General features: G+C 37.9%; 1 protein-coding gene across 2 annotated transcripts; it reads right to left on the minus strand.

The window, feature by feature from the left end:
- Positions 1-16,503: 16,503 nt before the first annotated feature.
- On the minus strand, positions 16,504-45,285 carry wnt5a (wingless-type MMTV integration site family, member 5a). 2 transcript variants are annotated; one of them, XM_043708088.1, is made up of 5 exons: positions 44,323-45,285; positions 34,704-34,834; positions 33,097-33,344; positions 29,746-30,038; positions 16,504-18,740 (listed from the first exon to the last, which is right to left on the minus strand). In XM_043708088.1, the coding sequence occupies exons 1-5, from the start codon at positions 44,326-44,328 to the stop codon at positions 18,282-18,284; spliced, it is 1,137 nt and encodes a 378-aa protein (XP_043564023.1). In that variant the 5' UTR covers positions 44,329-45,285; the 3' UTR covers positions 16,504-18,281. The 2 variants fall into 2 exon arrangements, with proteins under 2 accessions (XP_043564023.1, XP_043564022.1); XM_043708087.1 differs by lacking the exon at positions 44,323-45,285 and adding an exon at positions 34,938-35,923.
- Positions 45,286-51,841: the final 6,556 nt, after the last annotated feature.

Consider the following 51,841-nt stretch of genomic DNA (forward strand, 5'->3'; position numbering starts at 1 on the left):
GGTGAATTTGTACTTGCAGAGTTACATTGCACTTTGCTCAAAAACTGCATACATTCATGTAGATCTCTGAGCTCAAAAACTGCATGAATTTATGTAAAACTCCGTTATCTCACTTTTTAGATTAGAATCAATCTAAACATCATGGCATAGACAGAGAACACAGGGGGCCAACACCTTCAACATATTGTCTAGCTATCACCATTGTTAACAGCTAACCCGAGAATGCAACTTTTAAAAAAAAAGGTTTTGTGATTTACACATAAAAGAAGTGAAACTATCACTGTATTCTAACAGATGAAAGGCTTAACAGGCAATCAATTTTTCAATGTATAATTTCAGTTACATCACACTGTACATTATTGCTATAAATTCTGTTTTAGGATTGAGCCCTCCACTATCACCTGATGAAGGAGTGACGCTCTGAAAGCTAGTGCTTCCAATTAAACCTGTTGGACTATAACCTGGTGTTGTGTGATTTGTACTCCATTCCCAGCCTTTGTCTGAAAGCAGGGCCAATGACATCTGCATCCTGAAGTTCCTCAATCAAGATTTTACACTTTTAGAACATCTGATCAAAGATGTCATTCAGGATTTTTCTTCATCTCTCATTCCTTTTAAAATACTGGACATTGTGTACCACCCTTTCTAGGCCCTTCCTCATTACAATCTGAATCTCCCAGGATTGGTGATTGGACATGATTAAATAAATGGCAACATGCATGATGGTGTGCAGGCAAAACAGATGCTGGAGTGGGAGAAATGCTGTAGGCTCTGTTTACATGCTTGTATGCTGGATGGAGTACAAATTACAGAAATTAATTATTAGGCCATTTGACAGTAAGCTGCAATTAAACTTCCAGACTTCAATAGAATCTTTATAGGCTAACGTAAGCCTCAGAAATCAACAATATTTCATCTATTGAATTCAATAAAAATCTGGAATAAAATCTGTTGTAATAACAACCCAAACTCTTTCTGCCACCAGCCATCTTACATTAGTAAGTGCTTTCAACACAGGCGAGAAGGTATTGTAGGTGGGTGGTAGATTTGTATATATTTGTCATTCCTTGCTCCTGTTGATTTTCTCTCCTCAGCAATATTGCTATGGCCAGGTGAGGAGCAATGATGAGCTCCTCTCCATTTAATACTTCTTGGTCAGTTGCACATTTCTTTTTATTGCGTGGATATCCCACTTCAAATAATCTTAGTTAACTAGTTCATAAATGCAGGAGAGCCAATTCCAAAGTTTTTTTGAGTGAAACAGCCTGGAATTTTATTACCTACTAAAGCCAAGAAAAATAACAAAATGCAAAGCCAAGCACAGACACATAAATAAAGGTAATTAAGTTTTTGAATGAAATGGGGGAGGATGCATAAACAGACAAGCAGGTAAATGCAGTTTTATAGAATTCTTACAGTGCAGAAGCAGGCTATTCAGCCTATTAAGTCCTCACTGACCCTCTGAAGAGCATCCTTCCCACCCTCCTTCACCTTTGCCCTATAGCCCCGCATTTCCCATGGCACCCAAAACACATCCCTGGATACTTTGGGAAATTTAACATAGCCAATCCACCTAACCTGCATAGCTTTGAACTGTGGGAGGAAACAGAGCATATGAAGGAAACTCACACAGACTCAAAGAATGTGCAAACTTCACACACTCTTCTGAGTGTGGAATCAAACCTAGGATCCTGATGCTGTGAGGCAGTAGTGCTAACCACTGTGCTGCTCCAGGTTAATGTTTTCAGGCTGGCATTTTCACCATCTTTGAGTTGCAAGGGTGAAACAAGTCACATCGAGTCGCTATTCCCCTGTTTCCTCAAGAATGGTGAAGTTTTCAGATAACCTTGACTTTTCAATAAACAATGGTTTTTCCTAGTTCCTTTTTCAGCAATAGTGGTTTCTGAGATTGAAAGAAAGAATTAAGAAACAAGGATCTTTCAGTATCCTTATTGTTATCGGTTCATGAGGCTTTCTTGTCCTTTGTTGCTCAAAAGGAAGCTACTGAAACATGATTCATTCCTAAATACTAAATCGAGTTCCATTGTCTTTTACAAACTGAATATTCCACATTACATAAACTTTCATCTCCCAATATGTGAGTTAATGATGAAGTGCGAGTAAAGCAACAGATGTGAATTTCTTGATGCCTCACTGAATTTAAGTGCCTCTTAATGGTAATTCTGATGCAACCAATTTCACACATTCTACGTGGATGTTTTGATTTGTCAGGGTGATCACAGCCACCACATTCGGTCATTAGTGTCCTTTTAAAAAAGCACTTTTAGTCAATTAAAGTCCCAATATTAAAGTCAAATGATGGAATTCTTAAGGAACTCAAGAGGGTACATGTTGAGAGGATGTTTTTCCTCATGGAAGACTCTAAGACTAGCAGGTATAATCTGAGAATTAAGGAACACCAATTTAAGAAGGAAAAAAGGAGGAATTTCTTCTCTCGTAGCATTGTGAATCTTTGGATCTCCTTACCACAGGGACCTGTGCAGTCAGAGTCCTTGTGTATACTTAAGGTTAAGATAGATAAGGGGAATCAAGGATTACAGGGAAAACACATGAAAATGGATATAAGAAAACTTGGATCAATCGTGATCTCATTGAATGATGGAGCAAGTTTGAAGATCCGAACGACCTACTCCTGTTCCTATTTCTTATGATCTTAGATTTTTAGTCCAATTCAGTTTCTAATCAATGATAAGCTCCTAGGATATTGTCAGTGGAGGATTCAGCAATGAAAATCCCAAAGGAAGATCGTTAGATACTCTTGTTGGAGATGCTCATTGTTGACACTTGTGTGTGAAAATGTTACTTGTCATTCATGAGCTCAGGTTGGATATTATCCAGGTCTTGTTTCAAATGCACATTTGGCTGCTCTCCCTCACTTCATTGATGTTTGAAATTAGACTGATGGAGTGGTAATTGATCAGGTTGGAAATTTTAAAAAGTTGCTCATGGGATATGAACATCACTGGCTCACTTAATGCCCAGAGGGTAGTTAAGAATCAACCCATTGCTGTGAGCCTGGAGTTATGTGTAGGCCAGACAAGCTGAAGATGGTAAATTTCCATCCATAAAGGACATTAGCGACCCAGATAGATTTTTACAACAATGATTACATGGTCATCATTAGGTTAGTTTTTTATTGAATTCAGATGTCATCATTCATCATTGTGGGATTCAAACCATGTCCCCAGAACAGCAGGCTGGATTTCTGAATGACTACTGTAGTGACAATACAATGTTACCACCTTCTTCTTTATCTCACCTCTTAAGGATAGGACATAACTAGTCCATCTTCCACATTCCCAGATAGATTCCAGTGTCATAACTATATTGTAACAGCTTGGCTAAAAGCAGAGCTACTTTGGAGCACAAGTCTTGAGAACTATTGCCAGAATGTTGTATCCAGTGCCTTCAGTGGCTTGAAACCCACGAGGAAGCCGAGGTGGGCCATTACCAATGTTTGCAAATGCTTCGGCCATGAATTTGCTCTATTGTGGTAGGCTCTTCCATCATTGACAATAAGGATATTTGTGGAACTCTTCCTTCTGTTAGTTGTTCAATTTCCCTGCAGCACACATTCAGCCTAATATTCCATCAGTCTCATTCTGTTCACTTGGGAATTCAGAAAAGGACACAGCAAATGTTCTCTAATTAGAAAACTCATGACTGTAACAAACAGGGAAATAATAATGATACCTTCAGTGCAGCCAGGCACAGAACTGGTGATCATGGTGAGCATTGGTATTTCACAGCGCTCTGAAGAATTTGTAAAATATAAGCATTTCTTTCTGCTTGAAAAATCCAACTGATCTTCTACTTGTTAAAGCCAATAAAATGAGATTGCCTTTATTCTATGATGAATTAACTTGTAACAATAAGGGGCAGCAACAGTAGCTCAGTGGTTAGCACTGCTATCTTACAGCAACGGGGACCTAGGTTTGATTCCAGCCTCAGGCAACCATCTATGTGGGATACTCTTTGGAGGGTCAGTGTGGAACGGTTGGGCTGCAGGGCCTATTTGCATACTGTAGGGATTCTAAATAATTGTAACATTGAGGGCAGGCATAGTTAATTGTCTCCCTTGCCTGACCTTTCAAGGTTTCCATGCAATGAAGCAATAGTCTTACATTCATTTTATGAACATGCATTTATGCAGTGCTTTTTAATTCAAGAATAACTGCAGCTTTTAATTTCATTGACCGCACTAGTAATATATTTATTACTTCTGTCTTTTAATTACACTATTTGCATGAAGTCTTCTGAATAAATGTTCCACATTTTTATTATTCCTCATTGCTTCCTTTGTACACATTCTTTCCAAACCGTGTTCATTCTATAGTTGATCATGATTAGCAAATTCAACTATCCACACCAAAAAAAAAGTAAACACAAAAATCAACATCCATGGGCAAAAATCGCATATTTGCAATATTTGTAACCATTTTAGTCTATTGTTAACCACTTCCACACTCGCAAATTTCAACATTCACAGGGGTTCTCAGGAACTGATTCCTTGCGGATGTAGAGGAATGACTGTATATCAGTTCCATTCCTGTGAAGATCACCCTGATGATAAATCCTTTCATTCTTCTGGAATTATTAGCTGTTGGTCAATGTTTCAGACCCTCCCTTCCACAACACTTGTTGCTTTATCAATTACCTATAGGTATGCCTCTAATGGGACTTGTATAGAGACAGAAGTCTTCTGCATGAATGCTCTCTCTTATTCATGTAGTTTCATTTCTTTAATCTTCAGATTATTCTTTTTTACGTAAGTGTTCCTTACTTTAATCTTAATTTTTGGTTTCTACTCTTTCCCTTATAAAATCTAATTCATCTGTTCAGCGAAGTTCTGAAACTGTAAATATTTGACAAGCAACACCACATTTAAGGCTCCCAATTAAGCTGGAGGAGATTCTTTCAATCCCTTTGATGAGAGAGTTACTTTACTGTCATTGACATGATCTTGTTTACTATGCCTTGCAGTTCTATTTTTGCTCATTTTCAGTATTGGAAATGGATTAGACAATTTTACAGTTGTTATTTTCAGTCTGCATTTAAAATACCTAAAGATATTTCAAGTATTTGCTTTGCTGTCACATTCTCTTCCTGACTTCTCACTGACAATCTCATGGAAAGTATTTTCCACATACATTTCCTTTTTGTATATGGTAAGTAGTGTAATTAGTTCACCTTTGATCTAGGCAACTTGTTCTTGTCAGAATGAATTAATCAGCACTTTATCCAAGTTCTGAATCAGAATGGTTTATATCTGAACTGGAAATGTGTTGCTGGAAAAGCGCAGCAGGTCAGGCAGCATCCAGGGAACAGGAGAATCGACGTTTCGGGCATAAGCCTTTCTTCAGGAAGCCTTTTCGGGCTTATGCCCGAAACGTCGATTCTCCTGTTCCCTGGATGCTGCCTGACCTGCTGCGCTTTTCCAGCAACACATTTCCAGCTCTGATCTCCAGCATCTGCAGACCTCACTTTCTCCTTTATATCTGAACTGGTTTGCAAACCATCAACTGAATATTCATAAATGAAATCTTAGATATTCTTTTCATTGTGAGGTTTAGAATATTCTTATGATTTGTGACAGTATTTTCAAATTTAAGATAAAAAAAATACAGGAGTCATGTGATCTCCTTTGAACTATGCCTGACAGCACGTCTCAGCAGTGTGATTGTTGAATTAAAGAGAGTTTAGACTGCTTTAGAAGGAGAAAGTGCAAGGTGTGTACACTTAGAGACAATAGCAACAGCTTGTGTGCTGGTGGTAAATAAACAGTAAGTCTTCAAGGTCTTTGAAAATTGTAGAAGATGGCAGGTTGTAAATAGTTGTGTTTTAAACTGCCCATATAATTCCAAGATGAAAGACGGTTGGGCTTTCAGTAATGGCTAATAAACTTCTCCACCTGGATACAATGCCCAGATGATGCACTTTGCAAAGGCGATGGCTACAGGTTTTCCTAAAATATCATTAAATATCTCAAGATAAGGTGTTCTGCGGAATCTCCACAGGGGAATGTGATTGGGTATTTGCACTCAGGTTACAACAGCCAAATTCACGAGGTATTAAAATTGATCTTTAAGATTTGCCTGGCTATAGCTACAGGGTAAAGTCTCCAGAAAATGTTTTATCACAAAATTGAGCTTTTGAGTTAAAAGTTTTCAATCTGGGAGAGGAAATTAAGTGAAATAGACCATTAGGTACTAAAAATACTTTAGCCTGATTCTGGGTGAATTGAATGTCTACTTTAAAAAATGTAATATATACCTGAAAGTGTGTTTTAAAAGTTCAGATCTGTGGTTTAAATTCTAAGCTGCCTACAAAAGTAGATTAGTCAAGAGTGCTTTTAGACAGTTTGTTATAGTAAATATCTTAAAACTTGAAATCTTGGCTTGTCATCTGTTCAGTCATTAATTTGAAGTTCAAATTTCTCTTTCTAAGTAATCAGTTTTTATGGGGATCATAACGGATTGTGACAAAAATTATATACTTTCATGAATAACTTCTGCCCAGTTCTAATGCCTTAATCAAGAAAATTACTGCTTTCTTTCTTGTCAAAATATAATTCCGTTATGCCTCCCAATGTCGTAACAAATATAAAGTTTTGATGCAATGTATAACTGTTGAATTGGAACTTTTAAAGCTGAACTTTTCATTGTTACTGCACACATACACAAAACCCATCTTAACCTTTAGCCTTTGACTGTTTTACATAATTATAACCTTGCAAAATTGGTTCTGTAAACTTAGCATTTAAAAAAAAGTCTTCCAAACTTTCAAATGTTGTCTTTGCAGCAGTACCATTAACAAGGAAGACTGGGCTAAGTGTACACTCAACAAATAAAACAGTGAACACAAAAGACTAGGCAAGCATTTTATGCAGCAATTCAAAAAGTACAGCAATCTTGTCAATCACACACTTTGAGCCATCATGTTTATGGCACAGGAGATAATTTGGCCCATCAAATCCATGCTGGCTTTCTAAAGCAATTACATTCAACCACTCCGTTTGACCACACTTTCACTGTGGCCTGGAAAAATATTTCTTTCATAGTGCTCATACAATTTTTGAAATCATTCCACTGCCTGCACTTTGATCAACCTTATTAGTATTTTCTGTGAGACACTAAGGTACTGTGTGAACATGTGTCTTTCTTTATAATCTGTAATAGGATACATTGATATTCAGTCATTTTGATCTAATCATCTAGGCAGTCAGGAAGGGTAAAATTCGATTTGCATGGTTTTAATCTTTTCAGAGGTTATGCTATTTGCCCACATTATATAAATTCAAAATAATCCATGAAATCAGAAAGAATCCGCCACCAATTTCAATGTACTCATTTCTTCCAACTTGCCAAAGCAAATGTTTGCCACAATCCACAATCTGGATTTGGACTGCTCTATTTTTAACTATGCCTAACAATGGGATATCTTGGCCAAAACATTCCATCTGGACTTACCACCCAAGATGCGCTTTGGGACCCTGCAGATGCACTTTGGGGCCCTGCAGATGTTTGACTCTGTGGGAGTTTCCCAGAGGTTTGTCTTTCCAAAGGGCAATTCTTCTGTTCCCTGGAACCGTTGCTGGATGTCTCAAATAAAGTTCAGCACATTTCCATTGAATATATCTGAATAGTTACCCAGGAAATGCTCAACTAGTTTAATTCCAGTGTAGCTAAACAACCAATGCCCCAAATCATTCACATTGACTTCTACTCAAATCCTCCCTCAATCAATGAATCCTCCAACCAAACCACCCCTCCTGACCATGCAACTACCTTCCCTGATTCTATCTTCCATCCTATGCACCACTGCACTCAATCTACCCACCCTATGACCCAATTCCATCACTAGCTCATCAGCTCACACTTGCCCCCATTCCGAGTCAATGTGTCATAGACCTCTGTAGAATTTCTTTTTGTCCTCAATTTCTTTACCTTAACAATTCACTGCTTTTTCCATATCAATAGGGCAATTCATTAGCCTTTTTTGAGACAGATCTCTTATTGCTCCTCAAATTGATTTGTTGACAGTAATTTCCCCTCTCTGGCTGTAGAGAATTCATCGATATGGAGTTGCAGCAACCCTCAATTTCAATCATCAAGACTGGTGACAGAGCAGAAAAATAGGAATGCTCCTAGGAAATTAGATTGAAGTATATTGTTGTTAAAAGAAAAGGCCATTGCTCTACAGCGAAGTGAAAATGAGGACTGCAGATGCTGGAGGTTAGAATCGAGAGCACAGCAGGTCAGGCAGCATTCAAGGAACAGGAGAATTGACATTTTGGGCAAAAGTCCTTCATCAGGAATGAAGCTGTGAGCTGAGGGGGTTGTGAGATAAATGGGAGGTGGGTGGGGCTGGTGTGTAGATAGCTGAGAGTACAATAGGTAAATAGAGGTGGGGGTAATGATGATAGTTCGGAAAGGAGGATAGAGCGGATAGGTGGGAAGGAAGATGGACAGGTAGGTCATTTTTTCAACAGTTTTTCACCAATTTCCTCATTTCCTCCACCTTATCCTAGTTCCAACCTTCCAACTCAGCACCACTGCCTTGACCTGTCCTACCTGTCCATCTTTCTTTCCACCTATCTGCTCCACCCTCCTCTCTGACCTAACACCATTACCCCACCTCCATCCACCTATCACACTTTCAGCTACCTTCCCCCCAGCCCAACCCTCCCTCCCATTTATCTCACCACCCCCTCAGCTCACAAACCTCATTCCTGATGAAGAGCTTTTGCCCAAAACGTTGATTCTCCTGCTCCTTGGATGCTGTCTGACCTGCTGTACTTTTCCAGCACCACACTCTCGACTCATGACTCTATAGCTAACCTAGCACACAAATACTTGATGGTGACACTGGATGCTGGAAATGAAAACTGTTCCATTTCCTCGCACAAAATTCATTTTTTCTAATTATACATCTTTACTATAAAATGTATACTATATTTTATACTTATAAATAATTAGTACACAGTCTATATATGGGAAATCATTGCAAAATCACATTGTTGGTCCATTTGTCTTTCAAATCTTCTCACCACCTGAATTTAATTCATTGTGCAGTTGTAATCTATTTGTTTGAGTTGTGGCATTGACTTTAACAGAACATGTGGAAAATTACTGACATATATAGTTACAGATTAATACAGCTTCTAAATAATGCCGTACTCAACTTGGGGATTCAGTAGTACATTATTCTACTAACACAAATTCAAAATTATCCAATTGTTTTGAACAATCATACTTCCACTTCTTATGAAGCGATGGTATTGCATCATAAATCAAAATTATACTGTAAAATATACTTAAAAATTTTAAAAATGTTTGCACATGTAAACCCTTCAAAACCTCATTAACTTTACAATGATTGAATAAAACCAAATGGATTTAAGTGGATTAAGTTTAACAATAGATTAGAATCATAGTGACATCTATTTTACCATATTATTATTAGCAATTGTATTAGTAATAAATATGAGACTAAAACCAATGATATGTCTAGTTTTTGTTATGTTTTATTAAACGTTTCTTCTTCTTAAAGCTCTTCTATTCAGTTAAGCATCTGCCATCAATAAGTTTAATTTTTATGATGTTTCTATTCATGATGATAAATATTAAAGAAATTCTCTAAATAGTGCAATTACTTCTTCACAGTTTACTTCAATTTTTATTACTGCACAACAATTGAAAGGCATCTTCCAGTACTTATCCTTTGGAGAACAGCATGATATATGGAACCTAAGTACTTCACCTGTGGTAAGTAACCACTCAAAAGCTGTTATATAATCAATAGTTAATGGAAGTTCTAGAGTGTTTCCATATTCAAATATTAACTGTTGTTGGTAAGCACTCACTGAAAGGAAACTACCATGTCAGAACTGATATGGATCCTTCTGCAATGCAATGGATTTAGAAATAATGAATTCTATTTGTATATTGAATCTCACCCGAAAGTCAGCACAACTTTGAGAATTTCAGAATAAATATTTTCTGTAAAATTGCTGCTCATAGCCAACCATTTTCAATGCATCCAATTGTTTGTCTGTTAAAGATGAAGTGGCCAAAATTTACTTCACAACTTTTTTTTTGTTAAAATCATTAGCCCATTCCATTGAGATCATCATCTTTAATGAAACTATTTGTTAACCTAAAAAAAGTTCAACTTTACACTCATTGACCTTACCATCTGCTTTATTGACTTCCTATCTGAACATCTAGAAATCATTCATAATATCCTTGGATTAAGTTACCATGCTAAACACATTTTTGAAGAACATCCAACCATTAATTGCTGTTGATTTTGTATGAACATGATGTGTTTTTCATTCTCTGCCCCCATCAAACTTGCTGCAGCAATACATTTTATTTAAAAAATGTATTCCACCAGCATAGTGGTGCATTATATTAGTTCTTCAAAGATATCATGTTAGAATCCATAATCATCTATGGATGAATTTAGCAATGACCAGAGGGAAGGACAAAAAACAGAGATAAATCTTCACAGATTATAGAATGGCATTGGAAGAGCTTCAAGTTCAATGGGAATATGACTTTGAGCCAAAATATTGATGGAAAGGTAGAAGACCAACAAAATAAATAACCTGGCAGCTGGATGGCATCAGAAGAAATTGAAAATCAATTTGAAAGATATAACAGTGTAAACTGTATTGAAAGTTTTAAAGTTGGAGATGAATAAGCATGTAACAAGTTACAACTGTGACATTAGAAGTGTAATATAGCCATCGTTCTTTAGAACAGAAAATTGATCATTTTGAAAATCATCAGGTCAAATTGCAACCTACAGTTCTCAACAAGAGTGTAATAAATGATGGATTAAAATAATTGATCCAGAAGGCCTGAGTTTGGTTACTTAATAAAACTACAAAACATGTCCAAATGAGACTTGAAACAGAATAATGATGGTCATTTCATAGAATTATAGAATCCCTACAGTGTGGAAACAGGCTGTTTGGCCCAACAAGTCCACAACAACCCTCCAAAGAGTATCCTATCCAGACCCATTCCCCTATCCTATTACTCTACATTTCATCTATCTAATACACCTGGCCTACAAAACCCTGAACACTATGGGCAATTTAGCATGGCCAATTCACCTAACCTGCACATCTTTGGACTTATTTATTTAGTTTCACCCATGATTTATTATTTTTGCAAGAAATCTGGAATGCTATCAACACACTGTGGAAAGTAAAAATTGGCAAGCATTTAGAACTCATTGCAGTAATCGCAAAACGCTGGAACTGTGCTTTTTTCCAGAACAAGATAAATACCCTTGATTATGTTACAAAGACAGATTGCCCTGGAACACAATGAGTAAAGTGGTTAGCTGTAAACATTTTACATGTGGATTTTTGCAGATATTGTTTGCTTTTTCAGTTTTTCAGGAGATTTTGATTTTTATGTACATTGTTCATTTTTGTACTAACGATAAATGTCAGGCTATAGACTTATGATACTAGGCTGCCAGTTTTTACTTTATAACAGGCTAACCAAAGCATGTCAGGATATGTCCATAAAAGCACCAGTGTTTGTAATCAGAGAAATTAGCCTCTTGCTTCCAGAAAACTGATAAAGATCCACTAATGCACATGTTTTGTTCATTGTGGTAATTTAGAGCATATTCACAAAGTGATTAATGTTAAAACAACAATCAAATTTGGAAGAATTAGAGATAGCATCTTCCTTTCCTTGCAGTTGTAACAGAACATTTTAAATGGTTCACTGGAACTATTTGTCCCGGTTTTATTGATTCTATCTCATTTATCTCTATTAAGGAAAAATATCTGACATTAATGGCTTCACTGGATGAGCCCGCTGATGCAGCAAAAATCAAGATGAGAAAACATTAATTTCCCTTAGATGTGGGCATAGAACTTTATGGTCATATTCACTGAACAGAAATACTTATTAATTGCATACTCCACAAGCAAGATACTACTGTTCCTGGTAGTTTTTAGTTCTTCTCAGTTTTTTTGGAAGTAGGAGGTTAGTTTTCCTGATTACAAGCATTGATGCTTTAATTCTACTGCAGGTAATTATAACACACATTGGAGGACTTGAACTAACTTTATATGTAAAATAAAACTAGCAGCAAACTAATATAAAACTGTAAACTTTTCACTTATCATTAACAGAAGGGACAATCTAATATCAACACAATACCAAACTGAGCAAATAGCCATTCCTATGCAATTTATGATATAAACTTGAAATGTTCCATCAAGGATTTGGAATTGCATCACATAGAGAAAAATCAAGAAACTATAGACATTATGACCATGACCTTTTCATTACACCCATGTGATAATGTTTTGGTTACTCCAACACAATATAAAATGACACTTAAATCCATAGAACCATTTCAACATTGAATCATTGAATTTCATAGCAAAGAAGGTCATTTGGCCCATTGTGCTAAGGTTGACTATCTAAAAGGGTTATTCACATATCTTTATTTTCCCACTCATTCCACTTTAAAAGAAAATCAGCCACTTCCTTTTTTTATGTGGTTTTCAATTCTGACTCTATCTTGTTTCTGATGGAGCATTCCATGTCTAAATAGCTGATCCTTAGCAAATGTTCACTAACTTTTCCTTTTATTCTTTTTGTGATGATTTAAATTTATGCCCTCTAGTTACTGACTCCCCAAAGCATGGAAATAGCATTTTTGTACTTACAATATTGGAATACTTCTTTATTTGCTAACACCAAATTTCCTCTTAATCATCTTAATTAAAACAGAGCCAAGGACAAGACCTGGGCATCTTTATCTAACCCCTCAGATGTGGAAATATATCATAAAACACTTCTTTACTCTCCGACCTTGACATATTTCTAACATAGGGCACACAAAATTAAACAATTCCTAACTACAGTATAATGAGTTATTTGTGTTACATCAGCATCACTGTTGCTGGGAACTTGATGCTCCTTTTTATAAAATCTATGTCTAAATTATTTCACATGTATCAACCACCCCACCCACTGAAAGATTATATGCCTGAACGTTTAAGCTAGTCTGCTATTTTTAAAGTTTTATGAGTTAGCAGACTTTGTCTCATTTGCCTAAAATGTATCATTTCTCTATATTACATGTTGTTCAGCATCTACCTATCCAAATTGAATAAAGGCCTGCTCATAATTAATCACATTTTAATGTCATTTGCAAACTTCCACAATGCAACTTCTACATTCAATTCCAAATGACATTATTAGATTAAGAAAACCATTAGCTTAGATAATACAACTAATATCTCTTGAATACGTGTTTTGTTAAAATCACTAATTGTTTTTCTCATTCATATAACCAGTCTGCTTTCCTGGCTGTCATCTCTTCTACAATATTACAAGTTCTTGTTTTATCAAATGTCTATGTAGTTTTGTTAAAAAAAAGGACACCTTTGTTATTCAATGCACAATATTTCAATCCAGTTACTTGAACAAAGGTTTTTATTGAACTTTAAAGATCTAAATTACTTTTTTACCAATGTGTGCTAGCTGTCTTTAGTAACTCATGTCTAAGTATTATCTTGATCCCACATTATGGCCTGTAGACACATATCCACTTCCAGTATCCACAGTTACAAGAGTTTTTTTCCCTTTTTCCCTTTTTAAATGAAGTGTTACATTGGCACCCATCCAGTCCTCAGCCACAACTCTTATTTCCAAAAAATATTTGAAGGATTGTTGTCAAAGTCTCTGCTGTTTCCTAGATGTTTTGGGATATATACCGTCTGAACTGAATGCCTATTCCATCATTTCTGGAGTGTTACTTTTTGAGACAAGTGCTGACTTTATTTCTTGAGATTTAGTGCTTATAGAATATAATCATTCTATCATAATAATCATTATCCAATTTCAATAAATGCACATTATCTTCCTACCCTCAAAGCTTTTCCATTTATTGTGAATTGGCACAGAAATATGAGTGCCACCACCCAAGGGTAGCGAGAACATCTACTGTGCAGAACATGAAGCATTGTGTAAGTTATTTATCTATAGTATATTTGAAGCATTTGAAAAAAAAAGCTGCAACAATTTTTGGTGTTAGATGTATTTGTATTTCTCATTACTATAATGAATGAATGAACTGTCCATTACCAAGCTTCAGACACAGATACATGATTGTCAAAAAATATGTAGAGTTATTTTAGAGTTTATCAGGACGTTTCCAATTGCACTACATCGAAAACAAAGTAAGCCTGGAGTGTAGTCATTGCTGACGAGAACCTCAAAAAAATTCCCCAGGCGTTGCCCAAAGCTCAATCATTCTGGTAACTGCCAGTGCAGAAACTTGGAGTTTATCCACCACGATCTGCTTTCTTGGAGGGCAAAATTTTGGAATATATCAACAGTTCATGAAAATGCTGCATGTGCTTATGCAGGAAGTTTAACAACTCCCATTTCCACCAATGTACATCCCAATGAAAATATGAATAGAGGCTTGTGTTTTTTTGAGGGTAAAATAACCTTTCTGGGAAAAAACTTGAGCTAGTTAACTCTAGAGAACGAAGCCTCGACTGATCATCCGTTTACACGATCAAGTTGATTTATTTCCCAGAAAACCTTTCCTCGTTGTCTGGATTTTGACCTGCAAACTCAGCAGTGAAACAACTTGTAGACTGTCAGTAAATACATGATACAATTTGTCATCATTACATGAAAGTGCTTGCAAAGTTTTGCTGTTTATGGACTGGACAATATCTTTCCAGAAAACAGGAATATTTGAATAATTATGTCCAGTAAAGCAAATCTCCAGGTGAAGGATTGCCTTTGAATTGAAGGCATATATCTATTTGGAACACAAAAGCTCTGTTTTGGCAATGAATTAATATTTTTAAATCTATAGACTCGCCATCTGAACAGATGCAGGACAAGGTGCTGATATATTTTAAAATTGTTTGCACAATTTCCCAAACGACAGCACATTGATCAATGATATGATGGGTGGAGGAAGAATAGAACCAGATGTTCTCTGTCGAAAACCCACAAATTATTTGCTTGCAGAGAAACGTTCCCAATGGCGAATTTACATTTGTAATGAGTCTTTCCTTGTCCATTGTCAAGCATGACTGGTTTTCTGACTGCAAGCGCTTACTATTACGCAGGAAATGTTTGGTAAACATCACAGGTTTGTCAAAAACTGAGAATGACTTCATCAACATCTTTCTGCAGTTTGGTATCAAAGAAAGTGAGAGATGCTCGTGTTTTTGGAAGAATATTAGAATTGTGGTAGCTGGAGAATGAAACATATTCGATTTAAAGAGAAATTAACATTGTGAAAAGCTGAGTGAACAGCTGCACTTATCGGATCCTACAGTACCTTCACACTCTCAGAGTGAACTCTGAGCTTTGAAATCACTACAAGTTCATGAATTGCAAACTGATTTTACAATATCTGCTTTATAAATCTATGTTGATGGATATTTCCAGACCAGATGCAAGTAACTTCTTCCAAAATGCAGCAGATCAAATTGAAAATACAACTGATAGTGTAAGCTGGAAATATTGCAGCTTAATAGAGTTAAAAATCACACAACATTTGATTATAGTCCAACAGGTTTATTTGGAAGCACTAGCTTTCGAAGCACTGCATCTTCATAACCTGAAGGAGCAGCACTCTGAAAGCTAGTGCTTCCAAATAAACCTGTTGGACTAGCCTGGTGTGTGTGATTTTTAACTTCGTACACCTCAGTCCAGCTCCTCCAAATCAACCTTAATAGAGCTAAGACCCAATTCAGGCAGATCGATACGTCGGCGGGCTTTGCTTTTGATCGGGTTACTTGAGGTGAAAATTCAGTAAGGCAAGTAAGAATGGAAATAGTTGGGCAGATGGCTGTGAATCCAGCCTCCTGCACCCGAGGCGCCGCCCTATTTTGAAGGATCAGAACATAAAGGAGGTCTTTAATAGTGTTATCCTTCATTCAGTTCATGTCTCCCTATCTCCAAATCAGTGAAAGGGAAACAACTTTCAAATACAACGACAAACACATTCCGTTTCTTCCTCAAAATTGACAAAGTGTATTAAAAATAAATCAAGACAGGCTTTGTGAGGTACTATCAGAACAGATGCTGGATACTCTCATTCTTACTGTATCAGTTGTATATGGTAGAAATGACAAATAAAAGCTATTCTACCTCTAAAACCGACAGAAATTGTGACTCCCCCTCTCCCAAATAACTTCCTAAAAGATGAAACGTGCGACCACCCAGTCCTGCAACTAATGGCATTTCCCATCTACAGGTGAAAGGATTCATTTCCCTTGAATCTCGAACGTTATTCTAATTATTTAACTGGAAAGGTGAAATAAAAGAAAATCAATTGAAATGCGTGTTTAGGTGAATTAACATGGATAACCCTTGGAAACAGTTAAGAACAATACTGAGTTAGCGAAAGGATTTTTTGAAACAAACACAACTTACTGCATGGGAATAGACAAACAATAACATTTGGAACTATAGCAATTTTATTTCCAACATTGAAAATAACTCTCCTCATAAATAGCCATTAAACATTAAGGGGTGGTATAACGATTAAGGTTATTCAATGAACTATAATCAAGTACTGTTCCATAGTCAGACCACCAAAAGCATACAACAAAATACACGAGATTAAAGTTATCCACGGTTAAATTAATTGCAATGACATTTTTGTTACTGGCCTGGGTTATATCTATTTTTGCAACATTGTACCGTTATAATTGAAAAAATCCACTTTGAAATGTACAGCACTTAAGAGATGTTCAATGCATCGCTATAAAGACACGCTGCCAGAAACTGTGGTACCACAGAGACAAATATTGCCCCAACAAGATAGTCACCAAGTTACCATATTTCCCACGTATGCAAGTTCTACGCTAACCCGACACGACAAAAAAAAAGTCTCCTGTTTCTTGGGAACGAACGCAACACAAACTATAAACCAATTCAACCCCCAAAAAATACCCTAACGTTTTATGGGAATGGTGCGGTGCACAAGTGCTGTTTGTAACAATTTTACAACTTAGGTCAGTGCAACATTCCAGGGAACTGAACCACCTCCCTCCCCCGTCCACTCCCAAACTGTTCGGGGGTTGGAGGAAGACACACATCCTACAAACATTAGCAATGTCCACTTTGCGTGACATTCCACGGATTTACAAAAGGAAAACAAATTGGACATGTTAGATGACTACAATTGCAGCAAATCCATTAAAATGCAGATTTAGACAAATCTAATCTAAATATAACTTGTAATAAATACAATTTAAATCGCTGATTGTAGACGTATATACAAAGTTGGAATATTAGACACCAATAAACCTTAGTTTGCCCGTAATATATAGTTACCATACCAGCAAGTCCTTCCATTTTCGACCTGCAGTTATATATCTTTTATTTTGGAAACTAAAATATTGCAATGAAAGATGTTCTCTACGTTAATGTCCATCTGTGCTACAACTCTCCCAGTCTGTGCATTGTGTGGACTTAACTGGTTTAAAACACACAGAAACCAGACTGCCACCACAGCAAATATTTTCTGCAAAATAAATACATGGCAAGCCAGGAATTAAACAATGCTTTTAAATATTAGAAGGTGACACAGGAACCCAGGAAACTTCTGTCAAGTTTAAGTCTCGGGGTAGCCAATGAGTGATCATCAGCAGAGTTGCCTTTTTAGTGAAATTTCTGAAGTGTAAAACTAGATTGACACACTTATATCCGAAATTAGTTCACTTCCAGGTTAGGTTAGGTTGGGTTGGGCTGGGGTTGGTGGGGGGGGGGGGTGTGCAGTCCCTCTCTTTAAAGATCAAGAGTGTTAAGAGCGTTCACGTTGTTTCCATGTTCAGATCTCAGGGAAAATTTTATCTCGTAAATAGTCAACACCAATCATTCCCTCTGGGCCAGTCTGCACTTGGAGAGATATCAAGGCGGGGCAACTCTTGAGTGCACGTTGAGTGTTGATCCTAGTCTCTAGATATTTGACAATTGAGCAGACCCGTCTCCCATTACTTTCTAATTCCATATTAGTCAGTGTTTGGCGTTAAATGCATTTTAAATGGATCTTCTGTAAAGCTTAAAATGTACGTAGTTTTGCAGTTGTCATTTGATTTGATCAATTTGCTTTCCATTGGCTGAAATATTAAGAGGCAGTTTGCGCTTTGCAGCCCATTCCTAGGAGTCTCGAATTTCTCAAGGTTTCTCTTTCCCTCTGTAGCTACAGGTTTTCTGTGTTTGGAGGGGTACCGGTTATTTGCAGACAAACTGATCGACCACCTCTGTGCACTTTTTGCACTTGACATAGCAGCACCAGTGGAATTTGCAGTGGCAGCGCTCAGTGCGAACCGTCTTGAATTGGTCATAGCCCCGACCACAACACATCAGCGCACAGCCGTCCATGCCCTCCGAGGTCTTGTTGCACAGACGGCCTTGCGTGCCCAGGGAGCCGGTACTTTCGTTGCGGACACAGTAATCGGGGCTCTGGTCGACATAGACTAGGTCCAGGGTGGTGGGCGGGTTGAAGCGGCTGTTCACCTGTACCAGTTTGCCGCGGCCATTCAGCCTCATGGCTGTGGCACTGTCATATTTCTCCTTGAGCGCATCGCCAACCTTGCGGAAGTCAGCTAACTGTAACCAGCAGGTCTTCAGGCTGCAAGAACCCGACACGCCGTGGCATTTACAGGCCACATCCGCCAAGTTATAGACCATCTGGAAGAAACAGCAGACAGGGAGGTGTTAAAATAACGGGGAAAGCAGAGTTCACGAAACAGTTCCTTTCCACCGCTTCGCAACCCAGGGACTGTGACAGGACTGGCCAGACTCTGTCCCCACCAAACTCCACACACTTTCAGTAGCCCCAACCCTCACCTGGCTGAAAGACTCTGAAACACCTCTACTCCACATTCCTTAGATTCTCACCCCCACCTACCCACCTCACTTAAGGGTATCCACTCTATCAACACCACATGCTCCGCAGGTCAATTCATGCTGAATATTGATTGGGGGTGGTGGTGTGAGACATATACTGCTTGACCACCCCCACCCACCCCAGAAAAATAATCAGATGTTGATTGACATCCATTAAACAAAATCACAGATCCATATAGCAATTCCAAATGGGAGGTGTTGTCAGTACAGAGAGTGGGACTTGTGCCCCTCAGTTGGAGGGGATCACACTCCCAGGAGCTACTAGACGAACCACTTGGTCAGCAGCTGGAGCAGTCCCTAAAGCTCCAAAACTGCACCCCCTCCCCCACAAAACCTGAAGCCCTGACACCCATGATCCAAGTATGTCATGGGTTTTGTGTGGGGAAACATCAGCTAGCCCTGCAGCAAGGGGTGTGAGGGAGGCAAGTTTTGGTGAAAAAGGTGGGTTGGTATCTGGAGGTGATGTCCTTAATACATACAGTACAGGGCAGCCCTTGAAGCACACATGCATGTTCTTTTCCATTTTTTAAAGCAATCTAGTTAAAAGGACACACCCAGTCCAGCCAGAGTCCAGGCAAAAAGACAGTTGATTTAAGAATGCAAACATAATATCTGGTTTCTTAACATGCCCAACTGGCCATTAATAGCTTTTCAAAAATGATGTGTGTCAATTGCTTTATGGGGAAGGGGTCGGGGCGAGCTGAAAAGCAGTGGACTAACCACCCATCATATTTTATGTACTGCACCTCCACCCCCTGGCCAAAAACAGACCGGGCAGAGGACTGCAAAATTCTGTCCCTAAGAAACATACTTCCTACGTAAAATTCCTACCTAGTCTCTGTCACCTCAATCCTATTGACTTACAGACAGACCCAGTCCTACAGACTTTGACACTCAGGAGATAGGTATTTAAAATTTCCAGAATCCTCTGAAAACTGAATTCAAACTGCAATTCTGACTGACACAACTCATACTGTCATAGGTTTTATATACGGCTCAGTATTTGGCACCCTCAAGATGTCTAATGTCTCATTCAGTCTTCACAGAGCAAAAAGTTATAAAAATCCAAAAATGCTCTTCTTTATTGCAGTAATATTGATTGCGTTTTTAAAAATACTTTCATTAGTATTCTAGAAACTTGACTAAACCTAATTTGTCACAATTACTGCCATAGATTAAAATAGTTCACGCACCAATCTAAAATAATTTTTTTTCTTTAATAATGAATGAACTTTAAATCCAAAAGGAAGAAAGTCGATTAATACTAGCTCTTCAAATTAGAAGTTAGTTGACCAATGCCTCTACTGAATCTCCTTCCAGCTCCTCAACATGTTTTAACACTTCGACAGAATCTACTTTGCCTGGGTGGATTATTTCAGAACATGGCCATCAACTCAAGATTCAAATAGGTCCAAGTGGGAGATTACCTAAAGTCACTGCAGTGAACAGCATCTGGAAATATAGATCCAGTAGTTTGAAATCTGATAGGAATCTACATTTTAACAATCAGTGTTAGCTCACTATAACAGACAAGGTGCTGCATTAATGCATTACATTCGAAAGTAAGTGCACAGTATTGAACTGATGCTGTGTTAATCACAAGGCTAACTTCCATTATTACGTTATGTCCCTGAAATTCACATTCAACAGAGGAGAGTGGTGCCAAAACATGAAAACAAGTACATATCTCAGGAGGGAGCAAGGAAGAGTGATGTTATTAATGATTTCTTTAAAGCAGAGGCCTGATTAATTGACTAGTCAGTGATAAATTCCAAGGGGAACTGCAATTGCACTTTTAGCTCGACAACAATACGGGATTAAAGCTGCAATACTGCTGGGTAGAAAAGTGACTGAAACAGAAACAGTTGCCAAGAGCTGAAAGACAAAAACACTGTTGCCTGCATCTATATTAGCTGAATGAGCTTTGCTTCTACTGACATATATGGTCATTTTTTCAGTTATTCCCAACCAACAGAAGTTATTTACAACAGTAGTGATGTTGTTGTTCAAGGGACAACTTTAAAACAGTTGCATATGCACAATTCTGTACATTTAATACAAAAAAACGCACATTACAAATAACTATTGTGTAAATTGATTTTAGAAATTAAGCTCTTGTGAAAATATTTAGAAAGCAGAGATTTCTGGTGGTCCTTTGGTCAACATACCTCTCACTACCAATGACATGAAACACTTCATTTATTTGCTGTTTGTGAGATCTGGCTATCTGTGAGCTGGTTGTTATGTTTACTATGATTAGACATCAAAAGTAATTTATTTATTGTGAAACGCTTTGCAGCATCCTGACGGAAACGTTAAAATGGTCGATTAATACAGGTTTTCAACAGCAATGGGAATAATAGTCAGCACCGGAGAACCACTTCAGCAAACTGCTCGTCAAAAGAAATGGGCCTCAAAGTTTTCAAACCTACTAGATTAAAACATTTCATGAAAATATTAGCTGTATCTAGATAATGCACTTTCCTGCATGTTTAGAAAAAAAATTGATTTGATTAGTAAACTAGCTGGAACTTTCTTGAATGGAAATTGAACCAGAATTAATACAAACAATGATTCACAGTGCGGTACTACAGAGGTAGATGAGCTACTGCAGGACCAATTTTTTGCAAATCAAGGGAATAGTTATACTTTACTCTTATCATTCTACATGTTTTGCATAGCTGTACTCCTAAGCCTAGGAAGACACAAGGAGGTCCAGTGACAAAAAAGTGCAAATTTTTCTTGAAAATTATATCCCCAGGATATAACTTCTATGAGGAAAGAATAAACAATGGAAATGGTCTTAACCATAATTAAAATAAAATTAGAAAGTTCAGTATTCATAGACTCAGAGCATGGAAAAATACAAAATTAAGGTGCTTAGTGGATACATCAAGCACTGTCTTTCAGTCAAATGATACCCAGTCTGGAATGATATTTAAAACATTTGAAAACTGAATTAACTTTCAGGTTGTCTCCCTTCTCCTTGTTGGAGAATCTGTGAAAAGGCTGGACTCCCATAATTCATTGCTCAAATTAAGGTGGACAAGGAGGAAATTATTTCATGCCTGATTGTTTTATATGCTATTACTTTATTTCTATGCTATTACTTATCACTTTGTGCAATTCTTTTTTGCCATAGCACGGACATACCTAAATTTCAATTGCCCCAAGTCACAGTGAAAAGAACAAATGTGGCTCACTTCAAAATTATATATTATTCTCAAAATAAGAAGAGAATTTACAAAGGAACAAAAGGCTAAATGAGTGGCAGATAGAGTTAAACATTGGAAAGCGTGAGTTCACCCACTTCAGATTGTGAAAGACAAATTGTAATAATTTCTTAAGGATCAAAACATATGATTTATGAAGGAGAAAAAAGGAGCTCAGTATGTATATACACAAATCATGAAAGCTAGTGCACAGGTACTAAAATATCAATTAAACTTGACCTTTATCTCATGTGAATTGGAAGACAAAAATAATGAATCAATGCTTCAGTTTTATAGAACTTTGGTCATACCCCACCTTGACCACTGATTTTAGTTATCATATATGTTAGGTCAGGCTTTGTGATGCATCTCACAGACCTTTGATTTGCATATTTCTGGGTTTTTTGCCTGCAGATTTCTGGAAAGACTAACTGATAATAGTGGAACAAAAAGAACCAAGTACCTTAATGAATAATAGGATGATTGCTGAACCTCTTTAACCAATGAGATTTAAAGACTGATGTAAAAACAAAGGAAGGGACTGAGAAGGAGGGTGAATTAGACTGGGAGAATTCCATGTCATGAATTAAAAAAAAACAAAGAAAAATTGCATTGGAAGAGAGGAAAAAGAGATTAAAATGAAAAATTAAAAGTAATACAATGTTTAACATACCTTAAAAGTTAAAACACATTGTAGCTTCAGTAAATGAGATTCCATGCTTATAACTGTTTACCTCCTTGGTAAGAGGTTGACTTGGCAATCATTAACAATTATGACAACATTATGAGGCTGCTTTGCTATGAATTATTAGGCTTAAATTTCTCTGACGAGTTATTAGGCAATTAACAGAGAAAAGCAGAAAATTTATCAAAAGTATCATCCAAAATATGCTATTTTTGAAAGCTTACTGTGGTGCAGTGCAAATCATGCAATAAATAGTTCTCCAGGAATCACTTACTAGTTCAACCCCCATTATAGTTTAAGCAAAACCTGACCCATTGATTTTGGAGGACAGCAGCACAGATTCACTGAAATGAAAGCCAGACTTAAAGGATTAAATTATAAGGACAGGTTGTATAAACTTGCTTGCATATCCTTGAGGTTTGAGGTTGAATTATGGCCTAAGAAAAGTTTTGAATTATAAGCAAATTCAATAAGTTTATATTTTGGATAGTAAATTGGCACCATATCCATTCCTCGTCCCAACATATAAAATTATATTATCAAGACCTAAATCTTTAATTATTAACCAATTTAGCTGTATAATGAAAAACTGAAGAACAAAATTTAAAGCAATTGTTCCTGAACTTCAAACAGGTTGTAATCATTGCAGGACAAACCTGCTTATGTTGTAAGTAGATCACATCTTGCCCAAATATGAAAATGCTCAGATCGATCTGGCGGTCTTTGTGATGTAAATTTGTCAATCTTAACCTATGCTATTCGTTAGACTTCAGAGGTTTTATTTTCACAGAGTTATATTTCCAAATATAAACAGTTGTTATTACAATGTTTAAATATTTATTTCATTTGTCTAAAGTCTAAATCCCAATAAAATTGCACTTCAGATTCAAGTATTCAAGCATTACTGGGTGAACTGATTTTTTTTTAAGTGGTTAGCCTCTGTAGACTGAAACATCCTCAGATCTACTGACAGTTTAAAGACCGACACTTTAAAAATAACATCTTGCCCAGTTTCTCTACTGGACATGGAATAATTACTAACAGTACAGCTGTGAGTCAAACATCTAATGAAGCTGCAATTTTTTTACTTTTGTGAAAATTCTAAATACCCAAGCTGCCTTCTGCACCTTCCAAAATGTCTGTATAACTCTCTGGGGACACAATTAATGCTGCTTCACAATCCATCATGAGAAGTTGCACTTCTGAAAAGATGTAACATAACTTAATCATTTTTTAAAATTCTGAAACACAGTCTATTTGCCAATTGGGGCTACATACTTGCAAGTGGTGATTTTAGCTAATGTATGAACTTAGTACCTCTCCTTTGCTAGGTCAACACAACTGTTGTAACTATTAAGTTTGCAAGTTTAATAATTTCCAATAGGTACAAATTATTACATTTCTTGAAAAAAGAGCTGCACATGGAGCATTTATGTCCTTGTGCTTGGATAGTTGATGAGAATGGATTCCAAATCCTTGATTTATGAACACTGCATTACATCCCCGGGAATACTACAGGGAATTAAAAAGAAGCAGATTGTTTCCATTGCTCCTGGAGTTCATATTTACTGTGCTACCATAGTTCCCATTTATCATTTAAAAGTTTCATTAAACTGAGTTTTGTACCCAGATAAAGCACCTCAGTTTGATCAAATTGCAGTATCCAACAACTAATATGTAAAAATTCAACATCCATCACTTGTGTCAATCATTAGAAATTTGGAACTGCAAAATGTCCACATTAATAGAGAGCAGATTTGTGTTCTCTTTGCATGCAGCAAAGTTGAATTAATGTTGTAACTTTATATTAAATACAGAAGAGGTCTCATCATAGTGGATTGAGGAGGTTATAATAATAGCTTTCATATAATACATGTAAATCAAACATTGTCTTCTGTCGCTTATCACATTTATGAGTACTTTGCCAAACTTGTGTTATTGAAGGCAGAAATTTGGTATTAATGCAAGTATTCACTTCTATTTGCAAGTACAGTAAAGAGTCCTGAATATCGATCAATGTGATATCATACTGAGTTACAATGGATTCACCATCAATTCAGGTATCTCCAGATTTTGATGAGAACGTTTTGGCTGTGGATGCTCAATCATTGAGTGTATTCAAGAGAGAGATTGAAAGATTGTTAGATACTAATGACATTATGGGGTACGGTGATGGCAGAGGAAAAAATGATGAGGAGGTATATGATCAGCTATGAACTTGAATGGCAGAACAGGCTTGAAAGCTGCATGGCTTACTTCTGCCCCTACGTTTCTATGTCCATTGGAAGTCAATGACCGCTGATGAAGTGCTTTGTCAGGGTCCTTGAGAGAAGAAAATTGAATATAGCTTCAATATATCCACACTGTGAAATTTCTCAAAGAGATTTATTATCTAAAATAATATATTATGCATTATTAATTGCGTAAAGAATGGGTGTAGGCCAGAACCCACTGGACTCTAATCAAACATTAATCATTATCCTCAGGAAAGGAGAAACTGGAGATAATTCAAGAATATTCTACCTGTTCATATTTTAATTTCTTATTTATTTTATACACAGATCTTAGCTAGCTTTGATTTATTTCTTAACCAATAAATGCTTCTAAAGTAGCACTCAATATTGCGTATATTGAATTTTGAAGATGTAAGGAAACCAAATTTGAAATAATAATTTCTGCCTTAAGTGATGGATCACATGGAAAGTAGCTTATTCAGATTTTGTTTGGAACTGCAAGGGGTTCTGAAAAACGATGACATTTCTTTTGATAAATTCCATTCTATTTGAAGATTGGACATGTAACTTTAGATTAGTTTGTGAATTGGTAATCTTTCAATAATCAGGGGTTTCATTCCCATTCCCCAAACTCCACCACCAGACACTTCCGGAAGCTCATAAACAGCAATAAGAAAGAAATTACAATAGTTACTGCTATATATTCATTGTTTGGAAGAGCAAACAAAACACTCTTTTGCTATTTTCCAATGCCTCATTGAAAAGGAGCTCAGGTTATTTCATTTACAGGAACATTGAAATGTTTATATATTTTATATATGTATGAGATATAAAGCATATATAACATACATTCTATTAAAGCTACCATTATCCAGAATGGGTGAACTCTCTTATGTCCTAGATATAACGCTACTACAACCTTGCTATAGTTTATACCGAATAGAAAATTAATTAAACTCAAGGAATCTAAGAAAATAATCCAATTAAAGGGTTGAAATGACCTAAACCATGAAAGAAAAACTCCAACCATCTTAGTCTTTTAAAGCAATCTTAAATTTTAACTCTTACAAAACCTTACTTATTTGCATATTTCAAATGACTACAGCTATGAGATAGTGAGGACTGCAGATGCTGGAGAAGTCAGAATCGATAAAATGTGGTGTTGGATAAAGCACAGCAGATCAGGTAGCATCTGAGGAGCAAGACAGTCAATGTTTCAGGCCCAGTCCTGATGAAGGGTTATGCCGAAACATCACTCTCCCACTCCTCAGATGCTGCCTGACCTGCTGTGCTTTATCCAGCACCATACTTTATTGACAAATAGCTACAACTGCCAATTAGGTTATTTGTCAGTTACAAACATCTTTTATTTTTAATTGTAGTTACAAAGCAACTAAAAGAAATCTACACATGAGCCATTTCTACTCATTGGCTGAAAATGCAATTTTCAATTGACTCAGTATCTCTGTAACACTATTGGAGAAAGGGACTTCACACAAACTTTTATGTTATTATACAACTATCATACAATACAATTTCACTCCACCAGTCCCAAAAGCAATATCAACTTTAGCAATAATAACTTATTGATTAACTGAATATACTAGTAAGTTTGGGCTGCTTTGAAAAAAATACTTAAAATGACTGTCTGAAGTTTCAGATAAAGGCTAACTCCTATAAATACTCAAGACATTATTATACTTTAGTGTGTTATATTATTCAATAGAGAAGCATTTTGCCACTTAATGATAGATAGTAAAAATTACATATCTGGAATATAGGGATTAATTTTGCAAATGTTTGCTTCAGGCTGGAATCATCAACACTTCAGAATGAGAGAATCGCTGGCGTGACATTTATTGCTCTTCCCTAGATAGCTTGATAAAGGTGGCAGTTGATCACTTTCTTGAGCCTGTGGTGAAAATATATTTTGTAGTAATTGGTGCAATTGAGTGACTTGGTAGACAACTTCAAAAAATAAGGTGTCAACCAAGTTAGTATGGGACAGAACTTACAGGCAAACCAGATAAGAATTGTGGGTTCTCTTGCCTAAAGAATATTAGCGAATCAGTCCACCATATTAAACTATTTTTTTTTCTGATTTGCAGATGTTAAAAATCCAAATTCTCAAATGGCATGCTGGAATTTGAACTTATGTTCTTTGAATCATTACTCCAGACTCCTGGATTGCTAATCTGTAACTCTGCAGGGGTACATTTTATGCAGGGAGAAAATCTTATGTAGGAAATCTTATGCATGCTCTCTATGATTTCCATCCAGAATGGTCATGAAATCATTGAGCTTATATCCATAATATCCCAATTAGCATTCCTGATCATTGACACTCTCTTTTCACATGCTCAATGTCTTACAATTAACATTTTGTGCATATCTTTATTTTCAAATTATTATTTTGTTCAAAATCATATCTTCCAACCTATTAGAAATCAGGGGCCTAAGAAGTTTAATTATGATATAGTGATACAAATAGGCACAGAAATGAGAAATACTAGTCTTTTGTCACTGACAAGTTTCTAATCATTGGCCTTACCAGTGTAATAAAACTTTGAATAAGTACTAGAATAGGAAGAAAAGCATGATGTCAATGGATATAGTTTTTTGAAAAAAAGTGACTATTATGACAACTCACTCAAGTAAGCCTAGAGTTTACGTTATTAGCATTGGACCATATCTCACTACCAAGGATTATGCCTGTCATTGTCAGCTTCAGACTCAATTTTTAGACAGCTGGCTATATGCATTAGTGCCCATGGAGACAAACTATAAACTATTTGCAACAGATGACAGGGAAATGTAAAAACATTTGTAATGTTCCATATGTTTAAATTTGAGCAAATTCTGTTCCTGCCAAAATCAATTCACGTTTCTCTACATTTAAGAGCAATCAAAGCAGTGAGCTCAAGCCAGTGAAGAAGCTATTGCATTTTATTAGTCTGCTACGCTTTTGCTCATTAGAAATTAACAACCTACAGGGCTGTATTAATTTCTATGGTTAGGTCTTGGAATCCATAGAACACTGCAGTACCTTTTATGGAATGTGCAGGCTTGTTTTATAATTTATCCTGTTGAACCTATTTCTTCTATATTCCAATCCTAAATTGTACATTAACCATTATTGGGAATAAGTGAGGTCTGCAGATGCTGGAGATCAGAGATGGAAATGTGTTGCTGGAAAAACGCAGCAGGTCAGGCAGCATCTAGGGAACAGGAGAATCGACGTTTCGGGCATTAGCCCTCCTGAAGAAGGGCTAATGCCCGAAACGTCGATTCTCCTGTTCCCTAGATGCTGCCTGACCTGCTGCATTTTTCCAGCAACACATTTCCATTATTGGGAATAGCTGAATCAGAATTCTGAGTATAAGAATGTAGATAAAGTCATTTAAATAATGATCTTTGTGAAATTATAAAAATCTCTTAGATTATTTAAATTAGTATTATTTAATTAAAGGCCCACTACTGAGCATACTTTATACTTAAATTGGCAAAAACTTTCATTTATACAATGGCCTGAAAATGTGAATGCTGAAAACCAAAAAGAGATGCAAATTATTTTACTTCCATAAAAGAATCCTGTCTCAACACAGGAAAAAGCAAGTTTCAAGGAGGGGCAGAGTAGATGAAGTTTTACTCTGCATCGGCTGTGCTAAGCTGACCTAAGGGGGTCCAGTAGCAAAGTTGTTATGTTACTGAATTAGTAAACCAGAGTCCTGAACTAATGATCCAGAACATGATCTCAGGTCCTACACACAAGCTGGGGAATTTAATTTTAATTAAATAAATCCAGTCTAAAAAGCCAACCTTAGGAATGGTGACAATTAAACTACCAAATTAGTAAAAATCCATCTAGTTTGCTAATGTCTCTTTAGAGAAGAAAATCTGCCATCCTCACCTGAACAAATCCAGACCCAAACAAACTTGTTGACTTTTTAATTGTTCATACAAACAAATTCTGCTGTTACATAAATTAGCAGCATAATAGAAGGCCAATTATAAAAGTTTATTAGAGGTATCTACCACATTATGGACATAATAAAACATTTATTCCAAATTTCTGAATATCATTTGATGTTATTTTTCTCCCATTTTCCACATATTCTAACCTACAAGCAAGATATTCCTTGATTTGAAGTGCAGCTTCGAATATGGGGGCAACAGTGACAACAAATTTGCAGACAGCAAGATGCATCAACCTGTTAGTGAGACCTGTTTCAGGTGGTGTTATTTCTGGGAGAGATTTTAGCCAAAGAACTGGAGAAATCACTGTTATTTGGCTAATGCTATTTGATCTCATGCAACTACCTTCATCTCTAAAATTAACAGGAGGACAATGTCTAACTTCTCATCTGAAGGACAGAACATCTGACAATGTAGCATTACCTCAATATCTCACTAAAGTCTCACCCCACAAATGGGGAATGAACTTTTTAATCTCTTGACTCACAGGCTATACATGGAGTGTAATTGATAATTTGAGATATTGTAAAATTGGTCACAAGTAATTGTGGAAAAAAAGCTATTTACAGCTAATTTTAAAAAAGAAATCGCAAAGGGAAAGAAAAACTATATGAATATCTCTTCAATCTACTAATATACATTAATGTTCAATAAATTCAAAGAAGGTAATATCACTTTACCCTTCTTCCAGCCTCGTTGTTATGAAGATTCATGAATGTCCTGGCACTATCATACGTTCCTTTCTGATAGATCTTCTCCCTCTCCCTGGCATCCACAAACTCCTTTGCAAACCGGTAGCCATATTCTACATTATCTCCACAGCCACCCCATAGCCAATCACGTGGTAAATCCTTGGGCCGTGCAGCACGACTGCAGCCACATGTAGCCAGCTCCCCTTCACGACAAGCACGGCTGATTGCATGCACCACTCCAGCTGCTGAGATCCCATAGGTGAACGCAGTCTCTCGGCTTCCTAGTGGGAATTATAAAAGGCTTCAATACAGCAGGGTAAATCAATCAACATTTCTTTTTAAAAACATGCACATTCAAAATCAGTCTGGTAATAATTCCGGCATATTATCATGGTTTATTGCGGAAGACCCAGAAGGCCCTCAGTTGTTGGGAAAATGAAATGATTGTGTTTATTACATGCTACACAAACAAAGGTGAAAACTCTTTCCATGTCAAAGCTATGCAACACAGATGACTGTCTCAAATAATTACAGTATGTCCCTGCATTATATTAAAGAATATGTAGATTATTTCTATAGAATTAGCACATAATATTCTAATCTAGATCTTCTTGGTGAATTAAAGAAAAACAAATTGAAAATAAAATCTTAACAGAGCTTCTTGCAACTTTGCTCTAAAATTAATTTGAAAACTCCAACCATTGTATATATAGTTTTAGCTACATCATGAATAGTCAACTATGCCACGTGTTTCTCTTTTGAATACAACCAGAGGGCCAGACATAAATTGTGTTCAAAATTGTACCACTATTGAGCAGTATTTTTTCATTTCAAATCAACACAGTCAGTGCAGTAGGAAACATATTAGAATTTTGTTTTAAAAAATATTTGCTGTGATGAATATTTCCTTACATACATAAGAGTAATAATCTAATGTAGTTTTACTGGTACAGGTGAAAATCAATCTAACACCAAGTAAAAATTTTAATCATAGTGATTTAGACTATCTGTCAGTAGCCTGATCTTAAAAACTGAAATTGACTTTTCAAAAGTCTACACAGAGCCAGTTACAAATTATATTACAGTACAGTAGTCAGTTTCTTAGAAAGTTAACAAAAACAAACTTGTAAAAGGTGCCTTAATTTTAAGAGGCTCTTTGAAGGCCTGCAAACAGGAGTAATTAGAAATTCACAATAGTGATTAATCTGATTTGGGGTGTGACCAATCTTGAAGATTTGGGGCTGCCTTCCAAGTAGTATATATGTAACACAAGTGCAAACAATTGCAGAAATTTGATTTGTACAGGACACAATTTGTATTTAAAATTCTTTGAATTTCCATTCAATTTCACAGGAGAGAACAGCATAACCTAGTGAAAACTCCTGCCTTCTATTCAACACTGTACCAAAAGTCCAATAAGAAATATATATGTCCAAATAACTGCTTAAGATTGATACAAGAATACATTCCATTTGTTACTATAAAAAATTGTAAAGATTACTTGCCATTTTTCTTAATAAAGGTCTGGATTAAGTTTTCAATTGTCATTTTAAGAAGAAGGAACTTTGAATAAAGTGCTGATTTAAAGCAGGCAAGGAGCTTGTATGGTAGTTAAAGAAATACTTCAAGAGGCCACATAGAATCAGATACAGAAGAAATACAAAACAACTATGTAACTTAACACAAGCTAGTTTCTTTGCTTTTCACCCCAAGGCTCTTTGCCAGTGATTCTACACAATAGTCAAAGCTCAATTAAGAAAGAAGAGCAATAAAAATATAATATCAAAAAGTGTACAGAAGTAGACAGAAAATGATTCTGAGTCATTATATCATTACTTGCAAAAGAAATGAGCAATGGGCAATATTTGTTCAGATTTATCATCAGGTCATGGTTTTCAGATTGACTTGTAATTTGGAGTAACATGCAAACAGGAATTGCAATTATTGCAGTTTCCAATATTTCAATAAACTAGAACTATGGTGTCACTGGATACTGGCCAAGATTGGGTAAGTGTACAATGGTTGAACGAGTGAAGAATACAATCCCTGCCCATGATGAAAAATGCAATTAAACCAATTTACATAGGTTTGACTATGCTAAGGTTAATTAAGAAGAAAAAAATTGTGAACATTCAACTTAGTTCTATGACAGTTCTTTGAGCCTAGAAGTCAAGCCTGTCATAGTTTATAAAAGAAAGACATGTATTTATATTGTGCCTTTCATAACCTCAAGACATCCCAAAGCAATTTACAGTCAATGAATTTCCCTTTCTGAAGCTGTGTCAATGAATGTATTAATATAGAAAATGCAGCAGGCAGTTAATTCACAGCAAGGTCCAACAAAAAAAATGTGATAATGACCAGATAATCCTTAGTTTACGTGATGTTGTTGAGGGATAAATATTGAATGGAATTATAAAAAAAAGTGAGCAGACTTGAAAATTTAATAAATGTATTTGTTTGCTTCTAAGATTAAAAAATATTACATTCAAACATAAATAGTTTAAACTTTTGGCAGTTTTAGCATGGTTCTTCTCTTGATGTGGGTTATCCAAGGCCAACCCAAAACCAGAAGATGTAGCTGTCATTACCACATTTGTCATCCACGTCAACTTCTAAAAATTAAAACTGCTTCTCTCAAATTGTGCAAAACATGTAGAATTAAAATGCTTGATGAGGTCAAACCCATTAAAGGGATTGGGTTTTTAAACAATTAAATCATGAAGTGCATATCCCTGTTTGTTTTAACTAATGAGTGCCTTTAACCAGTAACCAACTACTAGTAAAAGAGATTATTTCATCCAGATTTTACAAACATTAATACTTTTACTGGTTACAAGGTGTACTTTGTACATATGGTCTTTGAATGTAACAGTGTCCTACTATTGGTGAGGTTTCTGACTGAACGAAATATTTCAATATGCTGATGATATATAATTAATTTGTTTATTACAAGTATGATGGCAGATTACTTGTAGTTTATGTATTTACCTGTTCAAAATGTAGTTTTGTTTTAATAATGAGTTGCTGTCATTAAGATTTTTCTCATATGTGACTTCATGGAAAGGTTAGTGATGATACAAATGCATCAGATTATTTAAAAGGAAATATAAAAGGCAAACTATCAAATAAAAATGAACAGGCTTTAGGTCATTCAAGCAGAAAAATAGTAAGGAGGTCTATTCAACAGGAATTGTATGAACAAAGGCAGATTTGTCACAATTTATATATTTCTGTAAAGCTATTAGGAAATGCAAAAATACTTGGACAAATGTATACATGGGTACACACAAACTACAATTTCTAATACAATATGCATAATTTTGGGGGAAAATGTACCTATCTGCATGACCCTGCCGAAGACAGATGTGTTATCAACAGTGCTGCAATTCCACCGCCGGTGTCTGAATTGATGCTGGCATTCCTTGATGCCAGTTTTAGCGCCCTCTCCAATATACTGCATGTGATCCCGGTACAACTGGCAAAGCTTCTTTTGGCCTTGAGAAAGCCCAGCCAGTTGGCTACACAAAGGCTGGGCTCCTATAATGTACACTTCTGGTATTTGAATGGGATTCATGGCTAAAGACCTGAAGTGGGGAAAAGAAAAAGTTTAGGAAAAGATGTCTTCTCCAAACACAATTGCCAAGAATTTGTCATTTAAGGGAAGATTTTGGTGAGGGAACTTGAGGATAGACAAAAACAAAACTCATAATCTACCAAGCATAGTCTAAAGGAACTATGGAAGAGGTAGAAAATGGTGAAGACAAAGTACAAAAAAAAGTCTATGTGAAATTTAACTCAATTGAGGTATAAATCAACTCTAAGACATTAGGACAATTATAGGTATATATTAAACATTTGAAAATTAAATGTTTTAATAATTTGAAAGTACTGGTGAACCATTCCTTTCGCAAATACCGTTGCTAACAACCATCCAAGAAAGAAAACAATAGTAATATTTAAAAGTAGATTTGGTGTAACAGTAAACAGCATTAATTAACACGGGAAAAAAACTCAGTACTTCCTTCACAGCTCCGGTTGAATTATTTTAAATTCAGTTGACTTAAATATAGATTATTGTAGCCAGCCAGATTTATTCAGGTGTTGGGATTGCCCAGTTACGTGCAACAGAATATCTCAGATGATTGTCATGAATTAATTCTTAACAAAGTACTGCATGTGAGTTATCAGCTAAGTTAAGTGATAGATATTTTTACATTTATCAGCTTAAAAAGTACTCATTTTGACAATTACAACTACAACATTTAAACGCATCTGGGTGGGTATATGCATTGGAAGGGTTGAGAGGAATAATGGCCAAATGCTGGCAAATGTGACTAGACGTATTTAGGATATCTGGTCGGCATGGACGAGTTAGACCGAAGGGTCTGTTTCTGTGCCATACAGCTCTATGTCTCTAAATACAGTTGTGAGGAAAATATCGTGAAAATACAAACAGCATGATTATCCCAGCACAGAAAGAACTTAGTTCCCAGATGGTGCAGAATTCTTAAAAGTAAAGACACCAATTGGGGTAAAGTCATCTGTACAAGGGACGTTCTTTAATTCTGTCAATTACTTGGATCGGTCTAATACAAGATTTTAATAATGGTAAAAGGCCACATTGCATAACGTGACGCCGTGAGGCAGCATTTACCTCAGAGCCGACGGTTTGGTTTTCACAGTTTACCGCTTTGATAAACATTTTGAGGAAATGGACTCTGCATTTCAGATATGTTAAGCATATGTCACGGTATTAATGTCGTTTGTAGTTAAAAAAAACACATGAAGGGATCACATGTGCGGACTTTGTACTGGGATGATGTCTACACCACGGGATTTCAACGGGTTTACCCCATAACCGTGCAACTCAGACACAAAGTTGCACCGTTAACGCTTAATAAGGATCACACTTATTAATTAGACTTTTAAAAAGTGGAACTCACCACCAGGAGCTTGCTTCTACCAGGACCTGTTTGCAGCCCGATAAGAGAGTGGCAGTAACCAGCAGGTACCTCCAGGCCATGGCACTTTTCAAAGCTGAGTAAACCGCCCTTTGCACTATCTCTCCACCACCCTGCACAACATAAATCAGAAACCATACACATCAAGGAAGTCGATGAAAATAGATAGACGTTCACAAGAATGATGACTGGTAATGCAGTAATGTTAACACGTACCTTTAGGTGAAAAGATAGCTCCTTTTGTTCAAGTACCATTTCTAACCTTCATTGGCTGACCATCAATTACACTAACTCACGCACATCTGGGACAATTTACCAGATGTATCTGAATCATTGTCATTGGCGAACAGTTGCAGCCCGGACCAGATCTGTCTCAAGAACCACAATTTGAATATAACTTTGCTATTCTGCCTCAAGTGGGATATTCAGGGGCGCAACAGACAATAGACTGAAGTGTAACCGAATCACCGTTTTTTAGCTTAGCTTCTTCATTGAACCAAAATTGGACAAACCAAGATCTATGACTTTGGACGGTTAATGTCAATATTGAAAAGTCCATAGAAATGAACATTTGACGCTCTTTAGCATCCTCTGACCTGTTGGCAAAGGCTGAATTCAACTAATCCTGCACAGGCCTGTTTCTGATAGTTTTGAAATATAGCCAAAATAACCAAAGGAAAGGGGAGAGGTCTCCTTAATTATTCTCAACGGAGGTGATAATTTACGTGTAAATATTTGCCAAGAGGTGGTTTGAGTATAAAAACGCAACAGATAATTATCGGAAGAAACGTGTCCATATTCTGAAGTGGCAGCCTCTAAAGTCGTTCTAATCTTCCGGAAGCAATACATATTAAATATTAGCGTCCTTCAACGGTCCGTTTCTACATCTTGGTCGTAACAGATGAGATAGGCTATGAGAAATGGTCTAACATTATAGGGCAGTCTGAGCCTTCAGACAGGTTCATATGCACAAGGAGATAAACATATTCCCGTTTCGTGCAAGAAACATGACTGCTGTCAGGAAAAAAAACCGTTTGATTTTAGAGCAAGAGATCAAATAACTGGTTCTTTAAAGATAATTTTCTCTATTATTCACTGAAGCCATTGTACCGCCCTTTAAATATAGAAATACCAATCCAAGTCATATTTCCTCGACTTTATAATTCCTGACAAGCACAGAATTTTAGGGAAGGACGCCATTCGGCCCTTAGTACCTGCACTGATTACTATAACCTCGATTCTGGATCAGTGGTGCTGGAAGAGCACAGCAGTTCAGGCAGCATCCGACGAGCAGCAAAATCGACGTTTTGGGCAAAAGCCCTTCATCAGGAACGTCGATTTTGCTGCTCGTCGGATGCTGCCTGAATTGCTGTGCTCTTCCAGCACCACTGATCCAGAATCTGGTTTCCAGCATCTGCAGTCATTGTTTTTACCCTACTGTAACCTCGAGCTAACGTCACTGTTGAGCTCTGATTGAGGATCTAACTAGATTTTATTTTTGCAGGGCAAAAGTCGATGAATTACACATGAAAAACGGTTCTGTCACACTTCAATTCCATTTCTACTCCCAGCTTTGGCTAATTAAGTGGGACGGAAGACTTGAATTGACACCTCCACTGATACGGGATGTTTCCCCCGGGAAATAACACTTCGCCAACAGGTGGCAACTACTTCAGAAACCCGAACACCTTCTTCCCGAACGATTTAAAACGAGTAAAATGTAGGAAAGCTCAGCCAAGCATCACTTTCTATCCAGGTCAAGATTTACGTATGGAAAAAGAAATTAGTTTTCAGCAATGCGACTTCACGTTAAAAGGCAGATATTGAAAAGTGATTATACCAAAAAGAAAGTCATTTTATTAACTTTGTAATGTGCACACACGTCACATCCTAAACACCCCACCACCACCCTTAATGTATAAGGAGAATGCGGTATAGCAAGAACACGTCGATCTGAGGACCATCCTAGAGACCATATTTCCTTTGCATGGAGAGAACATTATATTTAAAATTCAAATCTAACCCCTCGACCTGAAAACTCACAACAAGTATACATGTTATTGCTGTGAATTAGTGTTATGTACAGTCCACACTTTTGGAAATATTAGGGGCTCAGCCTCACACAAGGAAGAGTTTATGTTTACAGTCCTCTAAACCTCTCAGTCGAATCAACTCAATAAATCGTTACAGCTAAACTGTGTGCTTCCAATCCAAGGCATGCACCCGATCCAAAACTCAAACGTTACATCAAACGCAATTCTCTAAATGATCCCTTGCATTTGGAAACGTTGAAACAAAAAAAAAATGACTCACCCAAAATGAAGTTAAGCCAAAACTTGAAGGAGTTTGGTTTATTTAATAATTAGTTTATTCCCTGCACTTTGTCGACCTCCAGTTAACTGTCAAAGTATGAAATTTCTAAAGTATTTTATTTTCTACAACGCCATGTAAATGCTTTCGTCAGCAATGTTTAATCAAATCCGACCATAGGAACATCTGTTCTCTATGTTACCAAGCTGCGGTGTAGCTAACTTTTTTTTTCAAGAAATCTTAAATAGAACTGCACCGCGCCCATAAATTAAAGACCCTTTCCATTTCCAACCTAGTTGGGTCCATGTTTCCAATTTCAGACTGCAGTTCTACACCAGTTGCATAATTCGTCCTGCTGCTTTCTATTGGTGAAGCATGATATCAAATTGTTAGACATAAGTTTTCATCAGCAATTTACATATTCTAACATCTCATTCTACTTTTGACAGGCAGCCGAAAGACAATGTTTGGCAAGTCTTCCCATCTCAGGAGTGGACAAAATCACCTCCGTTTTGCAAGCACATTGAAACCTAAAGGGCTTTTCGCGAATACCTGGGTGACATTTAAAATGTTTGGGTTTCAACTAATACACTCCCACTAAGCAAACAAATGGACAGAAAGAGCAGTGAATTTTGCGATCCGCTTGCAAAGCAAAACATTCAGATTGCTTGCCAGAACTGTGCATGCGGATATGATTGCATTGATCTACAAGTTGGACTGCTGGCGTGAAAATATGTATGAAAACTTGCTGCCAACCGACTAATAATGCTGAACCACCATGAAACGGTGACAGGGCAAGTTCAGCGAAAAACTAGGCTGTCGACTGGGAAGGGAATTAAGGTGGCTCGACTGAGCTAAAATATGAACACAAAGGTTTCGCTTTCAAATCAAACGTTTCAGATAGTCTTTTTCTCCACTAATGTCTAACAGTTACACTGGGATTTTGACCAATGAAATTGGTTACATTCAGTTTGCCTGTGTACCAACATGCTCAAAATTACTACATTTCCACCAGACTAAAACATAACAGTACTTTGACAATAGATTTTCATTCTACCAATGTCTAATGATTGATCTGGCACCTTTTAAATGTACCCATCAAGTGGCATAATATTGAAAATTAAGGTACTGCATCACTACCTCGCTTTTAAATGGGCGTCCAACTTCCAGCATCCCCGAAACACCCGACTTCAAATCAGCTTTCGGTTAACCCAAGAAAGATAGAGGCTGGATTTGTTTTACCATTACTAACAGGAAACAGTCCACGGATCAAAAAAGGGTAACGCTATGCCCTTTATCCTTCGTTACAATACTGTCTGAGAATAGATGTATTAAAAATCTATGCAGCGGATAGGTCCGGTGTCCTCAACAGGTACTCTCTGAATATTTCTCAGCATTGAAGTTTTTTTTTCTTAAGAATGGGGATCAGATGCATTATTAACCTTCAATTACGTACAAAGTTTATTGCCGTCCATTTTCGAGCAACTTCCAATTGGAAGAAATAGCAGTCTATTGTCTCAAATAAAACCTATCCAAGAAGAACATGTAAATATCTCCATTAGATTCTGCACTGAGATAAGACTAAAGATGGTAATTTACGCACAAAAATAATAGAAATTTACACACCCACTTTTCAGATACTATTGGCAGTCAGTGAAGAGGCGACTACAGTATGTGAAAAAGGTTTCTTTCTTATAAGAGGAAGGTTTTGGTATCTGTGCAAAACACGTGGAAAGGTTATTAGTCAGTCAGATTTTTTTTCTTATGTTGTCATATTCACGTGATAAGATTATAAATTGAAGAAATCACGATGTTAGTATAGTCCTTGATGAAAAGGAACAGTGGTTATAATATGGAATTGGATCAAAAATTAAAATTTTATCAAGAATTAATTGGGGAGACAATGATTTTCGTTGCAATTAATGTCTGTAATTTAAGCCAAAAGGCATGCAACATGATTTTGCACTTCAAGCTACTACCTGGTACATTGCCACAGAAAGCTCAGTTATTCTAATCTTGAGACGATCTTCGTTTTGAGGAACAAACTATACGCATCAACGTGTATCATAACAAACCCATCTGTAGTTACTAGGTGAAAATAAAGTTTCAAACGCTAGTTCTTGCTTCCAGTAAGAATTCAACGCTCTTGCGATAATTTACAAAAATGCTGAGTTTTAAACCAAAACAGCAACAAGCCTAGTCAATACAAACCCAATTCTGTTGGCCACACGAAAACTCCCATTGTAAATGGTGAAAGTAAGGAAAAGTGCGTTAAAATTAGAGGGCTGATGAATATCTGGATTATATCTAGTCACGTCAGATACATTTTTTATAAGGCAAATACAATACGCCTTTATTGACAATAACGAAAATCGATGTGACCGTTTGAAATTAAAATAGGCAAGATGCTACGGAGGTGACTTTTGCATCCCGTGGCCTCTATAGCCGAGTAGCCGACTCTTTTGAGAGTTACTTCTAACAACAAACCCGTTCTGAAGAGATCCAAAGCAATAGTTCTGTGGGCAAATTGACCTTTTTTTTATCAAAGGAGATATAAACTAATAAAATTATTAAGTATGAAACGAAATATTTGGCTTGGTGTCCACAGACAAGTTTGTGGCAACTGAGTTTAAAGACACTATTATGAAAAAAGAAAATTCACTTTCCCAAGGTCTTTAACTGTTTTTATTTAATGCGCGATTCACTTTAATTTCCCGAGTCTAAGCCAATTTATAAAACGTTCTGTCGGTTCTGGGCCTGTTAAAAATGTTTTATCACTGAAATATTCAGACTGCAATCTGATACACTAACAGATGATAGGATTGTGTGGAGTCAACCGTCCTTCTACGACTGTTTGATGATAATCAATGCGAGATAAGTGCACTACCGCTAGCAGTCACAATATTTGTTTATATAAATTGCACTAAGTGCACTTAGTACATGTTAGGAGATCATCAAAAAGTTATGTAAATATCTTCCTAAGCAGAAATATTTAAACAGGAAACTGTTTCAGTCACATGGGTTGGGTGGGGATTGTACAGCATACTGTAATATACGTGAAAAACTCTTGATTTCTTAATTAGAGCTGGTGACAGAGCAAAATGAGAACAGAGATTGACTCGTTAAGATTCAGAACCAAGAATCATTTACACCTTCAAAAGCAGAACTACAGCACCTTATAAGGAAACAGATTATTTCGATAAGCCCAACAATTTCATGTCCTCTTTCTGTTGCTGCTGTTCAGTTAGGAGTGATCTACACTTCTCCCATTCCCGTGACTTTTCTGTTCATTTAAATGCTCTTAGAAAACAAATAGTAAATCAGCTTTTCACTGGAGGAAGTGGCGAATGCTTTTGTTTTAGGAGAAAAGGAGAAGTGGGAAAAGAGCTGACAGACAGCCGTCCAAACTTCTGCACTGATTTTGTCCCAAACATGATGAAGCACAGAGCGACTTTACTTGATATCCGCAACCTCACATCTATCACCTAGATGTCACAGCCTAGTTATTTATCATTAAACCTGTCTCCAGATACTCTTACTTATCTGGAAATTCCAACGTCCAAAGCCAAATTGAAAAGCAATATCAAAACCATCGTCTATTCTCGTAAGATATCAGGAAGCTAGAAGCACTCGGCTGTTAGTTTATAACAAAGGATTTCAGCTCAATGCAGTTTACAGCCAGCGACTACTTTGCACAGCTCGGACAGATTGCTGCACCGCAAATAGCAGAGAGTGGATGGATGAGGTTTCCTCACAATGCGAACGTTACTTCCGTAATACGATTATATGATAACCATCAAAAAAAAGAAAAGTGTGTTCATTGGGGGAGGGAGGGGAGTTAGGCAGGAGCTTTACAAATGACATCCTGCGGGCTATTTTGTTGATTTGATTTTCCTACGGTCATTTATTTTTCACAATTCGTCTGTTTTGAAAATAAACTGTCAGAAGAATTTGCAGTCGATCTAAAACACTTTATCTATTTAATATGTTCAACCAACGCAGAAGAATTAACTCCCAACCACTTAGAAATCGCTGGCTGTATGAATTGAAATTGGTTCCGAAACGTAGAAGTTAAATTCCAAACCTGCATCAACCACCCCAACCCCAACCCCCGCCCACACACACAAACTTCCCGTCAAAGTGGCAAAGAAGGTATCTTCAAAATCAGTTTAGGGGTTAATGATTTCAGAAATCTTGTGTTCGACACATGGGGGCTCCCTCACCCCTCGAATGATCTAATGGGAGGGAGCCAGGGCACCTCCGAAAACAAAATATTGGGGGCAGTGAGGATATAGCTGTGAGACTTCGAAATAGTTTCCACTCGACGTGAACTGAAAGGTTACCTGCCTGTGTTCGTCAAAATGGCGAACTGAATGCATTTGCTGCAATTCCAAAAATAACAATCGTTGTGGAATAGATTGTGTTGGTTTCAATTGATATACATCACATCAACGGAGGTAGCTTTTTTTTATGTAGAAATCTGTAAATTTATTGCTCCTCACTCTTTCCATAGCATACCGCAGTCAGTTTCAACAGAATCGTCTGTCCAGGTGTTTTAGAAAGCCCTTGTATCATTTGATGTTTTCCACATCTAAGCTATTTCTCCCAAATAAAATTCCAGAAATAGTCATCGGTTGACTTATTTGGACTGCTCAGTGTAAGTTAAGGAGTCGGGCTGTGATTAGAAAAAAGTCAAGCGTCCAGTATTATAATAGGCTGGGGCAAGCATCTTCATTAAAATGAATATGTAAAATGATGGAACTTCGCAAGTAATTAATCGTTAGCAAGAAATACAGCATTGATTTGTTAATCTTAAGACATCTTCTGGAGAAGTTTAGTCTCAGCTATTGAATTCCTACGAACAAAAACAATACCACCTATTTGACGAGTCGTTTGCAATTTGTTTTCCAACTTCTAGAGTTGAGGTGGGGGGTTGCTGGAGGAAGACAAGGTAGCCAGCACCACCAAAAAAAATCTCAAACACAAGAGTTCATCGTCCCCAATAACACTCACTTCCTCACGCTCCCCCAACAGCAGAGAGCCTGCCACTTCTAGTAAAGTTTTCCAGAACATGCAGACACTGACATGTACCCTCCTGCAAAGGTAAGGAACCTTGTACGCCAGGCTCTCATCTCCCCGCCCCCAAGAGAGTGCCTCCTTCTCTTCGGAGAGTTTAGAATCAGAAGCCAATTATACGACGTTATTTCAGCGATTATTATTTCTGCTCAAGGCAGACAGTCTATTGATTCCAATTATAGCCAACCACCCCCCACCCCCCGCCCCCATTCCCCTCACAATCAACAGGAATAACAACTTATTGTTTCAGGCCCGGGTTAGAAACTGCGCCATAATAAGACCCCCTTCTCCCCTATCCAAAGGCATCTTTTTCTAAACACACTTCCCTGTCCGATGCCTGGACCCCTTCTAATTTCAGAGAATTCGCTCCTACATGTCCGATCCCATTAAGTCGGCCGGCTGAACTATTCAGGGAGATTTTTTTTTAAAAAAAGGTCGCGTCAGGCAAACTGTAATAATGCAAGACTTCCTCTGAATATAAAAATATGTAAATTGGCCTGCAACTGTATATAAAGCTGGGGAAAGGGAGAGAAAACCCTGCCCCACGACACTCTTTCCGTTCGTTGTGCTTAAAGGCATCAGCATAAAGTTGGTGATCATCCGGAACTGCAAACGCAGTCCCAATTGTTCTCCAATGTATGGTCTGCCGCTTGCAAGCACTGGCAATCGTTCTGCTGAGGGTCACCTACTGCTTGAGTGTTTCGAAATAATGGTGCTATCTTCCAGCTAAAAGTGGAATTCGAGCCATACCATGTGTGCAAACTAAGAAAATCCGGCATCTTAATCTTCGCAGTTCTTTCCAAATGATGATGTTACCCGGGTAGCCGTGCGAGTAGAGATTCCCCGGCACTGCCAATCCACTAGCTTCAAATGGCCCGAATTTCATTTTCATTTGCATGCTTGAAGTTTGATGCTGCTGAAAATTTCGGGCCTTAGGTTTGTCAACTTTTTTTTTGTATACGGGGACAATCAGCTTTGATTTGTCATTCTGTGACGGAGCCCTGAAACATATTCTTTCAGAAGCTGCCCCTGCCCGGGTCAGTAAACACTACTTTGAGGTTAACAAGCCTTCAACTCAATGGTCATTTGAGACCAGTGGACGACTCTATCTTCTTTGGCACTCAATTAAAATTGTGAATTTAGCAGGTTGTAAATCAAATCATATTCGTTATAGTCACGGATTGTTGCTTTTCTCCCCCCGCAGCAGTGTGCACGGTGAAAAACCAGGAATCATTACATGGGAACAACTTCCTGTGGTTGTGTTTTTCCACATTCTCGAAGTGGCAGTTCAGCAAACTGACATGGGGCCACTTAAGTGTGATTTAAAATCACCCCTTTGACTTCAACGGTGATGTCTAACGGAAAACAAAATATTTATTTGCACTACGTTATTGGCATACAAAACCTCGGCATTATTTTGTTCACTGTGACATTTTTAAAAACTGTGATATAGTTTTTTATTAGCTCCCTTTGGCTGTTCAGCTCGAGCTATGCGTCTTTAAAGAGATTAACCTGAGCTATATTTTGGAATGAAACAGACGCGCGAAGGGTCACTCCACACTAGATGGAGCTACACACCGTTTGGGAAAATACAGTTAGTTACACAGAATTTAGAAAGTATATGTTTGTAATATTTTTACGATTTAAAAGTAATTGTGCACATCGAAGTCATAAATATCCCGGGGGGGGGGGGGGGGAAGGGCCATTTTCACACGGTGTGGGCAGAAATACCTGCACTACCATCTGAGACAATGTGCATGTTCACCCAAACTGAAGCCAGTTCTTGACTGGACTTCAGTAATGTCATTGTTATTACATTCCTGTCATGTACAACAGTTAGCATTCAAATAGAGAACCATTGAGATGGTGAGCTCGGAGAAGCTTCAAAGAAACGTCTTAGTTGGCGTAATAAATCGCAATCTGCCTGGGTGCAATTTATAAAAGCCACTTCGCGTAAGGAACAGGCTCTGCAGTCTTTATACAGTGACCAAGTTTAAAAAAAAGCAAGGTTCCCGTCTAAACCGACACATACTTGTAGCGACTAATGATAGTTTACTACAGCATCCGATGGTAGAAATGGTCATGATTCGCACAGCTACCGCACGCTTATGTTAAAGGTTACTAAGAGCACAGTTCCTTTATAAGATAACACACTGTACATCTTTGCTTTAAAAACAAAACCACGGACGATCCTGCAGCCTCATGGCAGACCTACCCCCATACTTCTTTGGCAAAGCGGTCACCAAGTAATCCAAGCTTACAGTATCCACCAGGTAACTCCTCTGCGGTGATCTGGTGCTTAAGATCTCGATCCCTCCCGCCAAAGCATGAAACGGGTTAGGCACGGGATGTCCTTGGCGTGAGGGCTCCGAGGATCAACACGATGAAAATTGGCTTTCAGACTGAATTATTGAAACCTGGCTCAGCGAGTTAAGCGTCTCAACCGCATTCCCTTTCTTAACTGATCCAAGTGGAGAATATCAACACTGTTTCCCCTCCAAGGAATGAGGGCTATTGACATCAATGTCCATCTGCAATAGAAATAATTAGTGCTTCTAACAAACCGTGGGCGTGATGTGCGGAAACACTTTGGAAGGAATAAAATATTCAGGAACAAAATGCCTTTGGCCAGATCGTCAGCAATAAACTGGGAGTGCTTTCCCCAGCAGAACCCCCCCTGCCCCCGCACTCTCTCTCTCTCTCTCAGTCTTCTGATCTCCGCTGGCACTGGGTTCAAACGGGCAAGATTTCCTTCTTCCAGCCTCGAATCAAGTTTTCGGTCCGTACTCGGGTTGGGATTTTGCAGCAGCCCACACAGCGTCCGGAGCTGTTAGAGAGCGGAGTCCGCAGACACTGAGCGGTCCCACACACATGGTTCAAAAGTCCTGGCTGACATTCTGAGGCTGTGGTCAGAAGCCTGCGCTTTGCGGGGTTGGGTGATCTGTCTCTCGACAACCCCAGCGCCCCCCTCTCTCTCTCTCCTTCCCCTCCCCTGCTTGCAGTATTTCCTGAGCTCCTCTGTGCGGCTCAGCCTTCAGGTTTTATATACAATCCACTGGCGTCCGCAGCCACAGCAGATCCAGGCTGGGCGATCCACACAGGACCATGATCCACAAGGGGCTCCGTGCTCTCTGCTCCAGCGCCTGGATCTCACCTGTCCTCCCTCTCACTCCCCCCTCACTCCCTCACTCTCTCCTCCTCAACTCGAAGCCCTGACTCCTCCCGCGGGCAAGCGGGACGACCAGTCGCGCATGCGCCGCTCCCTCCCCAGCCTCAGCTTTAAAGCTGACTGTCCTGTTCCCCACCAGCCAGGGGAACCCCCTCGCCATTTCACACCGACTGTTCGACCACTCACAACCCATTGGCAACTTATTGCTCATGCTTTTTGTTCCACCTAAAACCAGAAGCGATTTATAACTGAACAAGAATCACAGCCCCGGCTGGAGGATACATTTCCACACCATTACAACTGAGTGTAAACCATGAACCTACAATTAAAGTGTTAGCTACGAATGACCTAAGAAAGAATGTTAGTGCTGACTTTTTATTTTAATCTTTTTTAAAATTTTATTTTACAAAGTCATTTGCAATCGTGGGTTTATATTTCTGGTGCAAGGGTCCTCATTACAGAAGCAATAGAAGACTATGGAAAATACATAAATTTGAAGAGTGCAAGTTTGTATCTTGCTGTATACTTGTGTATAACATATATCTACCGATATTAATTGATATTTGCATCAAGTTCGAGAGACTGATATGATCTGATTTATCCATCAGCGAGGCAATTAGATAAACAAAGAGGCCTTTCCAATACCCCGGGAGCACAAAATACGAAGCAACTGAAGGGGCAAACGAGAAATGTGAAGACAGTCAGACTGCGCTTTCTTTCTTGGGGGGCGGGGAAGAGCTGGTGGGCCGGATGCTGGCCATCCTACCCATGAGATGTTGTATCATCTTGACCTTGCATCGAAGTTTACAACTGTCCAGCCTGTTCAAGGATTGTAATGTCTCCACACATACACACACACTCCCAATGTAGCTGCTTCGATTTCACTTGGGGAAAGATGGGACAACAACAGAAAGAGCCCCTGAGTTTATTATTGGTTTTGTTTTTATTTTCCTGAAGAGAAGAAAGTTTGACTGGATAGTGAAAGGCAGAGCGAAGGGAAACGCAAACTGCCCGCTCACGGGCTTTCCCAACAACATCCAGCAAAGGTTCACAAGACGCCAGTGAAGTTAATAATGAAAAAGAAAAACAGATTGTTTTTTTAAAAAAAGCTGCTTTCGGAGGAGTGTCGGCCTACACATCAAGTGAAGGATTCCATACAGACGTTACAGAAATCCCGGCCAGAATCGTTTCCTATAACCAACTCCAATATTAACGCCACGGAATCGTTGGTTTCCGGGTGATCTTTTGATTGGAATAGTCTCTGCCTCATCCTCTCGCCGCTCTCACTGCAGTTCAGTTCCGAACCTTGCTCCAATGCTGTAATTAAAGGCGATCTTACGTCCGGAAAGGGTGGGGAGACACACAGAGGGAGGAATCGCTGCGGTATTTTGTACTCCCAGGCTAACATTTTCGTGTTTTCAGCAATAGCATATTACAAAGATCATCTGTTGCACTAAATAGAAGTTTCCCATCTAACTAACGGTTTTAATGGCTGCTAGAAATCTGTTCACCTTAAGAAAACTAAAGGGGACACCGTTCAGCTGATACTCGGATCTAACCCCCCCCCCCCCCTTCATTATTTTGTTTCGCCAAATCCAACTTTTCACGGCATTCCACTTCCATGCGGGATCCACTAAAATCAGCCGGGATCTGCAAAACAGAGTTCATGGAAAATGCGTACAATTGCTCGAAACCAGACGGTGATCATTGCAGGAAAAAGTGCTGGGCTCGCAAACAGCACCGGGAGATCGAGCCATTTCTTAATCGCGAGGGAGTGAAATCCAAATCATTATTCGCCAGCTAACGCATATTTGTCAAGAGAATGTCTATCAAACCCTTCAGTCGCTGCTTTTACAGTGTGTAAAACTCTGAAGTCGGGGTTTTTTTTTTGCTTCACTTTTGCAGCTGGGGATTGGAATAGCTGTTCCGAATGGGGCAGAGTTTGTGTGTGTTTAATTGCCGCTCAGGATCTACTGAAGGAACGGGCGGGGCTGGGGGCTCACTTAAACTCGAGAGAGAGCGCTTTCCTGCGGCCACTCTTCCCAACAAGCACACGGGGCCGCTGCGGATTTCCCGTTAACCAGGGGTGGGCTCGACAGGAGACTCATTCATAAACTGATACCCCTTCTCCCAATATCTCCCACTCCCCTCCCACGATGTTCCCCCACCCCAACTCTCATTTAGTGGTGGCTCAGGGATTCAAGAGGAACCATGCGTTCAGGATTTGCCAGTGGCCTCCCAGTGGATCCCTTACTATCTGCCGCTCTATGCCGACCTGAAGCTCCCCTTGGGCTGCAGAAAAACACCCATCTGCCCTTGCTTCTGATCCCCTCTCTCCCCCTACTATTACAACTTCCAAGCCACAACTGGCGTTCACTCACCTTTCACCTCTGGGTGTGTGATGGGCATATCTTGGGCGTCTGGTGAGTGCTTCACTGACACTGGGCACTCCTGTTGGTGCTGGGTGACATGAAGAGTTGCCAACTTCTGATTGACCAGCAGCTCCCAGAATATAGAGCACTTGCTCTGGTGACCCTAGTCATTGGTGGCTACTTAAATGCCTGAATCGTACTGAGTTTCCTCAGCTCTCTCCCACAGAATTGACATGTGTTCTCCATTAGTCTTCTGACCAGTAGACAGGACACCCCTTAGTCTGACAAAACTCCAGCCCAGAAGGGATATTACTCATCCCAGAAGGGATAAAATTGCTGCCTGAATCAGTGCATGTACATATTGTTGTTTAGTAAATGATTCACAATTAATTTCTGTTTCAATGTAATATATTGTGTGACAAGCTTACCAGAGTTTTCATCATTTGTTGGTGGCACCATTATGTGGAGATGGAACACACTACCCATTTCAATAACATAGTACCCACATTGGGGAAAAGTGAGGACTACAGATGCTGGAAACCAGAGTCTAGATCAGAGTGGTGCTGGAAAAGCACAGCAGGTCAGGCAGCATCCAAGGAGCAGGAAAATCAACGTTTCAGGCAAAAGCCCTTCATCAGTACCCACATTAGCCAATAAAAAGCTTGAGGCCTTTTCAGACTCTGAAAAAGAAATACCAACAACTTATATTTGCATAATACCTTTAACATAATTAGACATCCCAAGGTGGTTCACCAGAGCATCATAAAGCACAGGAGCCAAAGTAGGCCATTCTGCCCATTGAGTCTGCTCCACCATTCAATGAGATCATGCCTCATCTGATAATCCTCCTCCACTTTCCTGCCTTTTCCCCAGGAGCCTTGATTCACTTACTGATCAAAAGTGTCTTTCTCAGCTCAATGACATTAATTCACATGAACAGATATAAATCAGATGACCAAAAGCTTGTTTAGAGAGGTAGGTTTCATGAAGTGCCTTACAGGATGAAAACAGAGAGGCTTCTGTAGGAAGCGAATTCCACAGCTTAGGGACAGGATAGTTGAAGGACTGGCCACCAATGGTGGAGAAACTAATTGGGAATGCATGAAAGATCAGCAATCATATAACTTCAATAACACTTGGCACTTACAAATCAATCTCCATACAATATAAAAGGCAAAGAAAACCACATTGGGATTTCATAAAGGCAAAGACAATAAGAAAAGTTCAGAAGTTATTGTGGTGCACAGTTACTCATTCTAAAATGTGTTTTGTGCAACTTGAATTATCTAAATCCATTAAAATAAGAGGCATAATGAAAACACTCAAATTTCACTCAAAATTCCACAGATAGAAGTTAAAAGAATGTTCACAATAATTGTGAAATTAGACCAGGTACAGCCCCCAAAATGTTTTGTATTATAATCCAATTTAATGTAATCTTTGAAATAGCAAATAGATTAACAGCAGAGTGACATTCTACTTACTGATTTTGCAATCCTAATTGCAAGATGCAGGACTGCATTGCAATGGTTACCCAACAACTCTTTCCCTGATGGCAGGTTTATCCAAAGTTTTCTTATTGTAGGATCCAGTTATTTTTATGACTGTTCACTTGCTTTCAGCAATTTCTGTATTTAGACTTCTAAATATCTCTCCTCAACCATAGTTCCAATCTTTCATCATTTAGAAAATCCTTTGATCTATTGTTGATATGTCCTAAGTAGATGACTTCATGCTTTGCCACACCATTTGTCATAATTTTACACATTCATTATATCTATCAATGCCTCTTGGCTACTTTCTGTTTCAATCTACTCTAGTTGCCGTGTGGCTTAATTTAATGTCATCATGAACAAAGATAACAGCTCCCGATTCCTTTATCCAAGTCTCTTGTGAATATAATGATAACCCCAGTACCGACCACTGGGGAGACCACCTGTCACACCTTCTCATCAAGTTTTCCCTCTAAGCATCTACATTTGTTATTATAAATTTTTTCATGACCATTTAGCATTATAACTGCCGTGGAAGAGATTGCTTGTAACCATAATGGAGAGGTAATTAGGAGGATGGGAGATGAATAGGACAGCCAAACTGGACTTGTACATAGGATACTGCCATGTCAAAACTTGCCTCCATTCTGGGAGATGTCTCACACAATAAACAGGGAGACAAAACTGTCCAGTTGTAAGAGGCATTTTTAAAGCCAAATGTTTGAGGTGCAGTGTGCAATGAGTCACATATTATAAATGTATTGTGTTATTTAGAGAAGAGCAGAAAGTTATTTCAGTGTCTCACTCTCAGAACTCTTTCTTTAGCTACAGCCCCCAAAAATTAGGGAATTAGTTTTATGTCAAACTACTGTTTGTGGGATCCTGCTGTATACAAAATTGTTTGCTAAATTTCCCTGCTGAAGAACAACTACTCAATTTCAATGAAATTTATTACATGAAGAATTTTGGAATGTTTTGATTAGTTGTGATAAACACTAAATAAATAAGATCCTGCTCTGTATATGGGATTAACAGTAATAAAACAAGGCTGGAACTGTTTTTTCTTAATATTTTATTCTCAGACCTTTGAGGGTTGGCTCTGTTGGCCTCATTCCTGATCCTGGAACTCTTTAATTTCCTTAATTCTTCTGTGTTGTAACTGTGTGAAATACATTTCCGCACTATTTGCTTTGCCATTTGCTGATGATCCCACTAGCAAGGTTGTACTGGATTACTTTTCAGAAGACTAATTAATTGCCTGTTCGAGCAACATGTTCAGTCAATAAAGATATTTTCAATTATTTTTCCAACACAACCTTCAGAGTATTTTGCCATCCAAATCTTATTTGATCTCTTTATGCTTTTAGTCATCCAACCGAGTGACCTTATATTTGAGGATGGAAACATTTCGGCCCAACCAAACTACAGTTAAGGGTAATCTATCTATTTGCCTCTTGAAAAATAACATGTTTTCTTTGCTCATCTGTTCCCCAGATGTGTTGCCTAGTCAGACAGGAAGGAGTCTGGTAAATGTCAAACAAAGCAATGAATGTCATACATTGACACCTGCCATAACTGTGTCCCTTCTCCAAGACCACTAGGAATGCATTACAGATGCAATGTCCATTCTCAATACTGAGATATGAGAAAGTACCTGGGATAATATGTAGTTTGTTGAAAAATTTCCAAAAGATTTACAGATATTAAAATCACATTTTTTGGCAGCAAGATTATTCCAAAGAAACTATGGTACAAAGGAAGTTAATTGCCATGAAGCATTCTGCTTGAGACTTCATGAATTATGGGAACTAAAGAATGTTGGGAGGCCATTTGGCCCACATCTGTCATCATCAGCTCTTCAAATTCGTCCATCTACTCTAGTTCCATTTCCCTGACTTTTCTCTCATTCAGTTCCTTTTAAAGATGTTGGATTAGTTGTCTGAATATCCAATGCACTCCCTTTATTAATATTTACTCTTAATTAAATTACTTACATTAGTCAAGCACATCATAGTCTTTTAGAAATTCATATTGACTGGGCCCAATCAGCTTAATCCTTTCTAAGTATTCATTCATTTCATTATGGACTCCATTTCTAAATGGCAGTAGTAAGAATGCTCATTAGTGTGAGCAAGTCTCACTAATTAGTTTTGAGCATCAGGAAACTGTGACTACTGCTCCTGGTTTTCTGTCTATTCAGAAGACGAATGCATGTTGCCCTTTCTGCATTTGGTATTCAGAAAGTTGTTTCTTAGAAATTTGCCAATATCCACGATAGGTAATGTGAAATAGCTTCTCAACATTTTCTCTTTTTAAACACTGTGCCATATTTTCTGAGTTCAGACCTTCTGTACAATCTGAATTTCCAAAAAAAATTGGAAAATTCTGATTAAAAGGAGTAAAATTATGCTGAATTGAGGGCAGGGAACAAAGCCGAGTCATTCAGTCAAACAAGATTGCGCTGGTGTTTTTATTCCTTAGCTTTAATGTACTTGTCTAATATCTTTTTGAAAGAGTTTAATCTATTTATCTCAATCATTCTTTGTGGTAGTGAGACTCATATTCTAATTTGTTTTCCTGTATTCTTCATTATTTTGCTTTTCTGCCCTATTTAGTTTCTTAATTTCGAAGATATTAAGTGATAGAGTCATTGAGATGTACAGCCTGGAAACAGACCCTTCGGTCCAACCTGTCCATGCC

The sequence above is a fragment of the Chiloscyllium plagiosum genome, chromosome 18 (assembly GCF_004010195.1).
Source record: "Chiloscyllium plagiosum isolate BGI_BamShark_2017 chromosome 18, ASM401019v2, whole genome shotgun sequence".
NCBI classification, from domain to species: Eukaryota; Metazoa; Chordata; class Chondrichthyes; order Orectolobiformes; family Hemiscylliidae; genus Chiloscyllium; species Chiloscyllium plagiosum.

What these genes read in the sequence shown, in the direction of transcription:
- wnt5a (XM_043708087.1), bottom strand. Translation starts at nt 34,976, where the DNA reads ATGGTACTTGAACAAAAGGAGCTATCTTTTCACCTAAAG. An exon ending in AGCTATCTTTTCACCTAAAG is followed by an intron (nt 34,835 to 34,937) that starts GTACGTGTTAAC and finishes TATGTTGTGCAG; the next exon opens with GGTGGTGGAGAGATAGTGCA. An exon ending in GTAGAAGCAAGCTCCTGGTG is followed by an intron (nt 33,345 to 34,703) that starts GTGAGTTCCACT and finishes TCCCCACTTCAG; the next exon opens with GTCTTTAGCCATGAATCCCA.